At 34.5% G+C, this 72,089-nt stretch overlaps 5 protein-coding genes and 1 long non-coding RNA gene across 7 annotated transcripts; 5 read left to right on the top strand and 1 right to left on the bottom strand.

Annotated features, from left to right (window-relative positions):
- The first annotated feature begins 13,700 nt into the window (after positions 1-13,700).
- Positions 13,701-25,670, top strand: LOC133871209 (uncharacterized). Of its 2 annotated transcripts, none has more exons than XM_062308604.1 (12): positions 13,701-13,876; positions 14,857-14,949; positions 15,444-15,572; positions 17,275-17,575; positions 17,836-17,954; positions 19,686-19,818; positions 22,121-22,197; positions 23,704-23,901; positions 24,409-24,598; positions 24,759-24,937; positions 25,079-25,179; positions 25,259-25,670. In XM_062308604.1, the coding sequence occupies exons 1-12, from the start codon at positions 13,871-13,873 to the stop codon at positions 25,407-25,409; spliced, it is 1,677 nt and encodes a 558-aa protein (XP_062164588.1). In that variant the 5' UTR covers positions 13,701-13,870; the 3' UTR covers positions 25,410-25,670. The 2 variants fall into 2 exon arrangements, with proteins under 2 accessions (XP_062164588.1, XP_062164587.1); XM_062308603.1 differs by having other exon boundaries at positions 13,701-13,885.
- Positions 25,671-27,951: 2,281 nt separating this feature from the next.
- LOC133870708 (uncharacterized) lies at positions 27,952-34,525 on the top strand. The gene is made up of 6 exons (XM_062307900.1): positions 27,952-28,235; positions 29,186-29,300; positions 29,697-30,377; positions 30,662-30,773; positions 32,842-32,905; positions 34,157-34,525. The coding sequence occupies exons 1-5, from the start codon at positions 28,153-28,155 to the stop codon at positions 32,865-32,867; spliced, it is 1,017 nt and encodes a 338-aa protein (XP_062163884.1). The 5' UTR covers positions 27,952-28,152; the 3' UTR covers positions 32,868-32,905; positions 34,157-34,525.
- A 621-nt stretch (positions 34,526-35,146) lies between these two features.
- LOC133871237 (DNA repair protein XRCC3 homolog) lies at positions 35,147-36,413 on the top strand. The gene has a single exon (XM_062308636.1). The coding sequence runs from the start codon at positions 35,291-35,293 to the stop codon at positions 36,170-36,172; it is 882 nt and encodes a 293-aa protein (XP_062164620.1). The 5' UTR covers positions 35,147-35,290; the 3' UTR covers positions 36,173-36,413.
- Positions 36,414-37,864: 1,451 nt separating this feature from the next.
- On the top strand, positions 37,865-39,130 carry LOC133870689 (uncharacterized). The gene is made up of 3 exons (XR_009900763.1): positions 37,865-37,912; positions 37,998-38,095; positions 39,052-39,130. It is a non-coding gene; the product is annotated as an uncharacterized LOC133870689 (long non-coding RNA).
- Positions 39,131-39,924: 794 nt separating this feature from the next.
- On the top strand, positions 39,925-42,331 carry LOC133870676 (uncharacterized). The gene has a single exon (XM_062307850.1). It carries the CDS (start codon positions 40,201-40,203, stop codon positions 42,127-42,129), a length of 1,929 nt encoding a protein of 642 aa, XP_062163834.1. The 5' UTR covers positions 39,925-40,200; the 3' UTR covers positions 42,130-42,331.
- Positions 42,332-56,823: 14,492 nt separating this feature from the next.
- LOC133870985 (uncharacterized) lies at positions 56,824-58,105 on the bottom strand. The gene has a single exon (XM_062308307.1). The coding sequence runs from the start codon at positions 58,028-58,030 to the stop codon at positions 57,233-57,235; it is 798 nt and encodes a 265-aa protein (XP_062164291.1). The 5' UTR covers positions 58,031-58,105; the 3' UTR covers positions 56,824-57,232.
- Positions 58,106-72,089: the final 13,984 nt, after the last annotated feature.

Below are 72,089 nucleotides of genomic sequence, written 5' to 3'. Positions count from 1 at the left end.
CTTAGTAAACTATTTTATCAAATAATATATTTTAATTTTAATTTTGGAAGAAGAGGCCATTAAGTGGATCATGAGACATGAGTAAGTATATTAGTGAGTATAAACTGAGGTAGTGGAAGGCAAATTAAAAAGAGAGAGAAGAAGATGTTCTTCTTTCTTGACTTCGTTGAACCTGTAAAAAGGAGAAGAAAAAAAAAATGAAGTGATAATTTTATTGAAATAATTAATGATAAAAGCGACTTTGCCAAAAGATAACATATTTATAGTCCCAAGAGTCAAGAGTACCCTATATATTCTCCTAAAATAAGAAAAAAAATATTAATCAATCCTTGAAAATAAGGAAATAAAATATAATAAAAATTAAACAAATTAAAAAATTAAAAAAAAATTAAAAAAAAATTAAAAAAAAACCCCTCTTCGCCGCTTGAATTCCATGCATGCGTTTGAAGCTCGATCTTGTACGAATACGAGTTCAAATGCAACTATTAATTTGTTGTACTCCCGTTGATAACCTGATCATTCGAATTATGCTGCTTCAAGCGCATTAATCCTTGTGACTAATCCCCGTTAAAAAGCTTAATTATTCAAGTGCTGTCTCAAACATAACTTTCTGAACTTCAAGAATGAGTTCCATTTGAACAATTTCCAATCACCATTAAAAGCTTAAAGCCTCTCTCTTTTTGGCCGCTTTGCTGTTTCTTTTGGTTGCCCCCTCTTTAATTTAATAAGGTGATTCTCTTTTGACTATTATTGCTACTATTAGTGGTGAATATGTGAGTGGTTAATATCCGTCCCCATTCGTATTCGTTTTCTGTTATTCGCTATTCGTTTTCTGTTATTCGCAACTATTTAATACTTTCCGCACATGTAAATGAGGTTGGAAAAAACCATTATTCGCATCTGCGGATACGAATAGTGATTTTATGATATGCAAATGCTCTTTATATATAATATATATTTTGTATATTATTTAATAAATTATGTCATTTTGGTGTTTAGTACCAAAATGACATCGTTTTGGATTAGGTATATGTTATGTTTATATTGGTTTGGTTGGTTGTGTTACTTTCTCGTGTAACACTTGAGCAAAACGAAAAAAAGTAAGTGAAATCAATATATTTTCAAAATATTAAGGCTAAAAAAAAAAAAAAATTAAATATCCCATTGGTACCTAAGTTTTAAGTGTTTTTAAATTTAATACCTCAGTTTTATTTTGTATCATAGGTGGTACCTGAATTAAGAGTAAAAATTTATTTGGTATCTCTGTTAGATTTTTCGTTCAAATTTTAATGGTTCGCCACGTGTCAATCGTTGAGGTTGACATATAGCACTATATAAAAAACAATAAAAAAAAATATTTAAAAACAAAATTAAAAAATTAAAAAAAGAAAAGAAAAGAAAAGAAAAAAGAATAGGGGTGGCCGAACCACCCCTAGATTGGCGTTCGACCACCCCTAAGGGCCAAAACCCATCAAAAAAATTTGAGGGTTTGCCCATGGGGGTGGCCCGGCCTTCAACCACCCTCTTGGCCAAAATGGGGGTGGCCGGCCACCCCCACGGTGGCTTCTTTTTTCTTTTTACTTTTCTTTTCATTTTTTTTTGGTAAAATTTTTTATTTTTAATTATTTTTTAAAGATTTTTTTTATATAATGCCACATGTCAACCTCAGCTGTTGACACGTGGCGAGCCGTTAAAATTTGAACAGAAAATCTAACAAATGTACCAAATGAGTTTCTATTCCTAATTCAGGTGCCACTTATAATACAAAACAAAACTAAAGTACTAAATTTAAAAACACTTAAAACTCAGGTACCAATGAGATCAATATTTAAATCATTTTTAAAATCATTTAAAATAGACTATAATAGAGAATCAAAGAAGCCTAAAAGACTAAAATAAGCTTATTATCTAATATGCGGATAGCGGATGATAACCGCATTTAATACCCGCAATAAATGCATGGATGCACTTAGTAAAAATATGATGCAAATGCGGATATCTTAAAACGATATTTGAATTTTTTGAATGCGACTACGGATATTACAAATAATCGTGTCCGCATCTGCTTGTACACCCCTATCTGCGCCAGTGATTTCTGATATTCAAAATCTTCTGCTCTCCATCCCAGTATGGACAGCTTTGAAGTCTTCTAGATGTGCTAATTTATCTGCACGCATTGGTGCTAGATGGGCCGCTTCTCACTCCTATGGAAGCATTCTGAGCTCTTCTCATTTTCTTAGTTCTACTAGAGTTACGAGTGACAAAAACCCTCATTTGTAAATTTTTTTCTTCTTTATTTTTTTGTTAAGTGAGAGAAGCTCTCAAACCTATTACCTTACTAGTGCTTCCTGCGTGTGCTATGGGGAAGAATGGGTGAGCTTTGTCTCTTCCCTCCTCTCATCCTAACACAGGACAAAGGAATAACAAAACAAAATAAAGATAAAATCTCATGTTTATTCGGAGTCTCACTGAATAATGACGGGAATCGAAGTTGAACTAGTCTCAATTTGGTGGAGTTTTTTCACCGCACCACCAAAATGGAGATGAACGATACCTCTAAAAAATAAATCTCATATCTTAATAAGTTTAGTAAAAACTTCCACCCTCCCATGTGATCCAGGTGTAAGATATTATCTCCATATATGGCCATATATACGGTATTTATTATATTTTAATTAATAAATATAATATACAGTATTAAGGTTATGGTAATTTCTATTAATTTAAATTACCATAATGAAATCATTTAATTGATTTTAAAATCAATTAATAATATTATTTTCTTGATGTGAAGAACAATACGGTGTTTACCATATTTGAGGGTCCCTAACCTACCCTATTAATATACAGTTTGTGTACACCATTAGTATGGCAGTACAGTAAGGCATAGGTTAGAAGATCCCTCAAATAATAGTTTTTGTTCTTCAGATCTTTGTGGAAACGCTTGAGCAAAGATAGCTAGAAGTAAGCATGAATCCTGTACTTTTATTTTTCACTGCGCATGTTAGTATAGCATGATATTTATGTTGTTTAAATTAACATGCGGTATCAAAGCCACCTTTATGCTATTTTGCTCAGCATTAAGGTATGTTGATTCTTAGTGTATATGGTGGTTATGGTTCACATACAGATTTTTGTTGCAAACTGTTTTTGCAATATTGTTTATGGAATATTGTAATATTGTGGCTTTTGTATTGTGATCTACTCTGTCTATTTTGAATTGCCATGCACAAATGCTGAGGGATCTAGTAGTGCCTTATCACTGCATAAGGGAGGATACGGAATCATCAAATGCATAATGTTAAATTAAAGGTTTGAAACCTTTATTGTTTGGATTTCTTTTTTAACCGTTTTGCCCATATGAACCCACTGCCGGGAAATTCACACTGTCAATTCTGACAACCGGCCGATCTCCTCAGGACCAACGCCATCCAGAGAGGCCGCTGGACACGATGGTGTCATCGCCACACAAGGAGAGGCCACGCCCTGCGGCCTCTTCTCGTCTCTGCAACATTAGCGGCAACCCTTTTCGGGCTACTGCTATTTAGGTGAACAGCGACCCTTGTGGATTGCCATTGATCGCCGAACGGCGGCCTCTCTTGGCCGCCGCACAACGTTCCAACTAGGGTAATATGGTTGCCGGAGAATTGAGGAAGGAGAAGGAAGGGCAGCGCATAAGCAAATATTTTCGGGTTGGATCGGGTTGGGATACGGGTATGGCTTCATACCCATAAATGATTCTGGGTCAATGGTTATATTTTTGAGTAGGGTTTTTTAAAACCCATGTAGTTTTGGGTCATTAAAGTGGGTTGACCTGAATGGGCCAGCCCAATAAGAAGTTTTGACCCAGCCTGATTTTTTTTTTTTTTTTAAAAAAGCCCATTTAAGTGGGCTGACCCGGTTTGGGCCAGCTCTATACCAATTAAGTGGGCTGACCAAATTGCCCAATACAGTAGCCCATTCTCACTTTGTGAAAATAAGGAAAAATTAGACTTATGCAAGGATTTGAACTTTAGACCTTTGAGTCCATTAAGTGACAAGCTTTAAACCATTAAGCTATGCCTAATTTTATGATTTCATATTAAGGTTTTACTTTATTATTTACAGTGTTGTGTATTAAAATTATTATTTCCTTAATACATGAACTTGGAAATATATTTAATTGTTTAATTTATATTATTTAAATATAAATTACTTAATGCTTATACCTAAGAATAATTAACAATATCATATATGCTGGTGTGTGTGTTTACGTTACTATCCAAGAATACAATATCTGGTAAAGTTATGGCAATGAAAGTCATAGGATTTAAGAGTGTCCATATGACCCCCCTCACTTTCCTGGAAACTCATTGGGTTATAGCTTGGAGAACACCGTTCACCCCATTTACATATTGGTTTGTTTTATTCTTTGGTCATTTTGTGCACATCTATAAAGTCATTAGATGTTAATGAAGTCACAATTATTATGATAGTTTTGGGAGAGCCAAAGCATCCCAATTTTTGAATGATAATTGCATTATGATTACATACACGTAATTATCATGATAATTTTGAGAGTGCCACAACATCCCATTTTTTAATGATAATTACGTTAGGATTACATCCATGAACCTTATAAAGAAAGTTATTAGATGTTTATGAATTGCAGTATGATTATTATGATTTTGGGAGAGCCACAACATCTTAATTTTATAATAATTGCATAAAAATTATATACATGAACTTCATATAGAAAAATTAACATCGTGTTGTAATTAATTCATAAATTTAATTACTTATCCACACAAGGAATTTTATTTTATTATTTTTTTATGACTTAATTAAAATAAGATAACAAATTTTTAGTATTAAAAGTAAAATTTCTCTCGGTTGCCCACAGGTATGGGAAATTTTATTTATTAATATTTAAATTTGCTTTTAGTCTTATTTATAAAGAGTAAATTTCATGCGTGATCCAACCTTTGCCCATAGGTAGGTTGAAGTTTACTATTAAATTGGCATTGGCTAATTTAAAATAAAGTTACTTTATAGCATTAAAGTATGCTTTTGTTTATTTTCTTGGTCATTGCAGCTATTCCTATTACTCTACTTTTGGTAGTTTTATGTTCCAATACTTTATGGTAATAATTTTTCTAACCGGAAAAGGATTAATATGTTTTTTCCACTTGGGGTTTTAGAAATTTGGCGCTTCGTGTAAACAAACCACTTACTTCCACGGAATTAAATGTCATATGAGATTATTAAGCATGAATGGTGGGAGTGATTTAATCATCAAAGTTAGATATGTTCATGAAATCTCATGTCACCAAAGGCATTAGAGATTTATTCCTGAATGGTTTAGGGCCAAAGATTTTATAAATGTTGTTTATGAACATTTAGTAAGTTCAAATAAAGCTTTGGCCTGTACTCTAATAGAAAAAACTTTAAAGACAAACCTTTTGCAATTTCTAAAGCATTATAGCTTAACTTAAGTCCCAAAATGTTGAGAATTTTTGAGTAATTATTGGTCTATTTTCATTTTTGAATTCTCTCTTCTAAGTATAATATTTTATCTTGGAACACACATAAGGATAAATGGTTAGTAAATGAACTTTTAACTATGCGTGTTCAAGAAGATGAGAAATCCATAAAGTGTTCACATGATTATTCATGTTAATGAATTATTGATAAATGTAATCATATCCAACAGTTAAAGCATGAGAATAAGGTGTCATAAAATACTATGGCAATCAAGATACTTATTTCTCCTGTAATAAGGAAAACTGAAAGCAAATAAAGAAATATTACATAAAGTATGAGAAATGACTTGAAATAAAAATAATCTCATATATATAATATGTTGTGAATCTCTTTTAGTGACTCATTTTAAATATGTTGCGAATTGATTATGATTTAACAATCCACATTGTCAACGCAAATGCAGAATTTTCTTAAAATGAATAACACATGTTTTTATAATTGGAAGCTATTAGGATCTATAGGTTAATTTTAAAATTCAGTTATAATTTTGACCTAAAAAATGTTTTATATTCCGTAATCTTTTCGAAATTTATTTTCTATTTTAGTTAGTTAAAAAATTTCAATTTTAAACTTGAAATTTTTTCTTATTTTGGGTGGAATTTGATTAAGAGTCAATTTAAAGTCTATTTAAAATTGACCTATATTTCAACTTTTGAAACAAAATTATTTATTTATTTCTGAATACTAATGTTGACGTAAAGTAGAGTTTTTATAAATTTAAAAATGCTCTTGTTATGGCTTTGGAGATTAAAATATACTCCATACAGAAAATAAAAGTTGGTAAATAATAATTTATTGATTTTGGTACTTGTGTGGACTGCATAAGAGAAAGCATACCAACAAAACTACTAAAGGTGCCGAAGGGAGACTTTTGAGATTCTTGAGATCGTGTACATTGAAAGGTGTTAACCTTTTCATACTCATTGCCTAAATGGTCAGAGATATTTTTATCTCTTTTAGTGATGATCATATAAGGTTTATGTATCTCTATCTTTTAAATGATAAGTCTGAGGTATTGAATGCTTTCAATACTTATAAGGAAGAATAAGAGAAATAATATAAAGATCACAAGATCTAATATAGGCAAAGAGTATTATGGTTAGTACACACAAAAAGGGAATTGATTAGTAATACTAATATTCTATTACCCTTATAGAGTAAAGCCTTAAAGACCGTTATGTATATGTTGAACAGGATTCCATTTAAGGTTGTACGTAAGACACCTTTTATAGATGGAAGCTAAGTTTAAATTATTTACATATATGGGTTGCCTTGCTAAAGATGGGATTTACAATCCTCGCTTAAGGGAATTAGATTCAATGACAACTAGCGGACCTTTTATAGGCTATCCAGTAAACTCTAAGGAGTTTTAGGTTTTATTATCCTTCATATAACTTTAGAGCTATTGATTTTAGAATTATAAAAGATGTTGAACCTAGTGGGAATGCTTATCCTTATCCTCAAAGGTTTTACTTAGAGGAAGTACCAGAATTGACTGAGGCTTTTTTATATAAATGATGTTTGATTTTACTATGGAAAGTCAAATTGATTACCCTGAGCTACAATTGATTTTAGAATTGTCAACTCATGAAGAATAGATTCAGTTTGAATCTACTTAGACTTTGCAAATTGCAGAATAAGTAGAATTAAGAAAATCCTATAGAATAAGGAGATCAACAATTCTGAATGATTATGTTGTATACTTCCCAGAGTCTGATGTTGAAGTTGGACATAAAAATGATCTAAAATTGTTTTCACATGCTATGAGTGGAGATAACTCCACATTGTGGTTCAATGCCATGAAGTAAGAAATAAATTCATGGCGAAAAAGTTAAGCTAAACTCGTAGCCAATGATTTTACTCGTAAGGAAGACATTGATTATTATGAAACATTCTCTCCAGTGCCTGAGAATGGTTCATTAAGATAATCATAGCATTAATAGCTCATTTTGACCTATAGCTACATCAAATGGATGTGAGAACAACTTTCCTGAATGGGGATCTTAAGTAAGAGGTTTATATGAAGCAACTAAAAGGTTTTATAAATAACAGTCAGAATGCTTGCAAATTAAATAATTCTATTTATGGGCTTTGACATATCTCTCATCGGTGGTATATTTTTTACAAGGTAATAACTTCATTGTTTATTGAAAAATCTTGTTAATTAGTATATATACTTTAAAGTTAGTGGGAGTAAAGTAATCTTTCTAGACCCATATGTAGATATTATTTTGCAAGTAGAGATTTAGGTTTGCTACATGAAGTTCATTTTACAAACTTTGTAATGAAAGATTTGGGTGAAACCTCTTATATCTTTTACAATAGAGATTCACAGAGACATAAAGAATATTAACATTGTCTCGGAAGGCGAACATTGAAAAAGTTTTGAAAGATTTATAATGAAAGATTTTACACCTTTAGAAGCAACTAAGATGGACAAATTCAATACAGATTATTCTCTCAAAATGTATTGGAACAAGGGCAGATGAAAAGTCTTTTGTAAGCATTTGCATTATGCAACCTAATGCAAGCATAGGCTTGCACCAAACTTAATCATTGAACTGATAGTAAGAATACTGGGTCAATAAAGTGCTGCAAATAAAGTCTTGGGGTATATGCAAGGAACCAAGAAGTACAATTTAACCTAAAGATACACTTACCATTTGGAGGTGGTTGTTATTCAGTTTTGAATTTTCTGATTGTGTAGATAGTAGAAGGTCTACTTCATGATTAATTTTCTTATTAAGGGATATATCCTGGAGATGTAATAAGCAGACTATAATTGTTAAGACTACCAAGAAAGCTAAATTTCTTGCATGCTATGAATTCATTACACAGTTAGACCATAAAGATACTCTGCAATAATTCTACTATAGTTTTCTTTTATAAGAATAAAGAATAAAAGCAGAAGTAAATCGACATCAAGTATCTCAATACAAGAGATAACATTAAGAGACATAAAAAGTCTATTGAGCATATGAGTATTGAATTAATGATTGCAGATCCCATGACTAAAAGTTTACCGGTATAGAAAGTATAAAGTCATGCGGAGTATATGAAACTCATTAATTCATTTTTTGCTCGGTTTGTCTCTTTTTGGTCTATATACATGAAGTTATTATAATAAAGATTTTGTGCACATTTGTTATTTTATCCATGAGGATAAATAAAGTTGGACCCAAATAACTTATAGGAAGTTCATCCATAATGCTTAACTATCCATAAAGTACTCATGTAAGGAATATTTTACATTGTGATACATGGAAGAGGCGACCTACTTTATAAATGGTTTTACTGTCATGATTCATATGAAACATTTCTCATCTAAGTGGGAGGATTTCATAGGTGATTGGTCAAACTAAAGAACTTGATACCATAAGGTCATGTGTTATAAAGGCCAAGTGGGAGAACATAAGATATTATCTCCATATATGACCTATATGCCACATATACGGTATTTATTATATTTTAATTGATAAATATAATATACGATATTACGGTTATGGTAATTTTTAAAATCAATTAATAATATTGTTTCCTTGATGAGATGAACAATACAGTGTTTACCATATTTGAGGGTCCCTGACCTAGCCTATAAATATACAGCCTGTGTACATCATCAATATGGCAATAAAGTAAGGCATAGGTTAGAAGATCCCTCAAATAATATTTTTTTGTTATTTAAATCTTCGTAGAAATGTTTGAATAAAGAGGACTAGATGTAAGTGGTACGCTTGAGTCTAGACGACTACGTACGTGGATTTCAAATTTATATATTAAACCACTTCGCAATAATACGAATCAATTGTACTATAGTAAGGGTTATCGAACCACAATGATTGAGGGGTTGTTTTGCGTAACGGAATACTTAAAGAGAGTATTTAACTTAATTTAAAAATAAAAACAAATTAAATGTTGTAGAATTGAAGCTACAACGAGTAAAGTGAAGAAAAGCAGAAAATGAAACAAACTTAAAAGAAAACTTAAGGTAATGATCTTATCAAATCCTTAATCAATGGAATGCTTAAAGTCTATATGGATCTTTCTAACATGTATGATATGAGCGCGTAATGAACGTCAACCATTACGACGACCTCGACATGAAAACACTTTCGTTAAGACGTGATCATAAAGCACCTAGTTTCACATTAAACAACTTCACGTAAAGATTAGTCTATAATTGAAAAACGTTTACACTACAAAAGGTGTGGGGGTGATTAATGCTCCCTAACTTACTACTTTATAAAACATCATAATAAGCATACACAATACATGAACACCCTAGTTAGGCCACAATGATAAGGTATCTTAGTTTCACACCGATCTATTCCATGAAAAGATTAAACTACAATGGAAAGACGTTTTATACTACCAAATGTATAAAATGACCGGTGCTCTCTGACATACCCTATAAGGTAACTTTAATAAGTAAACATATAATGTCAAATAGAACCATTGCAAAAGACATCGTTCTCTCTAAAAAATGTTGGTTTTATTCAAGAAATCAAGAAAACTCATGGACAAGTATAACTCTTTTTCATGAATAAATAGATTGGAATATTGAAGACAAAACTTTTTAGCATGAGTTTTGAAACCTTACACAATCATCAAACATATCAAGAAAAACTCAAGAACATCAATAACACTCCATGGCTTTTGGAAAAGATTTGATCAAAACCCTAAGAAAGGGTTTAGCTAGATATGAAGTAAACTAATCTAAGCATGAAATCAAAGGAAAACAGTAAAGAAAACAAGATTTAAATAAATTAAGAACACTATATTAATCTAAGAGAATTCGGATTACAAAAGGAAATGAAAAGCACTAAAATTGACTAAGATACACCTGAGAAAATCGAAGCCTCCAAAAGATGCATGTATAAACCTAAATCCTAATTCCATATATATAGGAAATTGGATTTACAAAAAGACTACGAGAGTTAATTCTAGCCAAGTATTCAGAACTGGTCGCCATCCATTTATGTCCATAGAACTCAACTTTTGATTTGGATTGCACAAAGATTTGGAAATATCTGGACCTTCTCGAAGATGCGAAGTCGATCGATTGATTTTTATATGCTTTGAGAATCGATTGATCGCATCTGGATCGATCGAAGTTGGGTCGACTGAAAGTCGATCGATCGAATTATTGGCTGAACAAATAATCGGTCGATCGATCGAAATGCCTTTGACGATTTTTCATCTTTTTAGGATAAACCTCAAACTCTGAAAATAACCAAATTGCCCTTATGTATTTTCAGGTTTAATTCAAGTGTTTTGAACTAGATTTCAACTAAGACCTGAAAATAAGACATAACACAAAACTACAACAAAACGTTATATATACAACACAAATTAGGTCTAACAAATGCAAATTAAGAGGTCTTGAATCGAATAATTCAAAACTTATCAGTAAGCCTGAATCCTGTGCTTTTATTTTCCGCTGCGCATGTTAGTATAGCATGATATTTATGTTGTTTAAATTAACACCAAGCTCCTCGGTGTAGTCTTTTCTTGAATTTTTGAACCTACCGTTCTTCTGTCACTAAATAAGGGTGAAATGCGACTCTTATATAAACTTTATGGCGTACTACTCAATTGTCATAGATCCCTAAATGAAATTCGTGAACTCCTGAGCCTTGGCCAAACTATGCTTTTTACAATTCAAAGGCAATAATACAATTAACTAAGTGTATGCACTCAACCACAAGATAAGAAAATTGAAATGAACGGAGGAGAAATAAGAAAATCAAAACAATTAAAATTTAATTCTAATTCTCCCATTGCCATTAAAAATACAAGCCAACAATAGCTTTCCTAAACATGACAACAAACAGTTCATAGAAATGAAACCACTAAAGATCCATCGACTTAAACTTTCCTTACAAAAAATTTAAAACTTCTTCTACTTTCTATCACATCAAACACTTTTTATTATTAAAAAAAAATCACTACCAAAAGGTTTACCAAACACACCCTTATACTTACGTCAAACTTGAAGAATGTCATGAATCTGTTACCATTCTACCTATTGAAAACATTAGTAGTAGCTTCCCTTCGATTTTCCTTATATTTAGGGAACAAAATTACTTTTTGTTTTCTTGTCTAAATACATTTCACAATAACTTCTCTTATCTTTCCTTATATCATTAAAATATTATTTTTTTACAAAATACAAGTTCTCTACTTACCCTCACATTTTTTACAAAATTCCAATACAGTTCTTAATGAAAGTAAAAAAGATGAGAGAGCAGAGAGGAGAGAAGAGAGAGATATTTTGTATTAAAATAATATATAGGGAATCTAAAGGATAGCACTGTAGCATTATCAATGTTTGGAGAAGCTGTTGCAGATGAATTTTGTGGTTGTTTTAAATATTTTTTCTTATATTTAAAGAAGTGAAGAAGTTATAAAGAAGCTATTGCTAATGCTCTTAGAAATCCAAAAATAAGATATTCGTATTAGAGAGAATAAGGAAGGACGTGTAACTTTACACTCTTCACCTTAGTTTTTGACGGAGGAACGAAGGTTGTTTGGAGGCAGGGGTGGAGCTACCAAGGAGTTTGGGGGGCCTCCCCCTCTCCCCCCACCCCCAAGCTCCCAGGTTTATCCTAAAAAAAAGGAAATTCAAAAAAACAAAAATTAAAATTTTATCCCTAATTTTTTTTTTTTTTTTTTTTTTTTTTTTTTTTTTAGTTTTTCCAATTTGACCCCCCAAATTTTAAATGCTGGCTCCATCCTTGTTTGGAGGTGGCGTTCAGTGGAGGAGAGGGCAGTGGCGCCGTCTGATTCTCTAAAATGGGAGGATTGGGGATTCTTGTCAATGAGTTGATATGCTGAGGGGAGAAGCAAAAGATTTAGTGATATCGTTTTAATTAGTTTTTGTGTTTTACCCTAATGTGCCTTTTTCTCATTAAATGATATTATGGACATTATTATACCATGTGCCTGTAGAAATTATTCTCACTGGTTTTTTTTTTTTTTTTTGGAACAAATAGCATATGCTACCATTAAATCTGCAAAAAGCCCAGAGGCTTACATCATGAAAGTAAGGGACAAGATCTCCACTCGTTAAGCTACAAGAATCTGACTTAGTAAAACAGATGTCTAAGCAGAAATACAAATTTTACAAGAATAACAATTGAGCTTCTCTTATAGTAACGCTCACTCTCTAAAGAAAGAGGGCTGATCTAGCAATTAGCCAACAAATATTTCCATAAAATTTGATCCAAACACAAGCAGGTTGTGACCGGAGAAACAAGAGAATAATACAAACACAAACAGACAGAAAAACCCAAAACAAGCCGCCAACAGTGAGGGAAAGAGGCCAAAGTTGCCGGACGGTGGCGCATTACCCCCCAGATGAAGATTCGACGCCGTAGAGCCCACCGTGCACGGCCTGAAAAAGGTGGAGCGTGGCCCTCACATGCACCAAAGAACAAAAAACTCCCAGGCGCGTGGGGGCCCACGCGCCAATCACCTACAATCGACACGACCGGTGCTTGATGTGGTAGGAGGGAAAGACGCTGGAGAACGTGACTGGGGGCGCGTGTCATGTAGAAGTCGGTGGAGAAGCGTAGATCTAGCTTCCAAAAATAGAGAAAGAAGGTGAGAAAACTAGCAAAAAAAAAAAAAATACACTCCGTTGACAACACATTAGCTCCACCACTCCCCCAAAGAAGACATATTGAGTTGAACAATCCCGTTAAAACGAAAGAAAGAACAACAAAAACACATAAAGAACCAGCCACCATAGCCCAAAAAGGCTATGGGAAGGTCAAGTGGTCAACTACCATCGGATCTACCGGAGGGACAAAAAACACCATAGCCCCTAATGGCTGGGAGAGATTTAGTCTCCATTGGGAGCACCAAGGATGGCCAAAAAACACTCTATCACCCTAAGGGCTAGGAGGTAAACAACACTGGGAGGAGGGAGTCATAGGAGACCTCCCTCCCCCGATGGAACAGAACCTCTAAGGGGCTTTCTCTCTTCTCTCTCTTTTTCTCTCCTCTTCTATGCTTTAGAGCCTAAATAAATTATTCTCACTGTTGAAAGTGAAACAGGTGAAATTATTGAGCGGTGAAAGGTGAAACTATTTAGAATATAAGAAGTTGAATGCATCGCACGTGTACTAATTCGTTAGGATTTAACTACCAATTTTGATAGATATATGGGCTGACCTGGGCTGATCTTGGTCGAGCGGAAGCGCGGCCCATTTTCACCCCTGACTCTCTAGACTCGACTCTCAGCTGAAAACTCTCAAAAGCCTTCCCTCTCTCGCTTGCCGCTCAAATTCTCTCTTTCTCTCTCTCTCTCTCTCTCTGTGTCTCTGCTTCAACTTGGGATTCAATGGAGGTTGATAAAGTAAACTCTAGTTTCATCTACTTTTGTGATTTTCTTTAAGTTCTCTGTGTTGCTGTAATCTCAATTCCAACATGTCGCTCTTTGATGTTCTGTTTGGTTGCTGGGAAATTGTAGGAAAGTCAGGGAAAATCATAGCTTTTGCAACTCCGAATATCGGAGTTTCCATTTGAACGCCTTACAAGAATACGCTTTTCTTTTGTAGCCCTATTATCCCAACTACCAAGCATAACATTATTCCTTTCAGTCTTTATTAGCTTGACACAGTTCTTTAGGTTCTAGGTCTGTTATCATTGTATATATCTAACATAATCGATACTTGATTGGTCTTTTTCTCATTTCGAAGTGTTTCCTTTTCAGTTTCTTGGGGTGGATTTTTCTCATTATATGTGAGATTGTGTTGTGATCTTGCTATACATCAGCTTCACTTTGCATTGCATCATTTTTCGTCTTGACAACTGCATTTCATTTGGAAAAGGGAACAGTGGAACAGAGAAGAATAAGAAACTTCTTTATAGTTTCATAATTTTTTTGTGTTGGCTCTTGTTTTTTGTAATATCAAGATTTGAAACTAATACTAAATGCTTAGGTCATTGTTGCCATTGTATCTTTTAAACCCCCTTTTTGTAGTACTTGAATGTTAATAACTAAGTACTTTGAAGTTAATTATTATCAGGATCGAAGAATGTAGTATGAAAAAATATTGGAATGCTGCCATGTTGTATAAACTACTAGTCATCTCATTTCTGTTTAAAAGTTTGTTCTCTTTGTGTGAGTGCACACGCTTAAATATGTGAGAAGTCCACTTAGGCTCTGCAATCACAGCCTACGCCATTTGATTTTTATTTGGTTAATATTGCTGGCTTGGTCTATTATGTTGTCAAATGAGTAAGATTGGTTAAATCCTGCAATCCTATTTCTGGTTAATATTGCTGGCTTGGTTAATATTTGGTCAACATGTTTGTTCACGGCAGCCACCGTCATCTGATAAGGCCAAACAGACTGATGAGGACTGCGCAATAGTTCTTGAGCTATCTGAAAATGACCCTCATTTTGATAAAAAGAAGGTGAGAAATGACACAAAAGTGAGAATCTTTGAGTTCTCTTTTGTTTTTCATCAAAATTTTCTTGAATCATAGGTACCTATTTAAACATTAATAGTCAGGAATGTGAGGATGAAATATTATTTAATTGAAGGATGTATATAACTTGAGGCAGTCACTCTTTATTGCTGACCTCTATACAATGAAGTGCAGGGAATTGATACAGACCAATAATTAAAATTGAAATGATGCTGCATTTATTGTTCAATATATAATTGTGTCAGATTCTTGTTGATTAAGCTGTATAGAGAAGAAAACTTGGAATTCAAATACTGGCAGTGTTGCTTCATTTTATATTAGCATCTATATACTGTTCTTAATTTTCATTAATGTTGCAGTTGATTCCACTTATACTTGATACTATTTAGTTCTTATTGAAGAAACCAAATTACTTCTAATTTAATTGAGCTGTTAAGTTGCTGCCATTATTCTGATTATTTGTCACACCTGTTTGGCAGAAATTACTTCAAAAGAAGGGTTTTAATCCCAGGGAACAGATTTTTCTCAAGAGCTCTTCATGTCCCGATTGGATAAGTACAACCTTGAAAGTAATGCTTCAGATAGCAAGAATCATACAGTTAAATGAGGTAAATTCTAATTCTGCTCTCTAAACTACTTAATTTTTTTCACCCTAGGGACATGTTTGGAAGGAAGCCAGAGGGATATTACCTTATTTCATGTTTGAGCAATAGTAAAGGCAAATACTTTGCCACCTGGGTATAACTTTCTGAAACTTGTAGCTTCAATCAGTGGCAAGGGTAGAATTTTATCTTTGGGGGGAGTTGGACTAACATTGTGATGATTAAATATTTTTTAGGAAAATTATGTCACAACCCCCTCGTGCTTTCGCACTTTTTGACATTGAGACCTTAGTTTCCAATTTGATAAAATCAAGACTGTGGCTGGGTCGTCATCCAGTCATGCACGTGGCCTTGACTGGGTGCTGCCACCCAGGCACGGCCAAGCTGCACCCAGTCACGGTCATAGTCGGGCATGAACTGGCTGTCACCCAGCCCAGCCACTTTTTTTTGTTTAGTTTTTTTTTTTTTTTGAATCTTTGATCCAAAGGCATAATTGTATTTTCATATCATTTATGTTACTATTTGACGGAAAAAACTGACGTAGGACTCGATTTATGAATATTTAAATTGGAAACTGGGGTCTCAATTTCAAAAAAAGTGTGAAAGCACAAGATGATCATAACTTAATTTCCCTATTTTTTATTCTTTTTATATTTTGTGTGGTTTGCTATGTAGTAGTTAAAAGAAAAATTGTAAACACAATTGAAGATGCAAATGAAGGCATATATCGAACTTGACAAATATGTGCTAAGATGGACAACAAGATTGAGCATTTCTAATCAATTACCATATAGTTATTAGGTAAGTAACCCAAAAAAAAAAAGAGTAGAAAAAGTAATTGTCTCCATTAGGTCCTTCATTTGGCATTGGGAGAATGCTACCATACAAAATCTGTTTGATATATGACACTCGGAGGGACTTGAGGGTGGGCCAGTTCAACCATTTGCCTCATGGGAGAAAAAGAATTAAAACTAAAAAAACTAATTTTTGTTTTTGGCGTAATGTACACACATATGTACAATATATATAGTCGGTATGACAAGTAAAAATATAGTGTCACACATGTCATACCATTTGTCAACACCTTTTCTACACCATTTATCTTACAGGTTATTAGTGCGACCTCCCTACCATGATAATGCACAGTAAGACTATTGATTACTAACTTAAATATATCTATCTGATAAGCACATACTAATTATATTTAAAATTTTTATTAGGTTTCTTTACAAGAAGTGGATTTGTTTTGTTTTGTTTTGTTTTTTAATTAAACTGAATCCAGTTCAATTTGTCTGTTATAGCACTTCTCCTAACAACCTAGTAGTCTGTCTAAATAGCTAGTGCTGCAATATTTTGAGTTCTGACCAAGTTAGCACGATCCTTTGAAAAAATGTAAATCGTTAACCGATTGGCTGTTTAAAGAATTAGTTGCAAGGATTTCGAGGGCATGATATTGTTGGTTCTTCTCAGATTTGAATCTTAAACAAAGCTTTAGACATTTTTTTTTCCGCATTTTGAGGGAGGGAGGGATAGAAGGTTTTTTCATATTTTTTGGGGGCATGACCCCCCTGGATCCGCCCCTGGCTTCAGTGTCTTCCTGTTATGTTTTTGGCACAAAACTGGGGCATGATTGGCAGTTTAGCCTGAGGTCCCTTCAATTGTATTGATGAGTAACTCGTGATCATATTATGGGCCGATTGAGGTGCAGGTAGAACTTTATTTTGGCGAGGGTGATAAATGTTCACCAGTGGAATTGTACAGCCCCAGGAATGAGCTGGAAGCTCTTAATTCAATCCTTTCGCTTCTTGACATACCACTGTCTGGTGATAAGTGCATGCAAAGGAATGCCCTGCAAGAATTACGGGAAGCAATTATTGGTATGATCCATGACTTTGGGGACAAGAACAGTGTGAAGACTACAATTTTAGAAATTCAAAGCTGTGAGAAAGAAGAATGTTTGTCACAATGGGGTGAAAGCAATGGCATGAGGACAAGGTTGCAGATAGCTTGTAAGGCTTCACAATTATAATTGCTGCTGTTGTACTTTCATGCTTATCAGGCATGTAGATATTTTTCTCCTTTTCTGGTGGTCTATATGATTTCCCCCTTTTTCTTTGGGGTGGCTCTTTTTTTGTTGGTTTTGGTAGGGGGGGGTGGCAAGTGCAGGGGGATGGGAGCACTGTTTATCCTTAAATATCCAAGCGATGTATGGAAGAAAGGAAAGCTAGTATTTAATATATTTGTTTCCCGTGCTTCATTCATCGTGTAGATGTCAAAGGGGCTGGCAGAGGAGCCATAGCAAGAGAAGATCTAAATGTAGGAGACATTGCTTTGGAGATCCCTGTATCTATTGTCATTTCTGAGGAGCTAGTGCGCATATCTGACATGGTATGCTTCAAACTTACGTAAATACTTCCAACCATGTGTAAGTTTTGCCTCTGCTTTTAAGTTAGAACTTCTGTAAGAAACATTGGGGAAAATAAAAGGAAAAAAATTGAAATGAACCTTCTTACGGGTGGGAACATGAAACATCTCTATTTAACTTGCAAGACATAGAAAACAATAGGTGGATGATGATTAGTAAGAACAATTTCTTCCAGCCTTACATTGAGTCTGAGTTTCTCATTACCCCTTGTTTGATGGCATGATTGTAATATTTGTCTATAATGTTCCTATATATACTGCAATAGTAAGGGTAGAACAGTGATTCTAGCCACCCATTTTCTTCTCCAATTGTTCTTTTCTCTAAAACCCTAAAATCTACATCCCCAAAATAGGCAGAGAAAAGTCCTTGTGCCCAAAGTCATCCATATTTCTTAGACAGAGCTATGTGGAGGCAAAAGGAAGCCATTAAGAAATGCAACTAAACCGACCACTAGGAAGAATTAAGAAATCTAATTTAGTTTAGGAAAACTAACTTTATGTAATATGACATAGGTGTTGGTTGTTAGCCAACAAAATTTGGTATATAAAACCTAAGGAAAAGCCTTTCTTTGTTGATTAGTACAATGATGTTCAAACACAAAATTGAGAAGAGAGTAAACAGAGAGAGAAGGAAAAGAGGGGAAGAAGCCAAGAAGAGGGAGAAAATAAGCCAGAGTGAAGAAGAAGAAGCTCAGGAGAGGGGAGAAATCAGGGGGGAGATGACAACAAAACCATGTCAATAATATTATTCATCAAAAGCTACCAAATACAATAGAAAATTAGGTTTAAATAGACTAAGGGCTAAACCCTAACCCTGACCTAATGGCACTTGGGCTAATGGCCCGCTAAATAACGAGCTTGTTTGGTAACTAATTGTGTTGTGGAATATTTGTTTGAATTGTAATAAAAAGTGACTGATGTGATATAAAATTTAAGAATATTTTATAGAAAAGTGAAAAAAAAATTGTTTTGTAGTGAGTTTTTTTATTTAAATAATAATAAAAAATTATTGATGTGATAAAAAAAGTGTAAAAAAGTTAGAATGTTTTTGATTTGATTTTTTTTGGAAAAGTGAAAAGATATAGAAGGAGATTTAGGATGGTTTGCCAAACAAGCTCAACATAAAGTCCAAATTAAAATAATACAACCCGTCTGAAAAATATAAATAATAAAACCACAATGTAACCAAAAAAAATCCAATGAAGCCCAATAATGTTCCATCTCATGTGATATGTGGTGGGGTGGGATCATAGGTTCAAATTTTTTTCTTGTAAACAAGACACACGAATGCTTTGTTTTCTATCAAATCACCACTTGTCTTAAAAGCTTAAGCTGATAGAAAAATGTAAATTTAATTATTTAATTAATATTTAAAACTCCCCATCATGTGTGGGACTAGATAATATGTGGACTATTTTAATTAAAAATGCAGGATGCACTGTAAAGTCAAGGTTCGAACTTAGGACTTCGGTTTTGATATCATGTTAAAATCACTACTTGTGCCAAAAGCTTAAGTTGATAGAAATGGTAAATTTAATTATTTAATTAATACTTTAACATTTTCCATACACTGAATTAGTGAATTACATTTTCCAAGATGGGGAATTCTTACATAACCAATATTTTGAATTTGCATAGACTAAGAAGAACAAAAGTGGGGTCAATACGATATGCTTGTTTTTCTTTTTATTACAGTTTCATATACTAGAGAAGATTGATGGTATCTCTATAGAGACAATGTTATTGTTGTGGAGCATGAAGGAGAGGCACAATTGTAATTCAAATTTCAAGATTTACTTTAACACGCTTCCAGAAAAATTCAATACAGGTACATAGTTGTGTTCACATTTTTTGCCAATGATATCTAATTTGTTATTTTGTGTAAGTAGCAAATATTATTTGCAATCTACATTTTGTTTACTTTTGAGGATTAAATGTTTCAACTATCAGCAAGAACTTGATGCTAAGTCAGAAAAGTTTGCAATCTTGTATATAGGTTGTGAATGACCTTTTCTTAGTATGCTAATTTTGAAACTACCCATTAAGGTTTGAGAAATTAACGTCGACTTGTTAATTAGCAATTAATTGGCTCTGTTTGATGTCTTGCCTTAATCATTATAATATTCTATAAACTATTGCAGGTAAGATAGTACTATGAAGTTGAAAATAAAATCCAAGAGGATATAACTTCTTAGTAACCATAAAACTGGTTCCATCACTTACCATTCTAAATGGTTCAATGATCAATACATTATTTTTTATTTTTGGAGTTTCAGTTTGATGTAAAATAACAGCTGCTACTCATTTATTTTGTTGTTTTTATTTTTAACATATTTTCTAGTTTCTTGTTATTTTATTCCATTCTATTCTTTTCTAATCTTGATGAAATTTGGATCTAAGATGTCTCCCAAATTTACCCCATCTTTGTGGTTTCAAGTTAAATTGTGCAATACATTTGGCTGTCATTCAAAGTAAAACTCACTTGTTTCTAACATGGTTAAGGTTTTAATTTTGAATGATTAAGAGTAAAACTGACTCGAAATGCTTCAATCACTGAAAATTTATAAAAAAAATAAAAAAAGAACCAGAAATTATATACCTAAACCTCTAGGAATGTCAGATTTATTTTAATCCCCACATTAGGTTCTAATTTTTTCCTAGATTTAGCTGGAGCTTCATGCAATGATTTAGTACCAGTTTGTGCATACAGAAATGGGTAAGAAGTGTTTAAACTTCTGCGAAATTCTATGCTTTGCTAGTATCTTAGCTATGGGTACTTTTCTGTTAAATATAAGGCTTACATTTTATCCTATAGTCCCAGTTAAGGGGGAAATTTAAAAGAAAATTTTACCCATTAATTTGCTGATTTGGTTATCTTATTAAAACGATCAAGTACTTTGGGTGGAATAAGCATAAGGTAATTGACACTCTTAACTTGTTCTTTTAGAGTCGGAGACTTCATCCCTATTCCTTTATTTCTTTGTAGCGTTTGAAGGTGCAAGATATGGGTTTGCATTGGATTTATAGCCAAATAAAATTGGATACATTGCAAAAAAAAACAAAGACTTATTTCATCAAATGTACTATGCACATATGCAGTAACAACAACAGAAATGACAGTTATATTATCATTTTTGTATGATAGTCGTATAGCAGTTTACTAAATAAAATTACTCTAAATACAAACTTTGGTCAGTAAGAATTTTGAGAAAATTTTGGCAGTGTATACATTTGGCTAGGCCCCCTTGGCATGTTTGCCTATATTGGCATGGTTTGCAACATTTATAACTATTATGATCTGCTTCTTTTTCAACATTAATATCTTTTATTTGGATGATGTCAATTTCTCAGCCATGCTTATATTGCCATTTATGTTGTCTTCATAACCAAACTTTGAGTATGAAGAGCCACTAAAATAATGTGTTAGGAAAATTTGTTTGGAAAGTTGCATAATCTGATGCAAGAAAGGAGAGTATTGGATATGGATGTGTTCATTGATCAGTTCTTGTCACAGATTCTGCTCATTGGAAGTGTATGGGAATTTTGTGCCTTGAAATGACCAGGCAAAGAAAACCAAAAAATTTCAATTGGAAATGACAAATGCTCAATCTTCTGTGATCCCTGTTATCTCTGCTAAAATGTCTGGCATGAGGTCTGGATGGGATATTCTGATATCATCTATGAGACATTATGGATGATGTGTTTAAATTGGTTCATGGAAGAGGCAATGATTGCTTAAATTCCAAATGGTATTTTGGTCCCTCTCAAGCATTTTCAATGGAAATTTATATTGCTTTCAGTCTAATCAACATGAAATTGGAAGGGGGAATTCATAATTAGTACGTAACACTTCATTTATGGTAGAAGTAAGTGATGATTTAATCATAGTCTGTCGATGTCCAATTATATATATCTGCCTTTTTGTTCTTTTAATTATTCAAAGATTTATTTTTGTGTAATCTATATTGTGTATGTAATCTGAAAAAAGGGTTAATGGTGTAATTTTAAGGCAGAAAAATTCAGTTTGCACATTTTGCATGGAAGAATTATTTGTTAATAATTATGTTCTAACACTGATTTATCTTGGTTTAACTGGATGTGTTTGTTTATTTTTTATTTTTATGCAATAGGGTTGAGCTTTGGAGTTGAAGCAATTGTGTCTCTGGATGGGAGCTTGCTGTTCGAAGAAATAATGCAAGCAAAAGAGGTTATCAGGCTTTCGAATAAAGTGTTAATAGATTAATTTGTTCAAGAAGTAGGCTCTGGTTACTTTAATGGAACAGAAGTGTCTCAGAAACAGATTCATTAATGTGCATGCATCTGGGAATGGAAATTTGGCCTGTTTAAGCAGAACCCTGTCTTGCCCTGCCCTCTCTATATGGTGTGAATTTGGGTTTATACGAGGATAGGGAATAGATCTATAACTTGATCTGGTTTTGGTTCTTATAGGGTACTTTCGCTTGTATATATCGGTATCGGTGTACAAGGGTTCTGCTCCTTATTGCACTTTATAGTTCAAAGTTTATTTACTGATAAACAAAAAAAGACAGGCATAAGGGATCTCTGCCCCACCCAATCACATATTATATGCCCTCGATTATAATACAGTCTTTTAAATGTCATCATATGTACAAACACACCATCCTCTGTATGTGTGAGTGTAACACCTTTTGATCTCTTGTACCCCACATATCCTCTGAGTCTTTACCTTATTATTCTTTATTATTCTTTAGGCTTGGTTTCTTTGCTTTCACTTCATCATTATTTTTCTCTTCCCCACCTGGTTAAATATTGGACTGTTTCCACTTCCATTTCTGTTTAAAGTAATCTGGAACTCAAATTTGCATTTCCCCATTTTATGATTTCACTGGGTCTGTTATTTCAGGGTTTTATGAAGTTGGATATATAACCTTGCTCTGAAGTTGGTTTGTTCAAAACTTATTTGTTTGAGGAAGCTACAACAAGAAAATGGGCCCAAATGCAATGCTGTCACCCCAACCCAATAAAGATAGATGAGGCCAGGCACAGAGGGTTGGGATCTTTTTTTAAAATGGGCATGGACAACACAGGGTTGCCCCAGCTGGGGTATGGGGTAGGATGAGGAGAGATTTTTTGTAATTCTTATTGGAAGTTGGGAGGTGATAGGGTTGTAGAGCACCCACCCTTTACCTGCCCTGCTGCTATTCCTGCATGCATAAATATTTAGGTTTGTGATAGTAAATTGGCTGTGGAAACCTAACATTTGCATAATGTTAGTTCAATGAAATGCATTTAAACCAGCCCTGCTTTGAGGAAAGTAGCTTCTAGATAGAACGAGGAATTTGCTTTCCATTAATTTGAAGGTTATTGAACTCTCTGAGACAGAGTGTCTTATCTTCTCCTGCTCACAACAATTAATATGTACAATATGTATTGCAGCTACTTCTTTTGTCAAGTTTTCCTTAGTGGAGCCTTCGAAAAGAGCTGTACTCCTTGAGATGAATTAATAAAAACAATAGGAGATCTGGTTTTCCATGTGGGTAAATGGAATTTTGTCACAGCACTTTTATCTCATATTTCTTTTATTAGGTTTCTAATTGTTAGGAAACCAAAGTTCATCTCGTCCTGATAGGATTTCATCATATGCCTCCATAAACAATTAGACATTATGGAAAAAATTTATATTTTTTCAAAAAGGTGACGCATTTTTTCTTCTTCTTTTATTTTGTCACAGCACTTGCGTAATCAATATGATGAGTTATTTCCTGCACTGTGTGATGATCATCCTGATACATTTCCAAGGGAACTATACACATGGGAGCAATTCTTATGGGCTTGTGAACTCTGGTACTCAAATAGCATGAAAGTAATGTTCCCTGATGGAAAGCTAAAGACATGCTTAATTCCTATTGCTGGCTTTCTTAACCATTCGGTACGTTAGTCCTTTCTCCCTTTTGTCCTTTATTTCTCATTTTGCCCCTGTATTTTCCGTCTTCATGGTTAAAGATAAAACTTGGGCTTTAGTGATAGTGGCATAGACTACTGAGTTCAAAAAAACCCTAAATTACTCAAAGTTGGATGCCAAGCATTACTTATTATGGACATATATATAATAAATCCTAGACCAAGCTCATCATCTTACTGATCCCTGTTGGTCAAGCTTCTGACTGATAATCAACACTGTCACTTATAATTACCACCTTCTGTTCAATATGATAGTGAGAATTGTTTGCCACACGTATTTTCTGCCTAAAAGATTCAGATGTTGAATAATTCCCATAACTATGTTGAGGTCCATTGTGTGTTTAATTATAAAGAAAGCGTCATTTTACTATTCAATTGTGTTATTGACAAACACTCAAATTTTTTCTCATGTGATTTTGGAGCTTTTCAATGAGGTATATTTCTTGCTCTTTATCTCATTTGTTCCCTGTTACAGTTACACCCACACATATCGCACTTTGGCAAAATAGATTCTGCAACAAATTCCTTGAAGTTCTGCCTATCAAGACCATGCAGTGCAGGAGAACAATGCTTTCTTAGTTATGGGAACTTCTCTAGTTCTCATCTAGTTACCTTCTATGGCTTTTTACCACAAGGAGACAACCCATATGATATCATTCCAATGGGTAAGTTTCTTGCTATATTAACTTCTATCAATAAATATCTGTGCGTGTTTGCCTGTTTTACAGGACAATCCTGTTTGTCTTCAAGATTCTTCTGTTTTGAATTTGCAAAAACTCTTCCAATACTCAGTTGGATGATGTATCAATATTTGTTCAACTACAGATACTGGGGCTGCACAGGATGATTGTGCTGAGGGTATATGCACATCCAACTGGAGCACTCACATGGTGCGGGCTACTTGGCACTCAAACAATCGCGATATTTTCCATTATGGCTTGCCATCGCCATTATTGGACTCTCTACGGAGAGCTCGGAGTCCTATGCTACGGACCAAGACCTTAGTAATTTTTTTTTTTTTTCTGTTACTTGATTTTCTCTTTCTTTCTTTTTAGTAAATTGATATGCTTGAGTTAATTTCATGCTTTGAAGTTTGATTCATTATGTGCTTTATATGATTCTTTCACTTTTTCCTCATGTTATAGCTACAAGCAAACTTGGAAAATGAAATTGAAATTCTCAAAGACCTTCTCTTCACCTTTGATAACATGATGGAAAATCTTGGTGATGCAGATGAGGATGACAGGTGAAGCAGTCAAAAGCAATGATACACTATATAATTTGAAACTGACACCAGAATAACATTTCCTTTTTGATATTTGCAGAGGAAACGGCAGTTGGGATGTAAGGCTGGCAGTGGAGTTCAAAGATATACAGAGAGGAATCGTCTCTTCAATTTTAACTTCATGTTATGCTGGTGTGAAGCTTGTGGAATATGAATGGAGCAAATGCATGGGTGAGGACAAGCTTGGGTAGATGAGCTGGCTTGAGGCATAAGCATAGAGGAAAGCTATGAGGGCCGGATCGAGCACACTGCTCTTCTGGTGGACCATACCAAACTGTGAGTGTATCATAAAATCTTATTGTACCTATCAAAATCAGGCCACTTCATCTCCATTGACCAATTAGTGTCTGATGAAGTGGCACCATAAGCCTGGAATATTACTAAATCTCAAAGAAATCGTGTGCCTTTATTCTTTTCGTTAAATAGTGTTTGCGGTAGCCTAGTCGACCAAATCTATCCTTGTGGGGCATGCGCATTACTTTAAAATGTGTGGTCAATATTATGCTCCTTTTCAATAATATTATTATAAAGTGTCGGCATCCATATCTTAATTGTTCCGGGGAATAAGATATGGATGCCTACACTTTATAATAATAGCTCTTTACACCCGTTTTATACCAGTGACTAACATGAAAAGTCACTTAAAACATGTTACGCCAGTCAGTGTATAGTCACCAATGCCGATAAATTGTTGGCATTTATCTACAACGCCAGAACTTTATTAATGTTTTAGAAAGAAAAAAAAAACTGCAGATAATTAGTTACTAAAATGATGAAACATTGTGGCGTTTATCTAAAACAGCCGGCATAAATCATTTGTAGATTTATTATCATGAAGCATATTGTCTCTCATATTATATTATGAATTCTAAACTTCATTTACCTTATTTTCATGTATTCCACTGTACTCCTAATTAATATGATAACATTATGTTGTGTTTGAATCTTAAATATAACTAATATGAATACTAAATATAGAAAAATAGTTTCATTATCGAGTAAAATAATTATAAAAGAATGTCGCTTGATATATGAAGTAAAAAAATTGAAAAAAAGAAAGAGGAAGAAGAAAGAAAGAAAGAAAGAAAACAATACAAAACAGCATGCTTGATGCCTAAAAAGGAAAACCAATTATATATATATATAACCCAAATCATCGTTATTATTATTATTATTATTATTTATTTATTTATTATGCCCATGGGCCATGGCAAGACAATGCGTGGGAGCAAATTTTTATCAATTAAAAACTGCAATCGGTGGTTCAAATGGTTATTTTAAATTAATGAAAGTTCTCTTAAATTTCTTGAAACTTTTGGTGGTAAAGTTTCATCTAGAACAATTTATTATTGTAAGAATATATTCTGAAATATTCTGATATTTTCCTTATTTGCATGATATCTCAAATACTTATTTATTTTCGTGTCTAATTTGATTTTGTTCTGTAATATTTTACATTAATTTTATGATTGTATTTTTTATTCTAACGGACGTTATTCAACTATAAAATGGCTGACTTCATGGCAGTTCTGGTTGGGCTTCTTGAGATGATGTTTTTATTTCTATTTTAGATCTTGATAATAATAAAATTATATTAGCATAGATATTATTAAGGGCCTCGGATGAGTCGGATGTTAGGATTTTTAAAATACCACTTATTTTTAATATAATATATATATATATATATATATATATATATATATATAAAGAAAAAATGTCAAAACACTTTAACAAACATACTCAATGATTGGTGCTCTAGCAAAAATTAAATGCAAATCCTATTTTAATTTGAACAAACTAATTGATTTTACCAAAAAAATAAAAAATAAAAAATAAAACTAATTGATTTGGAACGGTAGTTAGAAGCGGTGGTTAATAATAAGTGAGATAGTGAGTAGGACTGTAGGACGATGTTTACGTGCTTCCTTCCATAGTCATGTCTTCTTCATCTTTTTAATTTTTATATCATTTTAGGCAAAAGAAAATCAAAGGAGCAAAAGATTCTGAGGAGTTTTATATTTATTTATATTTTTATTATCATTTCACCGAACATATTCTCTTTCTCAAAATATTTTTCTTCTTTTTTTTTTAATATTTATTTTCTCTTGATGATGAGTCATCAGTCATGACGAACCATACTTAGTGGGATTAAATTTGAGATGACATTAATTAACTAATTGTAGACCAGAAAATAATAAGAGTAATGCTATACATCATCTCCTTGTTCTCTTTTTATCCTCTTAAAATTAATGTGGCTCTTAAAATTACCATTGGATCAAAATTCAATAGTCATATATCAAAAATTCAATTGTAATTTTAAAAGCCACATCAATTTTAGGAGGATAAAAGGAAGATAAAAGGATGATGTGTAGCATTACTCAAATAATTGCAGAAACATATACAGTGCGAGTGGGCAGCCCACCAGCTTGTCCACTCTCCAACCGCCGACCCACTTCGTCTCTCTGTCTCTATCCACTGTGAAAGCCAGAAAAGTTTGCACAACTTACAGCCAATCAAATGCTTCCCACGCGTACAATACTCCACGCGTGCCTTCGTTAGAGGTAAGCAGCCTCCATCGAAATGTAGATGCGGCAGCAGAGGATCACGCTCTTATTTTCCATTCCCCCATCCACCAGGAAATTAATTTTCTTTTCCTTTTTTTTTTAAAAAAAAAAAAATAAAAAAATAAAAAAATAAAAAAAGAATAGCTTATAGCCTTATACGTCTCTCTCTCTCTCTCTCTCTCTCACATGAGCTTTCTTTCTCTCTCCACCTTCTTTGCTTCACCGTAGCAGAGAAGAGAAGAGGAGAGAGAGAGAGAGAGAAGCAAGTCCCATCTAATCCATTCGAGCACCATTCATGAGTGTTAGGAATTCCTGAAAGTCTCTTTCGCTTTGTTGCTATAGATTTTTGCTGTTGTTGGTGGTGTTGAAGATGATGGTTGCAAACAGCTTTGATCTATGGCAAAAGGACTCCTTCTTTTCTGCGGCCGAGGAGGTTCAAGAATCTGCCGATGCGTATGTTTCTCTATTTCTCGTTTTTTTTTTTTTTGGCTTTTATTCGTGTGGGTCTGCAACTTTAGTATTTTCTTGTCAAATTCTACGATTTGTGGGTTTTTGTGATGTGCGTACGAGGATATATGTGTTTGGTGATGTGGGCATCGAACTTCGCTATAAGCGTTCAAGGATTTGTGTTAAATTCTTCATTTTGTGGGGTTTGGTGATGCGGGTGTGGATTATATTGCAAGGCTTAATATGTTTTTATTGGTTTTGCTTTAACGGTGCTTCAGAAATTGCATAATCTGTTGCAGTTTTTTCCTCGACTATAGTGTTTTTTGTCTATAAGTTAGTTGGGATGGTCTCAGGTTATATATATTCCATTTATTTCTCTTTTTTGGTGTTGATGATCCGGCATGGTCTATTTTTTATTGGACTAGAAGTACTTGGAATTGATTAGTTTTCTTGTTGCGTTTCTCGAATGGCAAAGTTGTCTCTGTAACTATTATTTCCTGTTCTAGTTGGTTCTCATCAATTTGCCATCTGGGTAATTGTTGTAATCTAGTATGCTTTAGAACGGGGCATTTCTTTGGGATGGAATAAATGGTTGATTATTAGCTAAATGTCACATTCGAAGTTTGTGCTGTAGAAAAAAAAAAAAAAAATCTGTAGAACTTGGTATCGAATCTTTCATTTTTGACTCAATCTGGAAAGGAAAACTATTGCAAGCTGTTGTGATTTATCAAGAAGTTCTGGACTATTCATCCGTATAAGGTTATCTTCATGCACTGGATAACTAAATAACTAATAATTGAAGGGGGTTTTGTAGTACTATTGGCCTTATTAACTTTCCCAAGGATCAAGAGGAGCCTAACCCTTTCAGTGGAATTTATTGCAGTCGGAATGCTTGTTTGATTTATATTGTTTCAGTTGTACAGTTAGAGTTTATTTCCTCTGCTTTGTTTCTGCAGAATGGAATCAGCATACAGGACATGGGTAAGAGAGAGGAGACAAACTCTATCACCAGAGGATTTGGATGAACTCTGTAGGGAGTTGCAAACTGCTTTAGGTACTGCCAAATGGCAGGTACATTAGTTTTCTTTTGTCCAGTTTCTGCATTGCTCCTTTTTCCCTCCTCTTTGATTCACTTTGGATATTATTATCGGAATCCCAAACTGATTTTTACTTTTTGTTAGTTGAGTAAGTGGACGAAGTACAACTTTAAATCTTCTGTTTTCTATTAGTATGGTTTCTAAAAAATATAGTTTTACTTCAGCTTAAGCCAATGTTGAATCTTTTATTTTATAAAGTTGGATTTATGCTTTCATGGGTTTCAATCATCGTCAATTCGTCATATATGGGATTCAAAACACTCATCTGGTTTCTTATTTCACGTTTTCTCACCAATCAAGCTGCATTTAGAAACCTTGTTTTGGTTTTTGCCTCTAATTTTGCATTATTGAAATCTTAATTTTGAATTAGTTGGAGGAGTTTGTGAGGGCTGTCAGGTTGAGCTATGGACATCGTGGCAATGACAATACAACAGCTAGGCATAGACAATTCATTGATGCCATTGAAAACCAAATATTGCATGTCGAAACAGCGTTAAGGGAATCTTTTAATGAGGAAGGAAAGCAACCCCTTCAATGGGTAAACCTGGATGAAGATGAACGTGATGAGTTGGCCACATTTCTCTCTGGCAGCTCCCAGAGCTCACAAAGTGCAAAAGATGAATGTTTAGAGCTCAGACCTTCCATGAAAAGCTCTCTTTTGGAGAATCATGCTCAGAGAAAAGATGCAGACCTCAAGTACAGTCCTGTCTATGACACAGATTTTTCTGATGAAATGGAAGGTTTTAAAGATGTTAGTTGTGTCAAGAAGGATGGAAATCATGTCATAAATATAAAATCAAATGAAATTCATGGAGGGATGGATGATATAATTTGTCAACCAGATAAAATGACTAATAATACAAGAAGAACGTGGAGTTCTCCAAATTTTAGTGAATTGAAGATCATAATTCCTGATGAAGATGGACATATAAACAAACTAATGCTGAGCGTTGAGGACACACCTAAAGAAAAAGGATTGAAACCTGTCTTCCGGAAGCAAAGGCGCGGGGAGTTTCTTCAGGTCCAGGGAGCGGTTAGTTTGTTCAATCAGGTCAGTTCAATTTTTATTTGAAAAAGGAAACCTGATTTTATTACCTTATTTTAAAATGTAGGATATAACATATTTAGAAAGAAAAATAGTAATTAGTTTTAATGAGAAAACATTAAAAGAGGGGGGGAAAAATGGATTATTAGATCTTATCCTTTCTTTTTGTTCTGCTTACAGTCAATACAAGTGCATATTTCTTTTGTATCCTGATCTATATGTGGTAATGGTTAAACATGATTTTGTGTGGCCAAATTCCCATGAAAATTCATAAGTTCAATCTACTGCAGCTCTTTGGTCGGGTGGGTGGCTTCCAGAGACAATTGCAAAGTCCACTACACTTGCCGTTCCGTTGTTCTGTTCAAGTTACACTCGCTTTGATGCTAACTATTTTTTTGATTGGTAAGCAATTGATTTGCTTGAACTATAAGCATTCTCAATCATAAGGAGTAGAGTATGTATACTCATTAAGAATACTATTGTTTGTATGTGTATGAAATTTTATTCACTGCATTCTCCAGTTTCCCCCGTATGTTATATCATACTGAAAATGCAAATATCAAATCAGATATTAAAATCTCATGCAATAGATAGATCTTTTTTATTTTTATTTTTTTTCCCCCTTTGACAAGGTTTCCAGGCTCTTTGAGCACCTAACTATTTCTTTTTTTCTTTTCTTTTTTCTTGGATAAGTAAAGCATGTGTATTCACCTGCCATACACCTCCCTGTCAACTATATGTATAAGACCTAAGAGTGACCACCGAAAGGGTTAGCAACAGAGACCAAACTAAGAATTTAACTCTAGAGGGGCTGGATTGCCTTTTTTAGAGGGGGCCATCATAATAAAGTGAAAAAAAAAAAGACCCTAAATATTTGAAAATAATTAACATTTTTTTTTCTTTTTTGGTGGGACTGTGGGAGGAGGGCCCCTCCCAGCCCCCCCTTGGGTCTGTCCCTTGTTAGTGGTAGGGTTTTTTTAACTTGGATACTTTGATAAATGGTAAGTTGTATATACTGTAGTTTAAGTCGATACATAATTTTTGTTTTCATCTAGTTATTAACTTATTATGCATAACCTCTTGGAATAAGAAACTACCTTCTTATTTACAAACAAATTGCTGCTTTTGTAATTATAATTCGATGTACAGTTAAATTGTTGCTTCGCTTTTTGTGTTGTGAGACAGTTGTTTGATTGGGATGATTGTGTAGAGCACATGTTGAGATAACTTTTTTGTTATCATTTCTTTCTTATTTTTATGCTCTAACTTACCAAAAAACTTATATTTACATGATTTTTGGATCTACCTTTAATTTTTGGTTAAGTAATTCATTTTCATATCATGCCCCAGTACTTGCAAACTTTCTAGCCTTTCGATAAGAATTAGAACGGTAGTTGGTGTAAATAAAATTCATAGTTTTTTTCCCTTATTTTGTAATTAGCCAAAGTCATAATCACTAAAACTGGGGAAGGAAGTATTTATTTAAAGCAAAAGTAACCCCAAGGGGTTGACTCGAGTGGTAAGTCATTTGGCTTCTAGTGCTTCATGAAGCGTCAGGTCTAAGGTTTGACCCCCGTTGAGTGCAAACAATTCTTTGGGACCACACCCGCGGGCGAAAGCCCAAGCTTTACCCGACCCGTGTGAAGGGGCCGCTTTTGACGGTGTCCTGAGGATCTAGTCTCGGATGGCTCGGTTATATATATATTTAAAGCAAAAGTGCCTATTGTCAAGGTTAACTTTGTACAATTAATAGTTTAGATGATGAGATGGCACTTAGGATCCTTATGTTGAGGAATTAGTTTTCTGCAACTGTTCGAGGTAATCTTTTAGTCTTTGATATCAGTTGTGTGCCTTCATGTTCTTGGAAGATATCAATTAGGATCTCATAGGTCTCATGAGGTGAGTTTGCATAATGCACTTCTGGACATTAACAGTCATTAATTCTTCAGTTTTATTAAATTGTGGATTTGTATTGTTATGTCATTCTTACTGTTTAGCTTGCTATCTAAAATAATTTCAGACTACTTCAAAAATATGTTTAAGAAGAAGCAACAGATTCGATCACTTTATATGGAAGCAGCAATTATTTTTACATGTGGCATGTTTGCTAAATGCCACTTCTGGTCTTGAATAGAAACCATCTCTCTCTCTCTCTCTCTCTCACACACACACACACACACACACACACACACAAATGCACTGATGCACACGAACAGACACACACAAGTCATATGTAGCTTTGGAGAATGGTTTAGTGTATAGAGCGTTGTATGTGCCTTGGCAGGAGCTATAATTAAATCATAGAGGAACATGCTCAATTATTCGTCATTTTATGAAAGTAAAACCTATTTTAAGTTTACAGGACTTTAAATTTATGAGTTGTTGTAAGGATCAATGTTATGGTTTCTTATTTGGAAAGCCACCCTAGCAAAGGAATCTCATATTTTGTTTTATCTTTTTTCTCCTGCAGTACCTTTTGTATTTTATTCAGCTTGATAAAGTGGTAGGTGTATGGCACGTGATCAAGATGAGAGGTATTTCCATTGCCTTAGTAATCCCCTTTTTTAATACAATGTATTTAGAGGAAAAAGTAAACAAATGAGTGAACCCCTGTTGTGCAGCCATGAATCGTGGGTATCCATATCCTTGTCATCTCTATGTTCGATATGAGTACTTTACAGATACTTTGACACCTATCTAATACATGTTAAATGTATTTAACTCTTGAAAATATGTGATACTTCTTGGATATTCCTAAAGATGTTGAATTGGACACCTCAGTTGCTATACGGCCTTTCATTTGGTTTAGTGTAATTGTAAGGGAAAACACCCTGCTGTTTTGTGGCCATTGTTTTAAAATATTAAATTAAATATTCATACACAGGCTCACCCATACACACTGTTTCGACCATCACTCTCTTATATACTCACATATGTGATGTATTCCTGTTTTACTTAATATCATATTCTTGGGGGATCTGTTGTGGTAGTATCCGTATCATCACATATCTTTTGGGAGTTCATAGTTGTGCAGTGTATGTTTTGGTCCTGTGATAAATTTGTTATTAAGGTCTTCTTTTTTACTCCTTTGTAGCCGAAGCCACTACATGCCATCATTGTTTCACCAGGATTGCAGTGACACAATGAGGTTTTCCATGCTGTCGCTTGTCTTCTGTCCTCACATAAGAACAATCTTAGCCATCCTTTCCTTTACCGGATAAACACAAACTGAACATGATTGAGTGGATTTTTTTTTTTTAATCTCAATTTCTGACCATAGCTTTTCGTTCATGCCAATTTTTTCTCCAGCTTTATTTTGAGGCTGAAGAAACATGGTCAGTAGGAATAATTAATGTTACATTGTATAAAATTTCCAAAAAAAAAAAAAAAAAAAAAAACCGACAAGATGAAGTAAAATTCTGCATAGGCTGGATTATAATAGTGAATAATGTGGAAAATAAATTTCATACTTAGCTAAAGATGCTCAATTGTTCTCACAGTCACAGGCATGGCAATGACTGACCTATGTAGCCTTTTGTCAATAAGAATCATAGTTAATTGGCTGTTCCTCTCATATGTTTCTCTTGATGTGTTCTTATTTTTCTTAATTGGATGTTTCTTTTTGTATATTTCCCGTGTACATGATTGCGTCCCTCTGCACTCCTTTATAAGATTGGATTACTTTAAAATAATAATAGTCATAGTTGCAGCATTTCCTTTTGCTTCTCAGGAATGAAATAGAGATAAGGTTACTTCTAATTTATACCGCTGTATTTTATCCGCAGGAATTGGAGCCCACCTTTCTAAAGCAAGGAAAAAGGAAAGTTTGAAAAAGGGATACCTGTGACTCCAAAGTCGACATCTTCCCAACATGTATGAAGTAGGCTAAACCACCTCTTTTAAAGTAGCAGAAGTAAAACGGGCAACAGGAATAGGGGTATCCTTTTAGAGTTCTGGATGCCACAAAATGTAAATACATTCATGTTGCCATCGAGTAAACAATACCATTTGAATTCTGCTCAAAAAGCTATTCATGCTTGCTTGTTAAGGCCCCAAATCCATGGCTTTAAATTGTCTAACTTCGTGCCTTTGCTTATGGTACTTTCATAGTAGGGCTCATCTTTATATCTAGTTGCAGTAAATGTTTTCCAGTCTTTTTCAATTATCCACACTTTTGACTTTTTTAAGAGTTAAATACCATTTTGGTACTTCGAAAATGAAAACGATGTAAAATCAAACCATTCAATCATAACGGTTAATGTTGTTTCTTCTGTCTAAAATTGGGGTGCCGGAAGGACCCTCGTCACTCTTTCTCTTGTCCCTATTTTTTAATTATCTCTCTTCTTTTTCTTTTTTCTTTTTCTACCAAATGGCCAGCCGAATCTGTAATTAAACTGAACCTGATTAGCAATAAACAATATCTTTTTGTAAGTTTTAAAATATCTTTTTAATTTGCTTCTTTTAAGTTGTAAATCTTTTTTTTCATGTTTTTGAAACTCTGTCTTCACTGACATATAACTTCTCATACAAATAACATATATCAATGTTTTTTGATTTTGATATATATATCTTCACCTGTCATAAATTTAGGGTGATTAATGAGATTAAATGTTCAAGTCTTCCTGATATGTGAGTAGATTATTATGAGAGAAAAAAAAAATTAATAATAATTCTTAGTCTCTACGTCCCATTGTAATCGTTCACATTTTCATCAAAATAACCTTTTATTTTTATATTGATTTTAAGTGACGTGATGTATTTTTCCACTTTCAAATAAAAATTAAAGACAAAATGGGAAAAACTAGTTTAAGATAAATGCATTTATTACTGTTTTTTAAAAGTTATGCTTTTTGCGGCAAAAAGGAGAGATATAAACTGCATGTATAATTTGGACTGGTTCCCACTCAACATTCCAAACAATGACTCCGGGCCCAGAAAATCTCCTCCGCCGTCCTGTCACCACGCCAAAATGCACCCTTGGCTGCCAGGTACTCGACCGCTGCCTCGCCGGCGGCATACCCTGCAACTCCATAACCGAACTCTTCGCCGAGAGCGGTTGCGGCAAGACCCAGCTCTGCCTTCAATTGGCTCTCTCCGCTCAGCTCCCGATCTCCCTCGGCGGCCTCTCCGCCTCTTCTCTCTACATCCACACCGAATTCCCTTTTCCCTCTCGCCGCCTCCACCAACTCTCCCACGCCTTCCGGTCTTCACACCCCGCAATTTTCAACAGTGATCCTTGCGATTCTATATTTGTTCGCGCTGTACATTCTGTGGACCAACTGCTCGATATATTGCCTAAGATGGAGTCGTTTCTATCCGACCTGAAAACCCAGTTGCCGGTTAAGCTTATTGTGATTGATTCGATAGCGGCGCTTTTTCGTTCCGAGTTTGAGAACACCCCGGCTGAGCTTAAGCGGAGGTCCTCGCTGTTTTTCAAGATTTCTGGGAAATTGAAGTTGTTGGCGAAGAGGTTCGGTCTGGCGGTTGTGGTGACGAACCAGATAGTGGATTTGGTGGTGCCTGAGGGGGTAAATGGGCTGAGGGTTGGGAATTTGGCTCGCTTGTATTCGTCGGGGAGACGGGTTTGTCCCGCCTTGGGACTAGCGTGGGCGAATTGTGTGAATTCAAGGTTGTTCTTGTCGAGGAATGAGGAGGTTGAGAAAGAAGAGAACGGCTTGGCGGATTCGAATCATCTGTGTACGCGAACAAGGCGGCAACTTCATGTTGTTTTCGCGCCTCATTTGCCGGCGGCTTCTTGTGAGTTTGTGATCACAAGAGAAGGGGTTTTTGGAGTTGAATGATACCAAACAGCTTCTTACACGTGTAGTTTATGCATGGGTTTCTGTTCAGTTATTGAAGTGCTTTGATCATTTTTCATGAGTTGCTCGAGGGTGGTTACTGATTCCAGCAGAGGTGATTTTGCTGAGATTATTTAATCATGTGTAAATTTTGGTGTTGTATAATTTGTATGGCAAGAAATTATTGTTCGGTCAATTGAATAGTTCAATTCTCTTTTGCTTTGTTGATATTGTTCATTTTACCTTTTTATGGAGTATTTAGGAAAGAAAATGGTGGGGTTTTCATTCCATTCTCTTATATGGGTCCAAATTGGGAGGAATCAAAGGGGAATGGACATTACTTGTGTGAGATGTTTTAAGAGGGAATGGATATTAAATGGGTAAAAATGTTTTTTGCTTTTTTTTTTTTTAACCTTCCAATTAATAAGAGACACATACAAAAAGAGAGAGATATAATAATCAAATCATGGCATTTTTCCCCCTTTCCAAGTCATAGGAATACCTTGTTAGAACAGTTTGCTCGTGTTGAACACTAATCAATTTGCACTTGCAACGAGAAAAAGTATAAGCAATAGAGCCTGTCGAAGGGTATCGTCGAAAAATAACTCTGATGCTTAAGTTAGCAAAATATTTGGAGAATGGAAATAAAAGAATGATTAGGTAAAGAGTTTTGAGCAAAGTCCAAAAGTCCATTTTACTTGATTGTGTGTTACCTTTTAAAGTAGCTTATTTGCAACTATTTCTCATTTATGCCGTGACCCATTTTTAATGTGTAATTCATTCCACGTTTGCCTTGATTGGAGCACAACTTATCCTTTAAATTAGGGGTGCATGTTAAAATGTGGCTAATTCAATAGTTTAATATTTGTTTAGCACAATAATAACTTGGGAATTGATTACCTATTACGCGTGTAGAATGCACTAGGGTTAATGGGCTAATTTTGGGCTTAACGTGTAGGTCACATAGGCTTATCAGTCCATACCGAACATACATCTTTATTCATTCTCCCTCATTTCATCTATTCATTTCTATTCCATTCATTTATAAACTCCTAAACACACACACACACACACACAAAAAAAAAAAAAAAAAAAAAAAAAAAAAAAAGTTAACAAAACTAAGGGCATGTTTGATAGCTTTTTCAGAAGTTTATGTGCTCTTGATGTGCGTTTGACATAAAATAAGTGAAAACGAAAACACCGATTACATATATTGTTATACATATAACTATATATATTACATACTTATGAATATATACATATAATATAACATATTTAATTATTTACATAATCGTATTAATATTAGTATACCTATGACATAAATGATAAATATATAGCATATATCATAAAAATTATTTAATATATGCATAGCCACAAACCAACATGAATCAATCCCTTAAGCTTTCATCAATGCTACTCTTCCTCATACTTCTTATATGTACATTGCCCACCCTTTTGAAGGGTTGAAGAAAGGGATAAAGAACGAGCATTTAGGTTTGTCGTTTGATTACCAAGGGGCTCCGCAGCAGTTTGAGAATCTCAATGGGGCCAGAAAAATAAATTTGTTTCTACCGTTCCCTTATCTGACTCATAGGTCCTCCTGTAAGCGAATTCCATTTTGTAAGAAGCTTGTAATATAATGTCTTTTTTTGCAGGGTGTGGGTAAAACAACACTGATTATGAGAGTTGTTGAAGCCCTAAAAGCCTCTAACCCCAGCTTGAAAGTTCAGGGCTTTTGCAGTCGTATGCTCTCTCAATCTCTTTGTCTTGCTTTCTGATGAATTGGGTCTATTTATTTGTATGAAGTTTTGTGATGGTGGTTTTATAGGTGAAGTTAGACAAGGAAGCGAGAGGGTGGGGTTTTGAGGTGGTCACTTTAGATGGCCGCAGTAGCAGAGGTCGACTCCCCTCCACCACTATTTCAAGGTCTCCTTCTCTCTGTTTTCCTTTTTTCTTTGCCAGTCATATCTCATTGAATATCTTTTATTTATATCTTTGAAGCTGAATGTGATATTCTATATACAAAAAATCTCATCCATCAAACCTTTTTTTTGGAAGAACATATTCAAATTTGGGGTCTTTAGTATTTTCATTCCTTGTAATTGGTTAATTGTGCTGTTAATACCGATTTCACATGCCAATAGAACTTGAGTTTTGTTGATGGAATATGATGGTCCTTTAATTGACATATGAAGAATTGCTTAACTACTGATTTCTAAGTGGTGTTTGCTTGTCGTCAATCACAAGCCTGCTATTGTGCTTAGTTTATTTTACTAGTAATTTATACTATTACATGTGTGTTTGTGATATCTATGACTTACAATTTAATATGAAATTAAATTTAAGGCTTTTACATTTTTTATTTTACATAGACATGTACAAACACACACATAGAGAAAAACTATAGTTATCTATGTACTTATGTAGTTTCTTGTTTATATAAGTTTGTCCCCCATTATCAAAAATCATTGTTCCGCCCCTAAAACCAGCCATCCCTATTTTGGTCAAGGGGTGGATTGAGCCACCCCATATGGCCAACCAAGGGTTGGCCGAACCCACCCCCCAAAAGGCCAAAGGAAAAAAATTTGTCATTGAGAGAGACCAAACCACCCCAAAGGGTAATGAGGGTGGTTCGGCCACCCCTAGACAAACCGGTCTGGGGTGACCGAACCCACCCATTGTCTAAACGGGGGTGGCCCCAAACCCACCCACAGTCCAAACGGAGGTGGTCGAGCCACCCCAAGGCTCTTGGGGAGTAGTTTCAGCCACTCTCATTTTTGCAAGTTTTTTTATTTATTTATTTTTTTAAAAAAATAAATTAAAAGTTGAGGTTTTTTTTTTAAAATTTTTTTTATTATTATTTTCTTCATCTTGCTTGGCAGTAAAAGTATAGGTATTACCTGTGATACACGACCACGTAGGATGATAATCTGAGTTGGCTTAAATATGTGGCAACCGGGACTAGTGTCACAATTTTAAGGGGGTGACGTAGATGGCTGCACAAAAAAAGGATAGAACCGAGACGGAAGTACCAAGTGAGCATTTTTATTAATGACAAGTATCACCTGTGATACTTTTTAAAACCGAGACGATTGTTTGATTTTCGCCCTTACCACATGTATCTGTGAGATATTTAACCCATCTTTTTTAAAGGCGAGTTTTGCATGTTCAACTAAAAAAAACTCAAAATTGAATAGCATTATGTTTTTTTCATGATCAAACAAGGATCTTATGGAAAATCAAGCCAATCTTTATTTTTTATTTTTTAATTCTCAAAGATAAGACTAGAAACTATATTTTTATCTTACAATTATCCTAAATTGTTGACATGGCAATTCTAACTTACTCTTGGATCAGTCTTTTTGTTATTTTTTTTTTAAAAAAAATTTAAAGATTAGTTAGAATTACTACGTCAGCATTTTGAGATAAAAATGTGATATATAACATTACTCATCCTTAAATGAGTAATCTAAAATGAGTAATGCTAGATACTATAATTCTATTAACAATGGTGACGTGACACTTCTAATTAACATTTGGATAAATTTTTATTAAAAAAAATCTAATAATTAATTAGGAGTAGCACATTAACGTTGTTAAATAAATAATTGACAAAATTATACCATCTAACATTTCTCTCATTAAATATGTGTGGGTATAATTTGGATGGAGACTCGTAGATTAGCCTGTTACTGGGCCGTGAATGTGGTGGGCCTCGTCCATGACATACCTTGTGATCTTCAACCAGCCCATAAGCATTCTTTGGTCGTCGTCACGGGGTCACCTGGATCTCTCTCTCTCTCTCGATCTCTCTCCCCCACTCTATCTCTCTCCTCCACTCTCGTTGCTTGGAAATGGAAATCACTGAGAAATTCAAATGGCTGTGAATTAGAGAGAAGGTTCTCTGCATTTCATCAAAATCCCCCAGATTCAAAAATTCAAGCCCTAGACTTAAGATAACTCATACATTAACAAACAAATAACCCGACCCATCTGAATCAGTCTTCGAGCTCGAGCTCGACCTCCTCACCATGGCCTGCTTGGCCATCGCTCTCCAACCCGCCAACGGATCCGACGTCCTGCTCCAGACTCGCGAGTGGTTCCCACCCGCACGCGCCCTCGTAGCCCTCTCCGGCTTCCGCCATACCCGCCTCGCCTTCGCCGGCTCCAAGCACAACAGCAACCACCCCTCCGACGCCGACTCAGACTCCATCGCGGCGTCCATCGGCGATGATCCCCTCGCGGCCTCGAGCGGACAGGTCATCGTCGGCGTGGAGAGCCGCTACCGCGTGGTGTATCGCCTGGTGAACTCGATCTACGTCCTGGGCATCACCACCGCTGAAGACACCGCCGTGGTCAACGTCTTCGAGTGCATCCACATGGTGAACCAGGCCGTGAGCGTCGTCGTCACGGCGTGCCGCGGCGTCGACGTTACCCCCGAGAAGCTCGGGCGCAAGTACGCCGAGATCTACATGGCCCTCGACATCGTCCTCCGCGGCGTCAGCAGCATCCGCCTCGCCGCCATGCTCGGAGCCATGCACGGCGACGGCATCGCCAAGATGGTGCACTCCGCGCTCGACTCTGAGAGCAAGATTCGCGGCGCCGACAATTGGACGAATCTGGAAGCGCATTCCGTCGAACACGAGGCAGGCGTGGAGGCATTTTCCAACGCACGTTTCGAGATCCCGCCCGAGACGCTGGCGGCCGGGGACGAGGTGGCGGCGAGCCTGGCCCCTGTGGTGCAGAGTGTGAGCGAGCAGCAACCGCAGGAGCAGCAGCAGCAAGAGGAGGAGACGCAAGCGGAGAAGGACCCCTTCGCGGCGAGCGACGCGATCAACAAGCCGAAAGAGCTCGTGGGTGGGTTCAAGAAGAGCAAGGAGGCGTCCTCCTCCGATTTGACGCTGGCATTGGCGGGAATTGAGGTGACGACATTGCCGCCCGCGGAGGCGACCCAGTCGACTTATATCGGAGTGGAGGGATTCGAAGGAGATTACGGTGGAGTAGCGTACAGCAATGAGAAGGTGGCCTCGTTGGATGATTCATTTCAAGGGTTTAATGCGCCTTTTGGTGGAGGATTGGATGCCTCGGAGTTTCTGGCTCCCACAAAAATTGTGAAACCTCAAGGGCTTGGCGGGCTCGAATTGTTACAGACTGGGCCGGACGGTGATGCACCAGCGGCACCTGCGGCTGCTACTCGCGGAGCAGCTAATCCGCTTGAGGATCTGGTTAAGAGTACGGAACAGAAGGGTCCGGAGATGTACATTGTGGAAGAGATCAGCGTGGAGTTTAGAGAGTCGTTGCTTGCTAGAGTAGGATTGTTGGGTGTGGTTTATTTGAAAACATTGCCGACCAAGGTGATTGGCGATAGAGAAACCGAGTTTTCATTCCAGGTGGAGGGTGCGAGCACGGTTAAGAGATTTGTCATGCAGAGTTCTCGTGTTAGCAGTCTCGGGAATAGCATGTTTCACGTGAGGTCCGCGTCTGCCGACGAGCCTATACCAATTCTCAAGTATAGCCTGTTACCAAGGCTGACGCCGGTGCCTTTGAGGGTTCGTCTTGTAAAGCGTCATACTGGGACTTTACTTTCTGTAATGATACAGTACGCCTCGAACCCTGATTTACCAGTACCTTTGAATGATGTGACGTTTGTTTTGAAGCTACCGGTTGACCCTTCATTGTTGAAGGTGTCTCCCAAGGCTATATTGAATAGGGCTGAGAGAGAATTGAAATGGCATGTCCCGGAGATTCCAGTGAAGGGTTCTCCTGGTCGGTTGAAGGTGAGGATGCCTGTGGACTCTAGTGAGGAAGATGAAGAGATTGAGGTTGTTGCTTATGTGAAGTTTTCTGCCCGAGGAACTCGATCATTGTCTGGGCTTTGCCTGCGGCCTGCTTCTGAGGGTAAGATAGACTTTTATGAGGTTAGTCACAGGTTTGAGAGTGGGGTTTACATGTGCAATTGAGCTATTGATGAAATGGCTGATTGGTTACAGATTGATATGCTTTTTTTTGTATTTCTTTTGTTCAAGGGGGTGTATGGTTTGGATGTGTGTAGCATTCTTTGATATCAAACTTGTAACTTAGCTTCAAAGTTATGTGATATCTTTGTGCCTTTATGTTATTAGCTATTGTTCTTTGTCAATGAATAGCATACTTTGTTAACTATGTATTTGTGTTAATGACTTTTGTTTTTTGGCCTGTTATCGTTGAAGTTCATAATCTCAGTATCATGGCGCACAGTGTGAATACATAACTATGCGTAGGTATTCATTAATCAGAAAGTGGAAGTGTCATAAAAAAGTTATGGACCTATGGTCCTGCCAGAACACTGGTGTTAGTACATAGGTAGTTTCGTTTGTTAAGTACTTTTCAAATCACAATCTAATAGGCTGGCAACTAGTCGCTAAACATTTACTTTTCAAGTGTTATCTATAAGCGCCGGAGTTTAGAATATGATGTTTTTTGTGGTATTCACTTTGAGTTAGGATAAATTAGAAATTTTACTTTTTAAGTTTGAAGGATATCCTGGTGTTAAGACTTTTGTTTATAGCTATTGAGCTCAAAATTAATAGTCGGAGATAAGCTGAAAAATAGTTGAGGTTGCTTTGTTTGTAAATAGAGGCTTTACATTAGATGTTAGGTCCATATGTTGTGTTGGTAGATTCCGTTGACAAAACACTAGGAAAATCTAAGTCTAATTGAGTTGTCTCATTTGAAGTTCAAGATCTATTACATGATTTCTTGAAGATGTTGTCATAGACCATGAATGAATCTTATACATTTAAGATGGTAAGTAGACTTAGAAATGTAGGAATTTAACTTTAGCAAGCTAGAATGGACGTTCCATAATCTAGGTGCAGTGCTACAAGGAGAGATTACATAACCTAGCAGGTTAGAAACGTGGATCTCATACATTTGGGTAGAGTGACAAATTGCTTCATTCAAAACTCGCTTGAATGTTGCAATAAAAAATTTTGTTTTTTAATCGGTACCGTTTGAATGCCTAGTTTACCGTTCAAATGGTGCAGCGGCAATACTTTATTTTTAAGGTTTTTTGAGGGGCTTATAAAATACTTTATTTTCTTTTTTTGATAAGTAAATTAAGTCTTATTAAAAGCGTAAGACGCTCTTAAGTACAATAGAAGTATACAAAATGAATCACTTAACTAAAAAGAGAAAAACAAACAAGAAAATCAACATAACTAAGTGACAGTGGGGACACAAAAGCTGCCGTTCAAAGATATAAAGTATGAAAATACAAAGCTAAAAAATCCTCCATGGACCTCTCCAAATCCTCGAAACATCTATTATTTATTTTTTGATAAGTAAAAACATCTCTTATTTATTTCCATCCAAACACACCAAAAAAGGCAAATCGGCACCATCTTCCAAATCCCAGTACTCTTTGGCCTTCTAGACGTCCACCAACAAGCAAACAAATCGATAATTCTTCTAGGCATAACCCAAGACATACCAAAGCGAGTAAAGAGAGCATTCCACCACATCGCAGTGAAGAAGAAGTCGATCTACCGATTCCCCAGTTCTCTTGCACAAGCAGCATCTGTCCACTATAATAACATGCCTCTTCCTGAGATTATCCCACTGTAAGGATCTTGCCTAAGGCCGCCGACCACGCAGAAAAAGCCACCCTCGAAAGAGCCTGAGTCTGCCACACACTCTTCCATGGGAAGCGACTACCTTCAGAGTAAGTTGAGGAGCTAAAGGACTTGATCTTGAACAAACCTCTTTTGGAAGAGACCCGCCAAAGCCTATCTTTATGGCCTCTACTCACAATGATCGAGTCCAACACCTGGAAGAAGGAAGTAAAGACATCTACCTCCCAATCATGCACCTCTCTAACAAAGCTCATATTCCACCGAGTGGAACCACCAAAAAGCTCCAAATTATCCGCAATAGAGGCATCCTTTGCACAAGCAATACCAAATAAAGCAGGAAAAGCTTCATTTAGAACCGTATCCTCGCACTACAGATCATGCCAAAATTATGTCCTAGCCCCATCCCTCTCCTCAAATCTAGAAAAGCCAAAGAATGTCTCCCACCCTTTCTTGATGTTCTTCCACAGCCCCGCCCCGCCCCACCCCAAAGGCACCTACAGGCTCAAGGGAGCACCACCCACCCCACAAATTGGCAAACTTAGAGTCCGTCGCAACTCTTCACCAAGCATCTCTCTCAATCCCATACTGCTCCAACCATTTACCTAATAGAGTGCAGTTGAACATCACCAAGTTCTTGATACCCAACCCTCCCTCTGAAATTGGGGCACAAACCTTAGACCAACTCACCAAGTGATATTTGAACTATTCATCAATCCCACCCCATAAAAAATCCAGTTGTAACTTCTTAATGCGAACAACAACACTTGTCGGGAGAGGGAATAAAGACAAAAAGTACGTGGGTAAATTAGTGAGAGTACTCTTGATAAGGGTGACTCTACCACCCTTGGAAATGTATAACCTTTTCCAGTTGGCCAACCGATGTTCTATCTTCTCGATAAAACCATCCCATATATGAATAGACTTATAGGAGGCCCCTAACAAAAGACCAAGATACTTCACCAACAGAGTGGCAAACCCACACCCTAAGATTCCGGCTAAACTTCCCACTTGATCTACAGTCCCCACATGAATTAAATTTGACTTATCCAAATTAACCTTCAAGCCCAAAGCAGTTTCAAACAGAAGGAAGAGATAGTAAGGATTTGAAAAAACAAGAGAGAGATAGTAAGGATGTGGGAGAACTGATTGGTGAACAAGTGTGAACGGTATATAACATGAATCTTGTGATGAATCAAGTCGGTTAGTAAGTCTGTATGCGAGATCTGTTAGTCTTTTTCTTGTTTCTTTTAAAATGATATTGTTTTGAGCTGGACCTGTGGTTTCTTCCCGTTGGATTTTTCGTGGAAAAAAAAAATCTTCTATGCAATTTAGAGTGACGTTCTTGTTTTGTTTTGTGTTTTTTTTTTTGTTTGCCTCATGTGCAATTTTGTTATTAGAAATTGGCATATTTGGATATATGCAATAGTCCTATTGAGTATTGGAACATGTATCGCATGAAAAATATGTCCTATTGAATTCTGTAAATTGTGAGATAAAATTGACAGCTTTTGTTAAATTCTGCAAAATTGTTAGTTTTGTCAATAGAACCTTTCAAGTTTCACCCCTCCCATTCTCCCCCGTTCCCTCTAAGACTGTTAGATTAGCAGAGTTGGACTTTTTCACTAAACTTCTTCCCTAATGTCTTCCAGTTTTTCTTTAGTAAGATATGTGTCCATGATGCTTTCACAACCGAATAGAAGCTTCCCATCATTCGAGGATTTGGAAGACATTTGGGGACAAGAATGACGAAATGATATTCAATTGTAGTACAGGTGCATTTGGACTAGCCAATGACTTGTGCTATTGCTTTCAATCCTGGTCGATTTCGAGGTTTCAAAGTCAATTGGTTGGTTGGTTTTCTGCACCTATGGATATAATTTTAGTCATTTACTAGTGAAGAAACAGACGTGTTTCTCTTTGAAACATGATGATGTCACTTATGGTAGGATTCAAATGCTTGGCCTCTAGATAGCAAAAGACGGGGGAGAGACATGGTAAAGCCTAGACATGTTTGTCTAGGTTTGAGTTGCCTCTAATAACTTTTCCCCGCTGGTTCCCTTGAGCTTGTAGGTGCCTTTGGAGTGGAGTTGTGGAAGAACATCAGGAAAGGGTGGGAGACTTTATCTGGTTTTGCTAGATTTGAGGTGGGGGATGGGGTTAGGACAAAATTTTGGCACAATCTATGGTGCGGAGATATGGTTTTGAAGGAAGTTTTTCCTTATTGCTCGGGTGAAGGATGCCTCAGTTGTGGATAATATGGAGGTTTTGGACGGTTCTACTCAGTGGAACGTGAGCTTTGTTAGAGAGGCGCATGATTGGGAAGTAGGGGTCTTTGCTTCCTTCTTTCAGGTGTTGCACGTAGCTATGGTGAGTAGAGATCGTGCAGATAGGCTCTGGTGGGTTTCTTCCAAGGATTGTTCAAGGTCAAGTCTTTCTTCAGCTCTTTGGCTTGCTCTGATGGTAGACACTTCCCTTGGAAGAGTGTGTGGCAGACTCAGGCTCCTTTGAGGGTAGCTTTTTTTGCATGGTCGGTAGCCCTAGGCAAGATCCTTACTGTGGACAATCTCAGGAAGAGGCATATCATCATTGTGGATAGATGTTGCTTGTGCAAAAGAGATGGGGAATTTGTGGACTACCTTATTCTTCACTATGATGTGGCTTCCGCTCTGTGGAATAACATTTTTACTCATTTTGGTATGTCTTGAGTCATGCCTAGAAGAGTTATCGACTTGTTTGGTTGTTGGTGGAACTCTGGAAGGCCGAGGAGTGCTACGATTTAGAAGATGGTGCCAATCTGCATTTTGTGGTGTGTTTGAAAGGAAAGAAATCTTAGGTGTTTTGAGGATTTGGAGAGTTCCATGGAGGATATTTTAGCCTCATTTTTTCATACGCTGTACCTTTGAACAATGACTTTTTTGTTCCTACTGTCGATTAGCTTTGTTGATTTCCTTGTTCGTTTTTCTATTCTTAGTTAGGTATTTTCTTATGTATACTTTCAGTGTATTTAGGGGCGCCTTATGCTTTCAATAAAACTAAATTTACTTAACAAAAAAAAAAAAAAAACTTTTCCCCTCTGGCTAGGTTTTTCCTACTAAAAGGTCTCTCCAATGCAATTGGTTATAAGCTTATAATGGATTAATCCTAAAATTTAGGCATGCAAGGGCACAATTGAAGTGTTAATGTCCACTTATCTTGGGACAAATTGAGTTGTTTATGTTGCTGACTAAGTTTGCATTGGGTACTTTGCTCATTTAACATGAAAACAGATAAAAGAAAGTACTATTGGAACGCCTTCTTCCTGTTGAACCAGCTATTGGTACTTGTCACCATCCAGTAATTGGGGTCTGACTATAAATGCAAACCATCCAGAAACTCCACATTAAGTTATATGAAGCTAAACCCCTTCCCCTTATCAATATTCAACATTGAGATAATGATCTTTTCCAATGATCTTCGATATAACAAATATTTTATTGGGGGTGGGGGCCTCTCCCAGTCTTTATCGGTGGTCGGTCATAACTGGGGTGATTACTTCAAAAACAATCTATTGCTATCCTTTTCCTAAACTGTACTGGGTTTAACCATTGTCGATTCTGTTCTCTCTCTCTCTCTCTCTCTCTCTCTCTCTCTCTGTTTATATTCTTCCCATGTTTTTGTGAAATATTACGGCTGTTGTCTATATATGTTTCCCCTTAGAAAGAGGGTTTTATGTTTTGACAGCATGGCTTGTATATGCCTTTAAAAGTTGCATTGACAGAATGGGTTGTGTGCGCCTTTAAAAGTTGCATTGATGAAGCTTTTTGGGCCTGTGAGGTTGAGAATCAAGTGCTTGTTTTGGGTTGCAGTGCCGTTCTAGTGTCTTCATTGCTGATCTTATCTGCCTAGATATTTATGTTTCGTTCTTTTTCTTTTTTTTTTTGTGGCGCCTGGAAAAGCATTCTTTCAACGGAAACTGCATTTCCTTGTGCTAGTTGAGGGCTAGTCTAAAATTGAATTTGGATTGTGGTTTATAAAAAGCTTTGGGTGGAGGGAGAGGGAAAGATTAGGCTTTGGGTGGAGGGAGAGGGAAAGATTATAGTGATTGGCAACAGAGAGATGGCTTTTGGGGAAAAAGAAAATCTTTTTGTTTTGATTTTTGAAGCTTTCTACCCTCCAGCCAGAGCATTCTTTCCGGATTTCTGCTGTTCTATGGATGAACAAGTTAAGATTTAGTTGACCTTTTATTTGTTTGGTTTTGACTGCTTAGAGTCGTTTAAATTTTTCTGTTTTTGTTTTTTCTCCTCTTATTTCTTTTACAAACAATATAATGTCTAAGCATATCTCATGTGAAGGGGCTCAATTCGCAGCACTGCCGGGCTCACCTGCTAATATTATGTATGTCAGTGTGTATGTTGCAGATGCAGGGTTATGAGAGAAGTATCTGATCATAATAGGCATTTGATCTTTCTCACCTTTATTTTTATAATTCTGACAGCATTTTAATGAACGCATTACAACCTTTTAATTTTTTTTTCTTTTCCTTTTTCTTTTTGCTGTTTATTAAAGTTAGGAATCCTGTCTTTTGTGTTTTTTTTTTGGCAGCAATCCGGCATTTATGTGTTTTAAGCCTTTAGGTAGACTCATAGTTGTCAAAATCGCACCGAATAGACGGTTGAACCAAAGAAGCCGCGAACCAGTTGGGGTTTAATTATATTGTATATGCAATAAAAAACCTGGTGTTTTTCTGCTGCAAATTGTGTGATTGATTCACATATATGTTTCCAACAATTTAATGTTATCTGCTACATTTCATTCGAACGAGATGGCATTTCCATGTGGCTAAGATATGCAAGTGGGTAGGTGAGATCGGATGGCTAAAATTGAATCTGTTAGTTACGTTCGAATGAAGTGCAGAACGTTCAAAGGAGCTGGGTTTGACACATGGGTGAGATTCAATGTTTATTTAATGTTGGCTGCCACATTTTGTTCCAACAAAGTTGATTTTTTAAACGTGCATCAGCCGTTTAAAAAATTCAGGTGAAGGAAAAATTAATTATATTTTTCCTTCGCTCCGTCGTTTGTAAGAGAGAGAGAGAGGCTTGAAGGGAGTACTTTGAAGAGGGACTCTAAAAGGTAAAAACCTTGGTCACCACGTTTGGTTTTGTATGTTATAGTTTGTTTCTTATGAGGTTAAGAGGGTAATGAATTGTTGGTGTGTTTATAGTTTTGATTTTTAATGAAATATGGGTGTTGAGTCTGGCGTTCTGATGTTGTGTTGATGAAATGGAGAATTTAATGGTGCTGTAGTGAAGTTGATGGTGAGTTTTGGAGTGTATTGAAGTTTGTGGTTTTTTCTAGTGTGATGATATAGTGGTTGTGTTTTAGGGTTTGAGAAATGATGCACACATCTCCACTCCCACAATTTGAAGTGTATATTCTCTGATGTGGCAATGAAAATTACCATTGGATTCAAAATTCAATAATGATCTATCTAAAATTTAATGGTGATTTTTAGTGTCACGACAGCGAGTGCATTTGGGAGTGTGACTAGCATTTCTATTAGAGTTTTGGTATTGTATTTAGTTATTATGAATATTGTGGTTATACTGTGAAAAAAAAAAAAAAAAAAAAGTGTTCATGGGAGTTGAGAATAGTGTTGTAGGGTATTGTGGGGTTGGGTTGGTTATGTTGAGGAGAAAGGTGATGAAAGAGTGAGGCAGTGCGATTTCTTTTGAACTAGGATAGAGTTCGTTCAAATGAACCTAGAACAGAGATGTTTGTTAACATTCGTTTGTTGTTCATTCGAACAAACCTGTCAGGGAAGGAAAAAGAAGACATTTTTCCAAGAAGATGGAAGGTTTGAGGGTTTAATGAGGAATGGTCTTCACAAAGGGATTTGAAGAGGGTTAGATGTAATGAAGAACTTATGGTTTATGGTTTAATGATTAATCACAATTAATAGCATTGTAGATTTGCATATGAAAAAACGAAACGATGAAGGAATTTCGAAACAAGGGATTTTAAGCAGACCCAAGTAAACTATTTGTTATTTAGTTAAAAGTTTTTAATACATGATTTATGTGAGTAAACTTCTGTCAAAAGTGGTTAAAGTTATAATACATGATTTATGTAAGTAGATTTCTTATGAAATAAATGAGATATTATTTTAAAAATTAGGTTTTCAGTTGCAATTTCCAGCAAAGGAAATTGTATCATGATTTCAATGTGGTATGAGCTCGATTTTAAGTAGTATTTTCATGGCATGAACTATTTAGCAAAATTTCATGATTTTTAGAAAGGCCTTTACGAGGAGATTACTCAAATAAGTTTTTATGAGAACTTTATTCAGAAAAGTTTTTATGAATTTTTTTAATAGTAATAGACTAAAAATAATGAGATTTCCTTGGGTCAGTTGGGTGTGCCACCCATAACGTCAACATAGTTATGGGTTGGGTAAGGAAGTGTCTCCCCAGTTTGGTTTAGTAAGTATATACTTTTATTAGAAAAGGTTTTAAGTAAAAGACTATACAAAATAAGATTTCATTTATTGGGTGCGCCACTTATGATATCAGTATAGTCATGATTGCTGTCACCATTAGCATCAGCATAGTTATGGTCGTGTGCCACCTATGACGTCAGCATAATTGTTGTTGTGGGGCACTTGTCGCGTCAACGTAGTTACGAGTCGAGCAAGAAAGCTTTTCCCCAGTTTAGTTTAATATATACTTATGTCGTATGTAAATTTATCCATACGTGTCATTAATTTTTAGTAGAACTTTATGATTGTTCAAAGAGGAAGAGTCCTATGAAAAGTTTAAGAAGATTTCTTAGGAGAAGATTTAGTGCTATAAAAGTCTAGTACCATGATATGAAAGGGAGTAGGCGAGTAGCCATGAAAAGAGAATTCATCCTTGTATGTGCGACCTATGGGGTTAACATATTCATTAGTTGTGTGCCATGCACCTTGACGATGGTTAACATGGTTAGATTTGCATGTCATCCATGGTGTCAGCATAGTCATGGTCGTGTGCTACCCTTGACGGCAGCATAGTCGGGGTTGAATAAGAATCCCCCTCCAAGTTCAGTTTCATGCCATCCTTAGGTGTCAATATTGTCAGGTTTGGTGAATGAGATGTTTTCTTTCGGTTAGTGTAGTGCCATCATGGCGTCAGCATAGTCATGGTCATTGGAAAGAGAGAATTTTAAGTTAGAAACATTTTTAGTATTTCAATGCACACAAGAATTTAAAAATATAAGTATTTTATATTAGAATACTTTCAGAATTTATTATGCAAAGCAACTCAAAAAAGATAATAATTTATAGAATAGTTTTCAGTTTAAGAATAAAACTCTCTCCCTCTCGTTATGTTTTAAGAACATAATTTCATTTGATTTCAACTACATATAACTATTTTTATTTAGAAAGATTTTCTTGCATCTGTTTGTGATGAACTTAGAGTTTTTTTTATTTTAAACAAGAGAAATTTTTATCAGAATAAAAGAGAGCTCACATCATATACACTTTCGATTAATTGTTCACTTACAGAACCTTGGACTCATAATTTCACGTGGAAAGCAATATTTTACAAAGTTTACAAATGCAAAGGAGAATAGACAAAAAAAAAAGGTAGTAGCCTCTGTCCTTAGGGAAATGATAAATATACAATCCCATCACAACTTTGATACAAACCCCCACTCACAATGAGGTGGGGCCGGGCTCCACCTCATTGTGAGTTGGGGTTGTACTAAAGTTGTACAAAAGGATTGTACCCAATCATCTCCCCTGTCCTTAGAGTGTTTTGGATATAACAATTTTGGAGTCCCATTGAAAATAATACCATGACGTGACATAGATGCCTTGATGTATAATTATAACTTGTTGAGTTTTGGTATCAGATGCTAATATTGCATGTAAGATGTACATAGTTATCAATTAATGGGTTGATGTTTATGCTTAGAGCTCTAGTTGGAGTTTCATATATATATATATATATGACGCAGCAGGAATTTAAAACAAACAGAAAATTAAAGAGATAAACCTTTTGCTAACTTGGAGTCTCACCAAATTAACAATAGGAAAGAACAAACCAGCGTCTCACTGGCATTGGTAGCATCTCACCACCAAAAGAACATAGGCCTCACAACTCGAAGAAACAATATATTTTTTATTCCATTATAATCTGTCATATTACAAGAGAACATTATGCTTAAATAGATACTTTAACCCTAATCCTAATGTGACTGATTTTGGGCCAAGGGTCAAGCCCACTTATAAAATGGCAAATAATTTAAATTAACATGACTAACTGTGGGCCAAGCCCATTATTGAATTACAAACAAAAACTAATAATTTAATTAAAACTAAATGACATATTTATTCTTTTATCGTCCTGCGTCATTCTCCCTTTCTTCGAAAAGAACTCGTCCTCGAGTTTAGAAAGTGAAATACGAGCTGAAGATTTTCGAACCAAAGGAGACTCACGAACACAATAGATAAATTGAATCTCACGATATTTCTATTGTGACAACAATAGAATCTCACCATTGTAGGCTGTCATGCTTTAGATCTACTACTCTTGATACTCGGGGACTTCGCGTACTCATAGGAAAATGAAATACGAGCGGGAGATTTTCAAACCAAAGAAGACTTACGAACACAATAGATAAATCGAATCTCACGATTTTTCTATTGTGACCACAACAGAATCTCAACATTGTACGCTGTCATGCTTCAGATCTACTACTCTTTATACTCGGCTACTTTGTGTACTCATAAGGCCCAATTGCAAGACACAAAAAAAACTAAGAAAGTTAGCAAATCATACGATAACATATATATATTTATTTATTTTTTTTTTTCCTCTTTTCTTTTTTTTTCTCCTTTTTTTTTTTTTCCTCTCTCTTCTTTTTCTTTTTTTGACCTAGACATAGGAAACAAGCTCTATTTTCTTCTCTTTTTGAACCAAACATAATAAAGCTCGTCTTTTTCCTTTTTCCATAAGCCAAACAAAATAGAACTTTCTTGAATCTTCATGTGGGCAGCGCAGACTAAGGACATCTCGACGGGATTTATTAATTTTTTTTTTTGGCAGATCGTCAATTGTTTGAGAAAACAATTGATTCTTGTGCTCTGATACCAAAATTGACGCAGCAGGAATTTAAAACAAACAAAAAATTAAAGAGATAAACCTTTTGCTAACCTAGAGTCTCAACAAATTAACAATAGGAAGAACAAACCAGCGTCTCACTGGCATTGATAGCATCTTACCACCAAAAAAGAACATAGGCCTCACACCTCAAAGAAACAATATATTTTTTATTCCATCATAATCTGTCATATTACAAGAGAACATTATGCTTAAATAGACATTCTAACTTTAATTCTAATGTGACTAACTTTGGGCCAAGGGTCAAGCCCACTTATAAAATAGCAAATAATTTAAATTAACATGACTAACTGTGGGCCAAACCCATTATTGAATTACAAACAAAAACTAATAATTTAATTAAAACTAAATGACATATTTATTCTTTTCTCATCCTGCGTCAATATACCTTTAGGTAGTTATAAAAATGTATAATTAGCTTACAATTGGTGACCTTGTTAAACGCCATTTATTAGAGTATTAGCACTAATGTTTGCAATTGTAATTTTAGGATTAGGATTCCGACCCTAAAATTTCAAATAAATTTGAGATTCTCAAATTATGTGGAATTAGATCGTTTTATGCATGTATTGCACGACATGAAAAATGCTACATATTAAAAATGTAACATGTTAATAATGAGAATTGAATATATTTTTATCAGGTTCTTACATTTTATGTCGTATAAAAATTTTGAGCAAAAAATTGTCTTTTGGTTTAATAATAATAAAAAGAAGGCATATCTTTAAAGTGAAGAAAAAGCCTTTTGCATTTTTTTTTTTTTTTTTGCCTCGATAATATGTTATATCTTTAATATGTAGCATTTTTCACGTCATTCGATGTAAAAAATGCTTAAATTCACATAATTTGATAATTTCAAATTTCTTTAAAATTGCAGAGAATCTTAATCTGTAATGTCAGGGGTTTACCATTACACAATTCCCCGTCCTTTAGGAAATAAAAGTTACAAATATTTGGATTAGAATTAAGAAAAAAAAAAAAAGAAAAAAAAGACTAAGCATTAATGCCAATTAATTAGAAAATTGTTGATGGATGAGTGGGTTGGAGGAAAAAAAGAAAAAGAAAAAAGAAAAGTCATATTTTCACATACACAATAATCAGCTAAAATTCCTTCAAATACAATATTGCCGGCATTATCATTGTTGACAGAATAATTAATATTGGTATAATTATTAAACACAATAATATCAGGGAGGGCAGTGTTAATTCTTCGTATCGTACGCCACGATTTATTGCTTCGGCATTGAGTAAGTGAGACTAATTAGAAACTTTTTTTTTTTTTTTTTTTTTTTTTTTTAAAAAATAATAATAATAATAATAATAAAAATGTAGTCAAAACAGGACCAAGACTATCATAATTTGGCTTTTGGCATGCTCGATCAAGAAGTTATTTTGGGGAAATAATAAAAATTGTAAATGTGCATGAATATGATGTAGCTAGTACTATTTATTTATTACATATATATAATCATGTCACCCACTCTACAAAGACGGTGAAGGTCATCCATTAGAATTTAAAAAAAAAAAAGTGAACTGGCCAGGATGTGGCGTTAGATTCAGGAAACGGGCAAATTGGCGTAAGGAGTTATTGTGCGGGACCACGAGCTACGTATATTTGCAGCAAAAAGTATGATCAAATTGGCAATTCTAGAACCAATAGCATTGGTGGCGTTGGCCGCGCTGTATGCAGCGGAATTTAGTCGAGACTTTGGGTTATGAAGTATCATTACGGAGAGTGACGCGGTCCAAGTAGTAAATGTTTTGAAGGCCATGAAATCATACTAAAAACGAAGCAAACTTTGTTGCACATGGTTTAGCCAAAGCATCGGTCAAACAAGTTAGGGATGAAATTTGGATCAAAGAGATTCCTTATCTTTGAATACGAGCCGGTAAATATAAGGATTGCAGTATATTTATTGAGAAAAGAGTTATAAGAACTCAAGAAATAAGAATTAAAAAAAAAACTCAAGAGTTACACGATAGTTGATTTGTGTAAATTAAATTATTGTTGTTGATGTAAAAGTAAAAAAAACGTGTAATGTTAAATATCTTTCTCTATAAATAGAGTCTTGTATATAATCAAAATAATCAAAGAAAGATATAACCAATAAAAAGTTTTGACATGTGGATGTAGGGTCATATAGGCCGAACCATCTCATTCTCATCTTTCTCCTAAATTATGTGATCTTACATATTTTATCTATGACATTGTTTTGTTAAAAAAAAAAAGAAGCTATAGTTTTATGATTATTAATAAAATACAATTTTTCTCAAAAAGAGAGCCGCTCTACACTCACGAGACAAGACAAATAGTACTATTGACTACAAGAAATGCTACGTTTATTTTCAACTCTACACTTTTAAATGCGTATTTTCTGGTGTAGCATTGAAAATTACAATTAGATTTTGAATGAATTACTATAATATTAGATTTTGAATTCAACGATGATATTTTCACCGTTGCGTAAAAAATATACACTTAAAAGCGTAAAGGTGAAAGTTCATCTAGCATATCTCATCGGCCACCCTCATTATCATTGAAATTGAGTGAAGGATTGGAAACAAGTAGCCTGCCCATTACTCATCAAGTTCAACCATGAAAGACGAGCAAATGATCAGAGTCATAGCATAGTCTTCACTCTTCTCCCCCTTAGACCTTTTTCTTTTTCTTTTTCTTTTCCCTTTCCTGTCTTTCTGATCAATTCTGTCTCTTTCTGTTCTTTAAAGGCATGTACAAACTTTCGACAGCTTATTAATTCCCAAATATGTGTCCCATAGACATCAAATAATTATAGATCATAAGTCTCTATAATGGCCGCCAAAAGAGATGAAACAATATTCATTAATTATCTAAAACCCAACCAAACATAAAGGTGAAATATTGATCAAACCTTGCTATTATTGCCTCAAAATATCATCGCAATCATAATATTTTTTCATCCTAAACACGAATTATCATAAAAATTAAAATATAATATGATGAAAAATTGAGAAATATCTATCATTTATTAGAAAAATACAATTTATACCTACTTTTAGTTAAAAAATCGTTTTCTTGCTGATGATCGAAACATGACATATCTTTCTTCTCAAATAGAATGTCATTTACAATGTCGGTCATCGGACACGTTGCCGATCAATGTAATTTATCAAGCATCTCATTTATTTGTAGCTGGTCGATCGTTACAATAGGAACTCGTGCTTTTTAGTTAAAAAAATAAACGTATAAATCAGGTATAGATTGAGATCTTCAGTAATTTATTGTTTAGATTGTTAGCAATTTAAACAATAAGGAAGACTGCTTTAACAAGTTTCGAACAGTCTACCTAACTATTTGTTAGGGCAAATGACTCTCCGTGCAATCCAACTTGATTTGCAATTTGAATTTGAACTACTCGTTTAAAAAAGAAAAAGAAAACAGAAAACCTTGGATTCAAAAATCTACTTGCTTAAAGATATATATATAGTTGTCACAGTATCCACTCCTCATGGTTAAGAAAACATTAATTCGATCTCTAGCAAGATTTATATGTTTTTTTTTTGTTTTTTGCCTTTTGCTTTTTGCTCAAGTAACATTCGAATTACGTCATTGTCATTAATTACATCACAAAAGAAAAATGATTGGAATGAACATATAATAAAACAAAGAGGAATGATTCATTGCCACCTTTTGATACAACTTTTCACCACCTTTTCTATGTGGCAAGGTGGTCCTCTACTACTTTTTGAATTTTAAAAATAAAATCAGGTGGTGGACCACCTTGTCACATAGGAAAAGTGGTAAAAAATTGTATCAAAAGGTGGCAATGAACCATTACTCTAAAACAAAATAGCAAGCAAAAGATACCCTCCAATTGAAACTTTTGTCATATATATATATTCAAGAAGTAGAAGGTGGAGATAACAACGTATGATTTTTGTTTTTTAATGGTAGAGTAGATATTAAATATTTTGATCTTCCAACTACTTGATAAGGTAGAAATAAATTAACAAAAAGATTAAAAAAAAAAAAAATCACAAAATAAATAAATAATATGCTTTTTTTGTTGTCTCTGTCGGGATTCTCGTGATTTTCTTTCATTCTTTCCTGTGCCCACCACCTAACGTTATTCTCGATTACTGAGAGGCCACTATCATCGCCCAATGTCCACCACTGTACACTATCTTTCCTTCTACGTAAAGTCTTAAATAGTATCCAACTTCCATATTTACGAAAACGCCCATCTCATGCAGATGCCTCTCAAACCGATAAGCTAGAGCGAAGAAGGACAAACATGTCCAAAAAGTGATTGCCACGCTCCTCCTCACACGTGGGGTAAGCAAAACGACGCCGTCACGGCCACACTGGCGTGGTCCTTGCAGCTCAATGCTCTGAGCAGCCTCCAAGACCCCTTACTGGAGCTGCGGTTCACGGGAAACTTCCCGTCAGCGGAGAGCGGCGGCGGAAACAGCGTCGAAGGATGGTTCCGGCGAACCTGCCGGTTTTTGATATCACTAAGCTCCATCTCAGGCGGAAACTTCACCAGTCCAAACATCAACAAGTACCATCGAGGCTTCGCCGCCCTTCTAAGCGCCATATCGGACTTTCCCAAGCTCTTCACCGATGAATTCCGCTCTATTTCCTGAGCCGGTGAGACCATGGAGTTTGAACTTCTGTGTAGTTTTGTATAATCCAGAGACCGGCTGTTCCTCATGAGCCTAGTGCTAGTGCCGCTGTCTGACCGAGTTACGGGGCTCTGTAGCTTGGATAACGACTCGGATCGCCGGCGAAAAGGGGTCTGTTTTGTTGGCTTTTCTCCGGTGTTTGATGTTTTTGGGGTTTGATGAGTGGGAGGAGATTGTAAGTCTTTGAAGGGTATGAGCTTTCCGCAGAAGATGATGTCGTCGGCCGGACACATCTCGGAGCTAAGGTCGCTGAAGAACTCGAAGAACTCGGGGGCCTCAGCGCGTGAACGTGGAGTGTGGTTCGACAAGTCTTTGGATTTATTTTTGGGGTTGAGCGGAAGGTCGCAGAGAGAGAGTGACTCTTCTGTTTCTTCTTCTTCTTCTTGATCTCCTTCTTCTGGGTTTTGAAGATGAGGGTTGTTGAGAAGATCTCCCATTTTTGGAGGAGTAGAGGGAGTGTCTGATGGAAATATTGAAGAAGAATGTTTTTGAAGTGACTTCTAGATTGGAAAGAGATCAAAGGGAATATATAAATAATTCACAGGGAGAGAGAGAGAGAGAGAGAGGGGGGGGGGGGGGTGGAGTGTCTTGGAATTTCTTTGTTATTTGTGAATTATTTTTTCAAATTAATTTTGTGTTCTTTTTGTTTTGGTGTGTGTCTATATAAAGCCTGCATTTTGGAGTCCATATAAATTATAAAGCGATACTTTTGAGTTTCGTATGCCTTTTTTTTTTCTGCTCCTATTCTTTTTTCTTTTTTCTTTTTACCCTTGTGGCCTTGTCGATGGCTTCTAGAAGAAGAAAGACAAACCGAGAGAGAGACAAGACTACAGAGGTAGGCATCTAGAAACTGTTGAAAATTATTTGTTGATCAGTCTAAGTTTATCTCTTATTTGAATATATATGAAAATTTAGGTTTATCTTAAATTTGAATATTTAAATTTTCTTTTTATTTTTATTTTTATTTTTATTTTTTATTTTTTGTCCCACATTGAAAAGTTATGAGTATTTTTTATGCTTTATAAGCATTTACCAAGCTCTTATATTAAATAAGATTTTGAGTATACATGTACTAGTTATGCTAATTGCGTCACCCAGTACGAAGCGCTGGTCGTCACACGCACGCGTGTCGCTTAGTCGCGTTAGACACACTTAGCACTTAGCACACGAGATTATTAATTAATTACGTGTGTATTTTTCCTGATGTGTACAACTGCTTTTCTAACAGTAATATTTTCAAATACGTAACTATCAGAAACTATATTTTTTAACTGCTTTTTCAACAGTTAGAAACTGTATCAAAACTGCTGTAAATTGATTATGAGTTTTTTAGATAAAAACTATATTTTCCAGCAGATTAAAAAGTTCTTCTTCTTCTCTTCTTTTTGTTTTTCTCTGCTGTTACAGAATTTCGATATTCAGAGTAGTGTTCAGAATTTGCAATCTGCACACTACATTCGGGCAATACTGTATCCTGAGGACAAAATTGTTGTATTCCCTTTTGCAAAACTTATTGTTTAAGTGGGATGCAATATTTATCTAAGAGACAGATTTATATTCGCTTTACTGTCCAGTGTTCTTTCTATACAATTTTTTATTTTTCATCTTTCTTCAATTTTCTGTAGTTTCACATCTTTAGTTTTTCCAACAGGAACACTAACACAATGAAAGGGGATCTTCAAGTAAAGAGAAAGACATGGTAAATTAGATATAATTTGAAGGTTTACGAATGGTTATAACAGATGGTTATTGATTAAAATTTAATTGCTAATTGTTAACCGTCTAGGCGGTTATTGTATTTTACCAATTGCAACCGTTAACTGTCTAGGTAGAGACAGTTATTTTTATAACCACCCATTAGCGGTTATTGTGTTTATAACCGGCGGTTTTAAAACCGCTTTTCAATTTGGGTTTTGGGCTGGTTTTGGACAGATTTTTAATTTTTCCAAAAAATACTTTAATAGTTTTTGGACCTTTTGCCTTTTGGTACAAAATTAACAAATCTAAATACAAATCCAAAATATTTATTAAAAGAAAAATACAAATACAAATACAAATTCAAAACCAAAACATTACAAATCAAAATATATTTTAATATATATATATATAGGAAGGCGGTTTGCGATTATTAACCGCTTTTCGCAAACCCTATAACCGCTAACCACTTCCACTTAAGTGATTGATTAGCGGTTATTTATAACCGCTTTCAAAAGCGTTTATAAGCGGTTAACGGTTTAAAAGTGGTTATAACCGTTCCGTTTATACATTCCTAAAATATATATTTGATTTTGTATTTTGAATCGAGTGCAATTAGCTGCTCGTAATAAAGTAAGTGGGCCACATTTGCTCGGACACTTATTTGCACCGGTGCCCATACAACCCGAACAAGTGGAGCTCACCCATTTTTTCACATTAGCCACCAATATCACATGCAATACGTGCCGTTAATTGCACCTGACCGGGGCCTAGTTCCATTTTATGAACTTCTTGTTGCGAATTGTGTAGTTTTTTCGCCACATCGGGGATTAAGGTCGTTTGTTGCATTATACGTCTCTGGGTAGCTACGAAATATCCCTAGATCGAGTCACTCGCCTATCAAGAAATTCATTAATTTGGATATCAAATTCATCTATATCTTGTTATAATTAACATTAGAATCTTTTAGTTTCAAACAACAGAATCGATCGAGGATTTTTCGTCCAAAGTTTTAAAGGGTCTTAACTAAAATTTTCTCCAAGAATTTTATAGATCTAAATATTGGATGAATCCAAAACATTTATTGTTTGAAGATAAGACTCGAGCAATAAATTTCTGATGAGTTTGCATAGGCAAATAATTATGTATGAAATTATTACCTAGCAAAAAATCATCAATCTAGGAAGAAATTTATGTAGAATTTAGTACCTATATAACACTATTATAATTCACCCATTTAAGTAGGACTTAAGTACTTAACCTTCCGAGATATCACAAAATTAATACTAGTACCCATGATTGTCAATGCATCATATAATAGTTTTCTGCATACAATTTGAATTTTTTACTCTTCTCTAATACATTAAAAACCAACTTAAAACATAAAATATTTCTCTAAATAAAAAAAAAAAAAATTTATAAAAATGTATTCTTACCTTGTTGTAGGAATATTGTGTCAAAACATATGCTTAATTTTTGCTAAGGTATGAGCTATGTTAAAGAAAATTAAAAATTAAATAGAGGATTGAGGTGGCTAAACGACCACCTTCTTTTATTTTTTTTATAAATTTTTTAAGTTTTTATAATTAAGTAAGGATTCAGCTCTATATTTGTTTGGATTTCCAAAAATAAGCGAGTGTATTATGTATAAAACACATTCTCAAATGTGGATCATGTAAGAATAATACACTTACCACTTATTATAAAAGTTTAAGCTGAGAGCTAAACTGTGGAGTCAAAGTTCAAACTTAAAACTTCTGCTTTGACACCATTTAAATTGTCACTTAATTCAAAAAACCTAAGTTAATAAAAAATAGTAAATTTAATCATTTAATTAATACTTTAACACAAAACACTTTTTTTAAATAAAAAAAAAAACACAAAACACCTACCCACAATACATTAACAAACATAACCAGTAGTTTTATTGCCATCAACCAATGCTGACTGTTTAAAAAGGGTTGAGAAATTGTTAATCACTATTTTTTTCTTTTGTAAATGACTAGTAATCACTCACATTGGATCGAATTATGGGGTATTATTAATCTGTTGATTTTTCTTTTTCTTTTATGAGCTATTAGTTTGTTGATTCTATTTGTTCTTCAAAAGGTTCTAGTACAAGGGCTTAATCTGAATGCATTCGGATAGCCTCGTATGGGGATAGCGTCATTTGTGCAAAACGGTACTAATTAGAGCAATTTTATCATTCAAACGACGGTAATTTTAGTGTTAATTAGCATCTTTTGAACAGTAAACGGCTCTAATTTAGTACCGTTTGAACAATAAATGGTGCTAAATTACAATTATTAGCGCCACTAAACATGTTTTTTTTTTTTTTTTGGTAGTCACTATTAGCTAACTCAATTTCTTCCTTAGTTATTGCATTTCATCTTGTAGTATATATATAATATAGTCATGATGAAGGCTATGAATTAATTTCAAAGAGCCGGTGTGAGCATTAATCAGTTCCTATTATTAATCAAGAAAGTAACAGAGAATATTATTATCTTCTCAATTTCACTTACGAGATCCTCTTGTTTAACATAAACAAATAAACTAATTAATATTATGAAGGACAGAATATTGCATAAAAGAAACGCTAGGTTGCTGCAATGGCCATGATACGAAAGGGTTGTTTCAAAGAACAAGCTAAAATGCATGAAATGTTAGTCGGTTTCAACCCAAGAACTGATAAACTTGTGGCCCTTTGGACAATTCAGTAGTGAAATTAATTTAGACTTGGAATGGGAAATAAATTAAACAAAGTTTACTATGATTAAACATGCATGTCTCAACACATTAAAAAAATTGGGAAACATTTTGAGGCTTAGGCGCTTTCTTTCGGTCCCTATTTGTGACAGTTCATCTATTATACTGCTTCAAAAATCGTCATTTTTAGCCGTCCTTAATGTTGGGTCGGGCTACTCATATGCCCATTTTTAGTGTTTTATTGGTGGACTGTAATGTTCGTACTGGGTCAATGTAGGGTGTCCCACCCCCTCCTTTTGTATATATTTTTTTAATCTAGTATTGCTGTTTCATTTTATTAAAAAAATAAAAATAAAAATAAAAAATAAAAAACGATATTCAATTATTTTCTGGCAGTTGAAAGAACAAGTGGAAAGACTACCTACCTATATCCTATGATTGCAGGTCATGGAAAAGGTAAAAGGTAAGCAAAAAATGTGGAAAGTCTTTGTAGGATTGAAGAGGATGTTCAGTTACAGGGAATCCCATATATATATATATATATATAGGGATGTAAATAAGTCAGTCCGTTCGATACCCGCTCGGTTTAGCCCGATTCAAACTCGAGCTCGATACTGTAGAAACTCGATCGTTACTGTTGAAACCCGCTCGATTAGTAAGTGATACATACCCGACTCGCTCGACAAAACTCGATAAGGGCTCGCGAGCTCAACTCGTTTAAAGCTCGACCGGATCGCTCGCCCGACTCGTTAGTTCGACTCGTTAGCTCGTTCATATCTTACATATATATTAGTAAATAGTAAACATAGTATAATATATATAGTATTACATATTAATTATAATACTTTGATAACAATATTGAGAATGTTAAATTAACATATTAAGTTATTAATAGTTAGTATATAACAATATAAACAATATTAAATAGTTAGCATATATATATAAACACATATATCACATCACACATGGTTAACAATAGTTATATATTATACTTATATTATAGTTACTTAGTTATATAGAATATATTAGACTTACTATTTGTTCACATTATACATATACCATTGTTTATACTCTGTAGTTATATATAATAACATATTATTAATTTGTTACTTATAAACTATAGTTATGTAATATATTTTATAATATGCCTTATATACTTACATATTATATATTTATGTTATTAATAAATACATAGAGGTTGTTCATAAATTTGGGCTTGAATTCTGCTTTGATCACTCATTGAAAAATTTAATAGTTTACATCGAGCTCTAGTTGAGCCGAGCTTGTCCAGTAACCCGACTCGACTCGAATGTCATTTTCAACGAACTCGAGTTTGAGCTCGAGCTCGCCCGAGTTTTAAACGAGCCGAGCTTGAACATGTAATTTATAGCTCGGCTCGAATTCGAGCTCGACTATTTAGGCTCGACTCATAAACGAGCCAGTCTTGAAATCTTTGAACTCGACTCGGCTCGGCTCGATTACATCCCTAATGTATATGAATATATGGGAGTGATCTTTGCACTTTGTGCACAACAATGGTATAACAACAAAACACATTGGGGTGGGACTCAATGTATGTGACCCAATGTATATGACCCAATGTATGAGCCCCACCCCAATGTACATTGGTGTTGTGTTATTGTTATGCATTGTGAGTGTTTTGATCATTTCCCTATATATATAACGTATTATTGAGCCGGAAATTGACTTTTAAAAAACAGAAAAGTGCGGTCAAATTAAAACCAAATGTTAGTGTCGAAATAGGGCTATGAATAGCCCTTTGAATAAGCTTTCAAATTCCATTAATCTTGTTTTTATCCAATACCCGAATCACAAGATATGACTGTTTTAGTAGGGTTCGTCTGCTCATAAACTGATAATTGGTATGTAAGATATTATCTTTATATATGACCTATATGCCATATATACGATAATTATTATATTTATTACGTTTTAATTAATAAATATAATATACGGTATTACGGTAATGGTAATTTTTATTAATTTAAATTACCGTAATGAAATCGTTTAATTGATTTTAAAATCAATTAATACTATTGTTTCCTTGATGTGAGGAACAATACGATGTTTACCATATCTGAGGGTTTTTGACCTAACCTATAAATATATTGCATGTGTACACAATTAGTACGACAATACAGTAAGGCATAGGTTAGAGATCCCTCAAATAATATTTTTTGTTTTTCAGATCTTCATGGAAACGCTTGAGTAAAGATGGCTAGAGGTAGACCTAGATTCTTATCATTTATTTTCTGCTGCGCATGTTTGTTGATCATAAATTGTTTACATGTTCTAACTTCTAACATGTGGTATCAGAGCAACCTTTATGCTATTTTACTCAGCATTAAGTTTTTGTTGATTATTCATTTGCATTGAATCAAGTAGATTTTTGTGAACATAGTTACATTAATTTTTGTTTAATGTTCACATACTTGAAAAGCATGAAAACCTAGAAATGGGTATATATTTTCTATTCATATAACCTAGATATGGGTATTTTCTATTTGTATTTACTGTTTTGCCCTTGTGAAACCCACTGTGTCCTAAATTTTAAAATTAACCTATAGATCCCAACAACCTCCAATTATGAAAAACACGTGTTCTGCATTTGTTGACAATGTGGATTGTTAAACCATAATCAATCCACAACATATTTAAATGAGTCACTAAAAGAGATTTACGACACATTAGATATATGGTATTATCTTTATTTTAAGTCATTTCTCATACTTTTATGCAATCTTTCTTTATATGCTTTCAGTTTTTCTTATTGCAGGAGAAATAAGTATATTGATTACCATAGTATTTCTTGGCACCTTATTCTCATCCTTTAACAGTTGGACATGATTACATTTATCGGTCTTTTTCTTAACATGAATAATCATATATGTGAACAATTTATGGATTCTCTCATCTTCTTAAACACACATGGTTAAATGTTTCTTTACTAACCATTAATTTTTATGTGTGTTACAAGATAAAATACTATACTTAGAAGAAAGAATTCAAAAAATGAAAATAGACCGATAATGACTCAAAAATTCTCAACCTTTAGGGACTTAAGCTAAGGCATAATATCTCTCATTCTCATAATGGGATTAGAAACACTTTAGAAACTGTAAAAAGTTTGTCTTTAAAGCTTTTTCTATTAGGGTACTGGCCAAGCTTTGTTTGAACTCACTAAATGTTCATAAACAACCTTTATAAAATTTTTGGCCCTAAAACATTCAGGAATAAATCCCTAATGACTTTGGTTACATGAGATTCCATGAGCATCTAACTTAAGTGATTAAATCACTTCGACCGTTCATGCATAATAATCTTATATGGCATACTTAATTCTGTGAGAGTAGGTGGTTTATCCACACGGAGCACCAAATTTCTAACACCCCAAGTGAAAAAACATATTAATCTTGTCCAGTCAGAAAAAAAAATACCATAAAATATTGGAACATAAAACTATCAAAAGTAGAGTAACAGAAATAACTGCAATGACCAAGAAAATAAACAAAAGAATACTTTAATGCTATGAAGTAAATTTATTTTAAATTAACCAATGTCAATTTAAGAGTAAATTTCAACCTACCTTTGAGCAAAAGTTGCATTACGAATGAAATTATTTTTTATTAATAAGACTAATAAATTTAAATATTAATAAATAAAATTCTCCGTACCTTTGGGCAATCGAGAGAAATTTTACTTTTAATACTAAATTTGTTATCTTATTCTAATTAAATCATAAAAACAAAAAACTTCACTTTGGGGATAAGTAATTAAATTTATGAATTAATTACAACACAATGTTAATTTTTCTATATAAAGTTCATATGTTTAATCTTGATGCAATTATCATTCAAAAATTGGGATGCTTTGGCTTTCCCAAAATTATCATAATAATTGCGACTTTATTAACATCTAACAACTGTATATAATAACAATACGATGTTAATTTTTTTATATGAAGTTCATATGTTTAATCTTGATGCAATTATCATTCAAAAATTGGGATGCTTTGGCTCTCCCAAAATTATCATAATAATTGCGATTTCATTAACATCTAACAACTTTATAGATGCCCAGATATGGTCCCAGGAATAAAACAAACCAATATGAAAATGGGGTAAACGATGTTCTCCAATGTACAAGCAGGTGAGTTCCTAAGAAAGTGAGAGGAGTCACTATGACACTCTTAAATCCCAAGACTTTCCTAACCAAAACTTTTCTAGACATTACATTCTTGGATAGACCGTGATTACACATCAGTTTATATGGTATTGTTAATTATTCTTAGCTTTAGACATCAAGCAATTTATATTTTTAAACAATTAAATATATTCCCAAGTTCATGAAACAATAATTTTAATACAAAACAATGTAAATAAATAGAATAAAAACTTAATATGAAAGTATAAAATCAGGCCTAACTTAATGGTTTCAAGCTTGACATTTAATGGTCTCAAAGGTCTTAAGTTCAAATCCCCACATAAGCCCAATTTTTCCTTATTGTCACAAAATTCGAATGGGCTACTGTATTGGGCTGGTCCAACGGGTTATTTATACAGTAACCCATTCGGATTTTGTGACAATAAGAAAATATTGGGCTTAAGTGGGGATTTGAACTTGGGACCTTTGAGTTAATTAAGTGACAAGTTTCAAACCATTGAGCTAGGCCTAATTTTATACTTTCACTTTAATATTTTATTCCCTTTATTATTTACAGTGTTATATATTAATATTATTGTTTCTTTAATACATGAACTAAGGAATATAATTTGTATTGTTTAATTGTAAATTGCTTGATGCCTAGACCTAAGAATAATTAACACTACCATATATGTTGGTGTGTGTACGACACTGTTCAAGAATGCAATGTTTGGAAAAGTTCTGGTAAGGAAAGTCTTGGATTTAAGAGTATTTATGTAACCCCCCCTCACTTTCCTGAGAACTCACATTCTTGTAACTTGGAAAAGATTGTTTAACCTAATTTTGTATTGGTTTGTTTTATTCCTGGGGCTATTCATGGAACATCTATAAAGTTGTTAGATGTTAATGAAGTCACAATTTTTATGATAATTTTGGGAGAGCCAAGCATCACAATTTTTGAATGATAATTGCATCAGGATTACATACACATAATTATCATAATAATTCCGGGAGAGCCAAAGCATCCAATTTTTTAATGATAAATACATCAGGTTTACACGCATGAACCTCATAATGAATTTTATAAGATGTTCATGAATTGCACCGTGATTATTATAATTTTGGGAGAGCCAAAGCATCCTAGTTTTATAATAATTGCATAAAGATTGTACACATGAGCTTCATATAGAAAAATTAATATCGTGTTGTAAGTAATTCATAAATTTAATTACTTGTCTCCAAAGGAAAGTTTTTATTTTTATGACTTAATTAGAATAAGATAACAAATTTAGTATTATAAGTAAAATTTCTTTCGATTGCCCAAATGTAAGGAAAATTTTATTTATTAATATTTAAATTTATTAGTCTTATTAATAAATAGTAAATTTCATGCGTGATGCAATCTTTGTCCAAATGTAGGTTAAAATTTACTATTTACTAATAAATTAACATTGACTAATTTAAAATAAAGTTACTTCATAGCATTAAAGTATTTTTTTTGTTTACTTTCTTGGGTCATTGCAATTATTCCTATTACTTTACTTTTAGTAGTTTTATGTTCAAATACTTTAAGGTAATAATTTTTCTGACTAAAAAAAAAAAAACGATTAATATGCTTTTTCACTTGGGGTGTTAGAAACTTGGCGCTCTATGAGGACAAATCACCTATTCGAACGGAATTAAGTACGCCACATAAGATTATTAAGTATAAATGATGAGAGTGATTTAATCACATAAGTTAGATGTTCATAAAATCTCATGTCACCAAAGTCATTAGGAATTTATTCCTTTGGGGCCAAAGATTTTATAAATGTTGTTTATGAACATTTAGTAAGTTCAAACAAAGCTTAGTTAGCACCCTAATAGAAAAAGCTTTAAAGACAAATCTTTTACAGTTTCTAAAGTGTCTCTAATCTCATTACGAGAATGAAGGATATTATAGGTTAAGTCCCTAAAGGTTGAGAATTTTTGAGTCATTATTGATCTATTTTCATTTTTTTTTTCTTTGAATTCTCCTTCTAAGTATAGTATTTTATCTTGTAACACACATAAGGATAAATAGTTAGTAAATGAATTTCTAACCATGTGTGTTCAATAAAATGAAAGAATTCATAAAGTATTCACATAATTATTTATGTTAAGGAAAAGACCGAAAAATGTAATCATGTCCAACAGTTAAAGCATTAGAATAAAGTGCCAAGAAATGCTATGGCAATCAAGATACTTATTTATCCTGCAGTAAGGAAAACTGAGAGCATATAAAGAAAGATTGCATAAAGTATAAGAAATGACTTAAAATAAAGATAATCGCATATATTTAGTGTGTCGTGAATCTCTTTTAGTGACTCATTCAAATATATTGTGAATTGATTATAGTTTAACAATCCACATTGTCAATATAAATGCAGAACACGTCTTTTTATAATTGGAGGTTATTGGGATCTATAGGTTAATTTTAAATTCAGTTATAATTTTGACCTCAAAAATGTTTTCTATTTCATAATCTTGTAGAGATTTATTTTCTAGTTTAGTTTATTAAAAATTTCAATTTTATTTTAAAATTGAAATTTTTCTTATTTTGGGTGGAATATTGGTTGATGGTCTATTTAAAGTCTATTTAAAATTGACTTATATGCCAACTTTTGAAACAATATTATTTCTGCATATTGATGTTGACATAAAGTGACGTCTTTGTGAATTTAAAAAATGCTCTTGTTATGACATTGGAGATTGAAATATATCTCCATACAGAAAATAAAAGTCAATAAATAATAATTTACTGACTTTGGTACTTGTATGGACTGCATAAAGGAAAACATATCAACAAGACCATTAAAGGTGCCGAAGAGAGCCTTTTGAGATTCTTGAGATCATGTACATTGAAAGGTGTTGACCTTTTCATACTCATTGCCTAAATGTTGAAAGATATTTTTTCTCTTTTAGTGATGACCATATAAGGTTTATGTATCTCTATCTTCTAAATGATAAGGCTGGGGTATTGAATGCTTTCAATACTTATAAGGTAGAAGAATAGAAACAATATAAAGATCATAAGATCTGATATAAGCAAATAGTATTATGGTAAGTACACACAAAAGGGAATTGATTAGTAATACTAATATTCTATTACCTTTATAGAGTAAAGCCTTAAAGACTATTGTGTATATGTTGAACAAGATTCCATTTAAGGTTGTCCTTATGACACATTTTATAGATGGAAGCCAAGTTTAAATTATTTACACATATGAAGTTGCCTTACTAAAGAGGGGATTTACAATCCTCGCTTGAGGAAATTAGATTTAAGGACAATCAGTTGATTTTTTATAGGCTATCCAGTAAACTCCAAGGATTTTAGGTTTTATTATCCTTCATATAACCTTAGAGCTGTTGATTGTAGAATTTTTAGAAGATGTTGAACTTAGTGGGAGTGTTTATCCTTAAAAATGTTTTACTTAGAGGAAACATGAGAGTTGACTGGAGCTCCTTCATATAAAGGATGTTTGATTGTACTTATGGAAATTCAAATTGATTACCCGGAGCTGCAATCAGTTTTAGAATTGTCAACTCATGAAGAATAGGATCAGTTGGAATATACTTAGACTTTGCAAAATGCAGAGGAAGTAGAATTAAGGAAATCCTATAGAATACGGAGATTAACAATTCTTAGTGATTATGTTGTATACCTCTCAGAGCTTGATGTTGATGTTAGACATAGAGATGATCCAAAATTGTTTTCACATGCTATTGGTGGAGATAACTCCACATTGTGGTTCAATGCCATGAAGTAAGAGATAAATCCATGGCTAAAAAGTCCAGCTAGACTCGTAGCCAATGATTTTACTTATAAGAAATGCATTGATTATCATGAAACATTCTCTCCAATGCCTAAAAATGATTCATTAAGATAATCATAGCATTAGTAGCTCATTTTGACCTACAACTACATCAAATGGATGTGAGAACAACTTTCTTGAATGGAGATCTTAAGTAAGAAGTTTACATAAAATGACCAAAAGGTTTTATAAATAACAGTCAGAATGCTTGCAAATTAAAGAATTCTATTTATGGGGTGTGACAGATTTCTCATCAGTGATATACTTTTTACAAGGTTATTGTTTCATTGTTCATTGAAAACCCTATTAATTAGTATATATATCTTAAGGTCAGTGGGAATAAAATAATATTTCTAGACCCATATGTAAATATTATTTTGCAAGTAGAGGTTTAGGTTTGCTACATGAAGTTTCTTTCACAAAACTTTGAAATGAAGGATTTGGGTGAAACCTCCTATGTCTTTTAACATAGAGATTCACAAAGACATAAAGAACATTAACATTGTCTCGGATGGCCTACATTGAAAAAAGGGTTTGAGAAGATTTAGAATGAAGGATTTTGCACATTCAGTACAGATTTCTCATCAGTGATATACTTTTTACAAGGTTATTGTTTCATTGTTCATTGAAAACCCTATTAATTAGTATATATATCTTAAGGTCAGTGGGAGTAAAGTAATATTTCTAGACCCATATGTAAATATTATTTTACAAGTAGAGGTTTAGGTTTGCTACATGAAGTTCATTTCACAAAACTTTGAAATGAAGGATTTGGGTGAAACCTCCTATGTCTTTTAACATAGAAATTCACAGAGATATAAAGAACATTAACATTGTCTCGGATGGCCTACATTGAAAAAAGGGTTTGAGAAGATTTAGAATGAAGGATTTTGCACATTCAGTAGCAACTAAGATGGACAAATTCAATATAGATTAATGTCCCAAACTGTATTGGAACAAGGGCAGATGAAATGTCTTTTGTAAGCATCTGCAACCTAATGTAAGCATAGGCTTGCACTAGACTTAACCATTGGACTGACAGTAAGAACACTGAGTCAATAAAGTATTGCATATAAAGTCTTGCGGCATACGCAATGAACCAAGAAGTACAACTTAACCTAAAGATACACTTACCATTTGGAGGTGATTGGTTATTCAGTTCTGAATTTGTTGATTGTGTAGATAGTAGAAAGTCTACTTCATGATTTATTTTCTTATTAAGAAATATATCCTAGAGATGCAGTAAGCAGACTATAATTGCTATGTTAACCAAAAATGCTAAAATTCTTACATGCTATGAATTCATTACACATGCATGATGGATGAGACATTTTGTTGAAAGTCTCAATAATGTCGATTTTATAGTTAGACCATAAAGATATTCTGCGGTAATTCTTGGTAGCGCGCCAAGCGGCTACGTGGATTTTAATATATTTAAGTTTACCACTCGCAATAGTACGTATCGATTGTACTATAGCAAGGGTGATCGAACCACAGAGATTATTGGTTGTTTTGCGTAATAGGATATTTAAAGAGTGTATTTAACTTAACTTAAAGATAAAAATAAAAGCAAGAGTTGTAGAATTGAAGCTACAACAAGTAAGGCAAAGGAAAGCGGAAATTGAAAACAAACTAAGAGAAAACTTAGGGTGTTGATCTTATCTAATCCTCAACCAATGAAATGCTTAAAGTTTATATGGACCTTCCTAACATGCTTGATATGAGCGCGTAATGGGCGTCAACCATTACGACGACTTCGACATGAAAATACTTTCGTTAAGACGTAGTTATAAAGCACATAGTTTTACATTAATCTACTCCACGTAAAGATTAAACTATAATTGAAAAACAATTACTCTACCAAAAGTGTGGAGTGACTAATGCTCCCTAGCTTACTACTCTAAAACACATCCCAATAAGCATACAAGATATACAAAAACCCTAACTGGGCCACAATGATAAGGTATCTAGTTTCACACCGGTCTATTCCATGTAAAGATTAAACTACAATGGAAAGACATTCTATACTACCAAAGGTATGAAATGATCGGTGTTCCCTAGCATACCCTATAAAGTGACTCTAATAGGTAGTCAT

This window comes from Alnus glutinosa, chromosome 6 (assembly GCF_958979055.1).
Source record: "Alnus glutinosa chromosome 6, dhAlnGlut1.1, whole genome shotgun sequence".
Taxonomy (NCBI): domain Eukaryota; kingdom Viridiplantae; phylum Streptophyta; class Magnoliopsida; order Fagales; family Betulaceae; genus Alnus; species Alnus glutinosa.
The sequence above is the reverse complement of the archived record's forward strand: the minus strand, read 5'-3'. Positions and strand labels throughout refer to the sequence as shown.

What these genes read in the sequence shown, in the direction of transcription:
- LOC133870676 (XM_062307850.1), top strand. Translation starts at nt 40,201, where the DNA reads ATGGCCTGCTTGGCCATCGCTCTCCAACCCGCCAACGGATCCGACGTC.
- LOC133870985 (XM_062308307.1), bottom strand. Translation starts at nt 58,030, where the DNA reads ATGGGAGATCTTCTCAACAACCCTCATCTTCAAAACCCAGAAGAAGGA.
- LOC133871237 (XM_062308636.1), top strand. Translation starts at nt 35,291, where the DNA reads ATGACTCCGGGCCCAGAAAATCTCCTCCGCCGTCCTGTCACCACGCCA.
- LOC133870708 (XM_062307900.1), top strand. Translation starts at nt 28,153, where the DNA reads ATGATGGTTGCAAACAGCTTTGATCTATGGCAAAAGGACTCCTTCTTT. An exon ending in GTTCAAGAATCTGCCGATGC is followed by an intron (nt 28,236 to 29,185) that starts GTATGTTTCTCT and finishes TTGTTTCTGCAG; the next exon opens with AATGGAATCAGCATACAGGA. An exon ending in GCTAACTATTTTTTTGATTG is followed by an intron (nt 30,774 to 32,841) that starts GTAAGCAATTGA and finishes TTTCTCCTGCAG; the next exon opens with TACCTTTTGTATTTTATTCA.
- LOC133871209 (XM_062308603.1), top strand. An exon ending in AAATAATGCAAGCAAAAGAG is followed by an intron (nt 22,198 to 23,703) that starts GTTATCAGGCTT and finishes ATTTTGTCACAG; the next exon opens with CACTTGCGTAATCAATATGA. An exon ending in GATGCAGATGAGGATGACAG is followed by an intron (nt 25,180 to 25,258) that starts GTGAAGCAGTCA and finishes TGATATTTGCAG; the next exon opens with AGGAAACGGCAGTTGGGATG.